Raw genomic sequence first — 72,089 nt, forward strand, 5'->3', positions numbered from 1 at the left:
TTATAAACAGTGAATAATAATGATTGCTAAGTTTTTCCTCAAATCAAACATGATCTTAGTACAACCATATACCACCAAATAAGTTCAAAGGTATCTTCCAACTAACCATGTCTCAAGAGTTTTTATGTTGCAGTGAACCCGTCAAAAATATATGTTTTTCTTCCGTTTTTTATCATTTCACTTCAGTGTAATTATTCGATGCGAAAATTATTATTATTATTTTTTACTCTTTAGGGAGACAATGGAATCTAACCAACAAAATGAATAACGTAATAAATTTCAATAAGAGTAATGATAGGGAGTTTTAAGATCGAATACATCTAACTAATTTCTTGTGAATAAGGGTTGACATTATCATGACATCATGATGATGTCAACTCTTAATTACATAAATTAATTGTATTTGCTCCTCCTCCTCTTCCTTTTTTTTTTTTTTTTTTGCAACAAAGGTGTTGCCACAAATCACAGGAATCTAAGTACACAAGCATAAATAAAAATTTTAACGTCCACATAATTTAGTCTAAATTTTAACGTAACACTTTTGAATCATATCCAGGATGTTCTTTGGATCATATTCAAAGACACCGAAGATTTTATTTTTGGTTTTTATCAAAACACCGACGAATTAAAACACCAACGAATTTTAACATAAGACTTTTGAATCATATCCAATGATGTTCTCTGGATTATATTTAAAGGCACAGACTATTTTGTTATTAGTTTTTATCAAAACACCGACGAATTTTACCGTAAGACTTTTGAATCATATCTAAAAATATTCTCTTGATCACCAACGAATTAAATGCGTTGTTTCATACCACGATTTTGAACTTTTTGTTAGAAAGAGTCATGGCAACAACCTTTTTCAGTTGGTGATGGAGAGCAATATGCCTAAATGTGAAAATTGAGGGACGTCAATTCCCCTCATTTAAATAATGTGGCACGTCAATTCTCTACCATTTATTCAGGTTGTGGGAATTGGGGACCATCTACATACATATATGTGTGTGTGTGTATATATATATATATCAATAAATGTGACTATTTAAACAAATCGTGGTGGATGGGCTGCTTTGATGACCAGAAAAGGAAAGAATAATATATAGAAAATGAGTAGCATTTTTCATCTTTCGTGTCGTTTTCATGTGTAAGGTTTGGTCGTGACTACGCATGTGTGTCATAATGGTATGGTGGTGGTTACCGGATTACACAAGCACATGTTGTTGTTGGTTCTTGGAGCTTGGGAATCAAAATATTATAATATTTGTATATTCTTATTAGATTTTTAGTAAGGGAGTATATGTTTTTTTAGGTTAATCTTTTAAAGAGTAAATACTTGTACAACCTACAAATGTTGATTGTGGTAATCTAACTCTTATTCTCCCATCAAAGGCTATTTAGCCTAATAATATAACTTCTCCATCTTAAAAAAAAGATAAGAGCAGTTCAAGTCCGAGTATGAACGAAAAGTGTGTACGAGTGTATACCAAATCGTATAAATGTATCTCTTATCAAGTTATATATATATATAAAATAAAAATAAAAATAAAAATAAAAATAAAAACTCATATTTTCTTTCCTTTTGAGATAGGGGAGGTTAAACCAGTTACATTAGCGGGCTAATAATTTTTAGTATGATAAATTACATTGACCTCCTTGAGGTTTGGGCAAATTATAAACGGGTAAATCGTTCATCGTTTAGTATTTTGACCTTTTCTAATCCCAATCATCGATTACTAGAAGTGATTTTGAGTGTAAAAAGTCAGTAATACCCTTAAATAATATTATTTATATTGCATTTTATACAAGGGAATGGCAAAATTATCATTTTATAAAATTTGGTCAACAGGTCTATCAAATAAGAAAAAAGAATCTAGGGTGCCATTAAGCATGTGTCAAACCTTAAGGGAAGTCAAATTAATAAATGATGAACGGTCTGCTGTATGTAATTTGCCCAAATCGTAGAGGAGGTCAATGTAATTTTTTATTTTTTTCTACGGTTACATAGAGTTGTCAAATCCTATCTATTATATTAACTAAGAGCAATGTTATACAATTGCCGACATTGTCACAACAATTGAGAGAGACAAAAGTGTGTGAGGTCCATCACTTTACACCCCCTATCTCTTAGTCGGTGTTGCAAGTCATCAATTATAGACATTTCCATTAAATAAAGCTCTTCTATCAAATTTGTGTTATAGCAATTAAGGAGCAATTGACTGAGTTAACCCAATGTTAGTGTGAGTGGAGTTGATTTCTCAAGAGGTAGGCTCAATTGAGTTCTTAAGAGCTATAAACGAACCGAGCCGAGCCGAGTTTTAGGCTGTTTAGGCTCGGACTCGTTTGTCTATAGCTCGGGCTCGAACTTGTCATGGTATTAAAGAGCTCGGGCTCGGCTCATTTAATAAATTAAATTAAACTAATGTTCAAAATTTGCTCAGGCTCATTAGCAAGCTCGCCAAGCTCGTTTAGTAAATCATTACATTTTTATTTTATACTTTCAAAAATTAAAAAATTCCAACAAAAAAAAAAAAAAATGTAAACGAGCCTTTAACGAGCGTATTGTTCATGAACATATACAAGCTTTTATATGAGCATATGTTCACGAATATAAACAAGCCTACACGAGCCGAGCCTAACACTGATCGGGCTCGACTTGTTTAGTAAACAAGCCTAGAAATTGAGTTCGAACTCGGCTCGTTTGCTTAATGAATGAGCCCAAGCGCGAGCTCGAACTGTTCATGAGCAGCTCAGTTCATTTGCAGCCCTAGTTCTCAGGAGGCTACAATGTTCCACACTTTTATATTTTCTCGAGCGAACGGCAATTAAGGCATGATTGCCATAATTACCTAAAAATAATATTTTTCACTAATTCAATCATTTTTCTTAGCAAATTGGATTATGTTTGATCATCATTATCACTCTTACCTTTATCCATATGGATGAGTTTCACCGCATAAATTTTCTTTTTCTATTCTTTTCTATTATATACAATGTTTTCTCTTACTTTTTTTTTAATTACTTTCTCATATGTAAGTTTTGATTGATATCTTTGCCGCTTACTTTCTAAGAAAATAACTCTCTATTTTCTAACAGGTGCATTGTCAGATCCATGATGAATGTCACCGTACTATTTAAGTATACTTTTTAAAATTGCATCATGTTTGATAACAATGGAAAAAATGTTACATACACAATATATGAGACTAAAGAAAGAGTATCAATGGTATTCTTTCCAGGCTGTTATGTTTGTTATTTAAAGAATCGGTTGAAAGATTTGTAATAATAATTAGAAGGAAAAGACAAGTATCATGTGACATACTTTGAGCAAGAGTATGTGAAGTTAGCTCAAGATGGAATTGGATCTAAATTCAAGAGGATGTTTGGGGGAAAGTAAAGAAAAGAAAACTTGAAATATGGTACATTTAAAGTTATCTGATTTTGAAAAATCAAATCATGGAATCAATAGGACTAAAGCTGCTTACACATATTTGTCCAGATCTTTATTCCAATAAAGCAATATTGCCACATATCCATGATTACTTTGTTGGGATTTATATGTCCTGGCATAGCAAATTTCTATTTGGATTAAAGTGACATAAGTTCCCGACGTTTCTGAAATATTTTTGTTTTATACAATTGGTGAATTCAATGTATTATGTTTCGATTCATTATAGAATTGATAGTGCCCACTTGATTACAAGAGATATTTATATATGTATGTGATGTCGATCAATACATGAATATAAATAACAATCATAAATGGTTCATAGTCGATAATTATGGATGGACTCATAATTGATTAAGATTTGAACTGAATTCGTGTTAGGTTGAGATATATTGCGAGAGCCGTCGTATGCAATTACTCCCTATCACCGTCATGGCATTTGACTCTTAAGTATGAGAAAATTATAGACTCTTTTATTAATTAATAATTACTTTGATTTGTTCGGCAGATTCTTCGAGATCCTTAAACTGACACTTAAGGTAGTTATGTAATTAATAGTTAGATGGTTATATTTTTAATATTTGCATTATTGCTACTTGTATTTATTTTGTATTGATTATGGTTGATCACAAAGTAAATTCGAAGGCCTTCGTATGTTTTTAGACAAAATGATTTATTATATATTTATTTATTTAAATTATTATTTTTGTCAAACAAATATTTTATTGTAATCGAGCCAGTAATAATCAATGGTACCAAAATAAATATATTAATTAAGTAGTCGGATTGATGGCTTTATTTATCCGATAACTAATTATGCATAGAGGGGTCAAAGTGCAATATTGACTTAGTGGTTATTTATTATTTAATTGAAGTTCAATTAATTTCTTTTAGTGGAGTAGAAATTAATTTATGAATTAATTGAATTGGATCCATGGACCGGGCCAATTATTAATTCATTGTAACCAATAAAATAATAGGCCCAATGGATTCTCACTCATAGCCAACTTGATATTGGAATCATATTAGATTTGAGACATGTGAATTAGAGATTGAGAAGGATTTGTTATTTCCTTTTCTTTACCTTTATGTTGCCTATAAATATACATGGTTTATGAATATTTTAGGGATGATTTTTAGAAGAAGAAAAAAAAAGGAATAAATTTTCTCTCTCTAGAAAATTAGGGTTAGTGTTCTCATCTAATGGAGGCTCCCACAAGCCTAGTTTTCCAAGGTCATTCATGGAGGCTTATGAGTGATTCCTAAAGGCAAGACCATTACCAAGAAGATGGAGATCCATGGAAAAGGTGTCTAGCAAAAGGGATCTACAATAAGTGAGAACATTCACTTTAGAGGAGAGATCTAAGGTTTACTCAAACCTTGATGTAAGTATTCAATCTTTTAATTGAATGATACATCATGTTTTATTTTTGCATAAAACTTGTCTCTATGTGATGAATCAAGATCTATGAATTAAAATCCCTCGAAAAGTTTTTAAAACTAGCATGTTTCCCGAGAGTGGTATCAGAGCATGGTCTGATTCATTACTAGAGATCATGTTTTTATCAAAATCATCATCGTGGATCCAAATTATATATATATATTGATGTATGATTTAATATATTGATCTATGATGATGTATGTATAATTGTGAATGGATGATGATGTGTGTTTGAGCCATGGATGAAGCTTATAGGTTTTCGAATGTAATTTTATCTTTGGATGAATGTTATTAAGGCTTTGATTTAGCCGTTTGAAAGTTCAATGATGTAATATAATTTTTTCCATTGTATTTCAAATTGTAAATATTTTTTAAAGTCAAGTAATATTCATCAAAGGGTGCTATGAATCTTCAAGAAGGTCCGAGAGGGTTAAATTAGGCTTCAGGAATTTTCTAGAATTTTTTAGAAATTTTTCAAAATTTTTCTGGAATTTTTTAAGGCCTAATTTAATTTCTGGAATTTTTTATTTAATTTCTGGTATTTTTCGGCGATTTTCCGGTGACCGGAGGCTAGCCGGCGGCGGGAGGTACTGTTGGAAGTCTTGATCAATCAGGTGTGACGCGGTACACAACCATACCATGCAACCTGATGAGTTACCGCTGGATTAAATCAACGTATGAGCTTTTATCACATGTGGCACGTGGGATGGTGCAATCAGCACTTTAGGAACAAAGCTGGCGCGTGTTCCTCACGCGCCAGTACATTCAGAAGCTCAACGCGCGTGCCACGCGCCCAATGATGTCACCGGCGTGTAGCAGCGCGTGAAGGCGTGTGCCACGCGCCTATGGCTATTCCAAGCACGTGGGGATGCATACCAGCTTCCCTAGGCGCTTGCCAGTGCGTGTAGGGTCCTCCGGGCGCGTTCCAAGAGGCGTTTTGCTTATCCTAACGCGTACCAACTTCCTATAGGTGTTGACAGACTGTTGAAGGACGCCCGTACAATACTTAGAGCAATTAAATGTTAAAAGCTGAATCCATTGGCCATTTAAATTGCTTCTGTCTGTTTATTTAATTATTTATGTGATGCATAGAATAATTTAATACTAATTATAATTGTTCATGCATTGGATCCATGATATTTAATTAAATGACTTGATTTATATTAATTAAATTATGAAAATTAATTAGATTTAAATACTAATTAATTTGAGGGCACTTATTGGGAAACGAAAAATTATTTTTGTAAATTATTTTTAAAGTGTGCCTCAAATTAAATATTAGTGAATCGTTTAAAGTCCAAATATTTTCTAAATTTAATTGGATTAAAATTAAGACGTTTTGCATGCATTATATCATGTAAATGAATAAAATGAAAACCCTAATTATGAATGATTAAAAATTGAGTGGGAGCGGGGATTTTTATACATTGCCCTATGGCCTTCGTTATTAACACCATTATAATTAGATCTTCAAAAATAAGGCCCCACGCATGATTTGAAGAGTTTTAATATTACAAGAATGGTTGTCTTATGAAAATAATAATATTAAATATTCATTGTAATTAGATTTTTAAAAATAAGGCCCTACGCATGATTTAAAGAGTGTAGATTATAATGACAAGATATTTAATATTTTATTTTTCATTAGAGTATTAATAACGTTATACACTCAATCTAAAATCAATAGTGTTAGCTCCCCAACGGAGTGGTCTACACTAAGTGATTTTAGAAAGGCTAAACATAATCGGGAATCATTTCATATAGATAGACAAGGCATTATCTTAAGAGATATGGGAGATGATGGGATTTGCCCACCAATAGCAATAATGAACTTCGCCAACCGAATAAGTTATTGGCGTATTGGTTATCTGATTTCTTATACAGTGGTTAAGGGACCCAAATATTATTATTTTAATGGAAGTGCTCACCCACTAGCAAATGAATCCCAACAATAGTAATGATAAACTCCTCCAGCAGGATAAGTTATTGACATATTGACTGTGTGATTTATGATGCTACGGAGTTAAGGGACCCGCATTAATTAAAAAGGATTGTTCACCAATAGTGATAATGAAATCTTATTAAATTGAGATTTATTATATTATGTGGTTAACAAACTCATTTTAATTTTAAATATGCATGACAGTATTAATAATTCACCTTGCATATTGTATGAATGCATTTATATTCAGATTAATTATGTCTAATCCATGTTATCTGCTTGCTAACATATTCAATGTATGTGGACCTCTTTTATAATGATTGGAAAAGAAACTTAGATATTTTATTCACAACGTAAGGGTACAAAATGTATATAATACTCTTATACCTAATTTCTTTACTTTATGATACTTAATGAGATGTTTTAGTGAGATTAGATAGGGCGTATGCCTACGTACTATGTCAGACTTGAACACTATCAGGATAGCCTAAGGAACTCCAGTATGAAATTGTATTTTGAAAATGATTGTTTATTATTTAAAAATTAGTTGGAGATCAATAGGGCTGACTTGGGTGGTAAGTTTCAAGTTGACATGATTATTGCCTTGTTACCAAACTCGTTCGACTCTTTTAGAGTGAACTAAATAAAGAATTAGTTTGAGTTCACACTCACTGATATTCTTATAGAATTGGTAACAAATGAAGGGATAATCAAAAGTATAGGCATTCTTATCAATCTAACCTAGTCTATACCATTTTTTCTAGGCTCAAGTGGAAAGGCAAAACAAAAAAGAATGATGATGATAGGACTAGGCTAGCACAAAATATAGGTATCTAAAAGGTTAAAGGGAATAAGGAAGTGTATGTTGAGGGCGAAGGAAATTGTTTCTTTTACCGCTAACTATGACACTCAAGGACAAACTGTCTAAGCAATGACGTGGCATAGGAAAATATATATTTAATCATTGAGCCATGTTATATGGTTGTATCTATTAATTCCTGATGGATAGATTATGGAGCCACTAAACATGTTTGCAATTCATTGCAAGGATTTCAAGAATCCAGAAGCCTCGATGATATGGAATATATTTGTACTTAACCTGATGTTAAGGTTGTAGCTAAGTTAGTGGGATTATTACATCTGAAATTAGAGAGTATGAGGATATTAGTATTATAGAACTATCTTTATACACAGAAGTTAGACGCAATCTAATTCTTGTTTCACTTTTGGTTTATAAAACTATATTATTATTTTGTAAAACTGGTTTTATAAAATTGAATAGATGTGCGATTACTTCTGGTGCATTGAAAGATGGTTGAAATACTATAATCACAAACTCTTAATATTTGTAGGATGTAGAAATTAATGTTACATCTTCTAGATTGAATGTTAAGAGAAAATTTGTTATTCCTGACTCATTATATTTTTAGTGTCTATTTTTGGGTTATAATCAATCAAAATGAGATTCAAAGATTGGTCAAAGAAGGTTTATTAACTAGTGAGGCAGATGAGCCTAAACCAAACTTGTGAATCCTGTTTTGAAGGATGGATAACTTTAAGGGCTTAATCAGCCAAATGAAATAGACATAAAGGACAATTGGAGTCGGTACACACAGACACGTGTGGTCTTATGAACATCCAAGCAAGATTACTCACGTTTTGGATAAATTTATCTGATGCGACACGAGTCTTAAACTTTTGGTACATTCTAAAAGTGTCAAGACTGATGTGGAGCACAAATTAAGTAAGTTTATCAAAACAATCCGATCTGATCGTGGAGATGAGTATTTCTTGGGATAGTGCAAAGACTATATGGTCAATGAGGGTGTGGTGTACCAAGTTTTCCGCAATTGACGCTAAATGGATTTAGGTGTCAAATAGGAATAACAGAATTCCGCTTAACATGGTTAGATCTATGATCTGTTATGCTACATTATCTCTTTCATTTTAGAGTTTAGCTTTGACGATATCAATGCACATTATGAATTGCATTCCATCTTAGTCTGTCTCAATGATACTGTTGAGCTGTGTTTTTGACTAAATCTTAGTTTGAATCACATGCGCATATGGGGTAGTCTTGCACATGTGCGCTTGATATGGACAAGTAAGTTGGAAACAGATCATACGCATCATAGATTTGATAGCTACTCTAAAAGTCACTAGGACGGATTATTTTATGATCTCAATGATAAAAGTTGATTGTTTACACTCGCTATTTATCTATAGGAGAATCATATTATGAATCACATACCTAGTAGCATAATGTTAAAGAATATGGTATAAGTACCAGATATACCACATATGAACACACTTAGTATAGAGATTTAGAATTATAGATGAATTCCCTATTGATGCGTCAGCATCGTCTAGTACACAGATTCCTTCATCGGTACATTGATGTAGTGGGAGGATAATTATCCAATCCGACAGAATCATGTTTTTAGGTGAGACTGTTATGGACATCCCTGTTAAACATGAGTTGGACCCAGTAAGCTACACGGAAGCGTGAACCGATATGGATACAGATCGTTTTGGCGAGTTACTATGAAATCAGAGTTGGAATCTATGTATTCTAATAAATTCTGAGATTTTGTAAAACTTTCTAGTAGGGTGATTCCTATGGAAGGCAAGTAAATCTACAAAAAGATACCAGAAGATTTCTTAGTGAATAAATCATGAGTGTACAAGGGAATGTCATTATTTTTCTGATTCTATATATATTGATGACATCCTACTCATATAAAATGATGTGGAAGTTTTGTCATCAATAAAGAGGTAGTTGTTCAATTACTTTTAAATGAAGGATTTTCAAAATTTAAGTTATATATTCCTAGGATCAAACTTTTGCAAGATCAGGTTAAAAGGAAAATAGGCTTATCTTAATAATCCTACATTAATAAAGTTTTGACCAGGTTTGGTATGCATAACTCAAATAATGAGTTTTTACTTTATTGATATGGATTGCTTTCTTTACTAAGTAGTTTTCTAAGACTAGCAGAGGAGATTGAGTTAATGAAACTTGAACTATATGCTTTGGCATATGGAAGTCTCATATATGCCATGGTCTATACCAAACAGGACATCCGCTACATTGTAGGGATAGTCAGATGATATCAGTGCAATCCTGGACTTGATAACTGGTCTGTTGTGAAAAATATCATTAAGTACCTAAGGAGAACCAATGATATCATACTCATTTATAGATGTGATGATATGGTCCTAGTCAGGTATGCTAGTTCTGATTTTCAATCAGAAGTAGATACTATGAGGTTCATGACTTAGTGTATGTTCACTTAATGGAAGGGAAATCAGCTGGTAGATTGTTAAGCAGATTTCAACTGCTGACTCAAACATGCAGGTGGAATATATTGCAACCTTAAAGGCGGTAAATGAAGCCTATTGGTTTGATCTCACTGATTTTAGAGGTTGTGGAGCATACTAGTCTGCATATCAAGCTATATTGCGACAATAGTGCAGAAGTAGTCCAAACCAATGACCCAAGGTTCCGTAGAGGAACAAGATACACTGAGAGGAAGTATCATGTTCCACATGATATTGTCCAGCAAGAAAGTGTACTTGTGGCTAGAACATTGCATTGGAACACAACTTTGTTGATCTATTAACAAAGGTGTTATTGATTAATAATTTTAATCATTATCTGGATAACATTGGAGTTAGATGCAATTTGAATTGGCTATGAGGGCAAGTGGGAGCTGTTGGGATTTATATACCCTAACATAGCAAATTCCCATTTGGATTAAAGTGATATAAGTTCCTAACGTTTCTGAAATATTTATGTTTTATACAATTGGTGAATTCAATGTATTATGTTTCGATTCATTATAGAATTGATAGTGTCCACTTGATTACAAGAGATATTTATATATGTATGTGATGACGATCAATACATGAATATAATTAACAATCATAAATGGTTCATAATCGGTAATTATGGATGGACTCATAATTGATTAAGACTTGAACTGGATCCGCGTTAGGTTGAGATAAATTGCGAGAGCCGTCGTATGCAATTGCTCCCTATCTCCGTCATGGCATTTGACTCTTAAGCATGAGAAAATTATAGACTCTTTTATTAATTAATAATTACTTTGATTTGTTCGGCGGATTCTTCGGGATCCTTAGACCGACACTTTGGGTAGTTATGTAATTAATAGTTAGAGGGTTATATTTTCAATATTTGTATCATTGCTACTTGTATTTATTTTGTATTGATTATGGTTGATTACAAAGTAAATTCGAAGGCCTTCGTATGTTTTTAGACAAAATGATTTATTATATATTATTTACTTAAATTATTATTTTTGTCAAACAAATGTTTTATTGTGATCGAGCCAGTAATAATCAATGGTACCAAAATAAATATATTAATTAAGTAGTCGGATTGATGACTGTATTTATCCGATAACTAATTATGCATAGAGGGGTCAAAGTGCAATATTGACTTAGTGGTTATTTATTATTTAATTGAAGTTCAATTAATTTCTTTTAGTGGAGTAGAAATTAATTTATGAATTAATTGAATTGGGTCCATGGACCGGGCCAATTATTAATTCATTGTAGCCAATAAAATAATAGGCCCAATGGATTCTCACTCATAGCCAACTTGATATTGGAATCATATTAGATTTGAGACATGTGAATTAGAGATTGAGAAGAATTTGTTATTTCCTTTTCTTTACCTTTATGTTGCCTATAAATATACATGGTTTATAAATATTTTAGGGGTGATTTTTGGAAGAAGAAAAAAAAAGGAATAAATTTTCTCTCTCTAGAAAATTAGGGTTAGTGTTCTCATCTAATGGAGGCTCCCACAAGTCTAGTTTTCCAAGGTCATTCATGGAGGCTTATGAGTGATTCCTAAAGGTAAGACCATTATCAAGAAGATGGAGATCCATGGAAAAGGTGTCTAGCAAAAGGGATCTACAATAAGTGAAAACATTCACTTTAGATGAGAGATCTAAGGTTTACTCAAACCTTGATATAAGTATTCAATCTTTTAATTGAATGATACATCATGTTTTATTTTTGCATAAAACTTGTCTCTATGTGATGAATCAAGATCTATGAATTAAAATCCCTCGAAAACTTTTTAAAACTAGCATGTTTCCCGACATACTTTTCAATAAAAAGATAGACTAATACTCCTTTTGATTGGGCGGATGGGAAAAAAAAAAGGATGGAAAGGAAGATGGGGAGGGATGGATTAGGTCTCTCTTTTTTATTTAATTGGATAAAATGAATAATAAAAATGATGAATGGGAGTGACAAATTTTGGTTTGAAAGAAGGAAATAAGTGTTTTTATGTTCTTTTTATCAATGTATTGTTATTATATAAAAACATAATGCAACTGGTTTAACAATAATTTTTCTAGAAGGTTAAAAGTGGAAGTTACATATTTGTTGACAGTTAGCCTTCTTTCTCTCTCATCTTCTCCCAATTTTGGATGAATAAATAAATAAAATAAAAGAGCAAAAAAGAAAAAAAATATGTATATATGCCCCCTCTCATCTATCTCTTTTCCTCAACCAAACATATCATAAGTATGTCACAGATGTATTTTTATAGTTATCTTTTATCTTTGGATGAAGAATAAAAAATACATATGTTACCGTCTATTAGTTTAATATTTTTTTAGAAAGTTAAAAGTGAAAGTTACATATTTGTTGACAGATAGCCTTCTTTCTTTCTCCTCTTCTCCCTAATTTTGGGCAAATAGAAAAACAAATAAAAAAAAATGTTTCGTCCATCTTTGCTTCTTTCTTCTCTTCTCTTCTCTCCAATCAAACACAATTTTTTTTTTATGCCCCGGCCATCCATTTCTCCTCAATCTTTTTCGAATATATCATAAGTCTGTCGCAGATGTATTTTTATAGTTATTTTATACTTCTTTCGTTCTAAATTTAATATCGTCTTGAATTATGATTACAAAAGACGACACTAATTTTAGAACAAAGGGAGTATATTTCGATGAAGAATACATATGTTACCTTTTATTAATTTAATAATTGAGAATGTAAACTTAACGAATAATATTTTAACGAGTCATAAAGAACGATGATGAAATAATAACGTAACCCCACGTATGAATGTTATCTGATAATTTTTAAAAAAATAAATAAATAGATACAAACAAAAAAACTTTATGCAAATCCCAGGGCTTAGAAACATACAAAAGTAAAATAGAGAAAATAAAAATAAACATCAATCAATCTCCATCACATAAAAATGATGTTGACTATCCAAACGATTTTCGTATATATAATGGCTCTCATGTGTTTGGGCCCTCTGTAACATTAACGGTGATTGTTTACTTCCTGTCTACTCTTACAGTTCCGACCATCAATTATTGAGAGGACCATATTCGTTGGTAAATAATAAAAAAAAAATTCAAAATTTTTATTACCCAAAAAAAAAAATTCCTAATAACAACTTTAAGAAAAGAAAATTTATCTAGTTTAATAATTACTCAGGATTCTTCTATCGAACAGTATTTATTAGAGTTGCACGAAAACACCGATCAAGCATTGTAAGTATGAAATTCTTATATTCCTTTTAACATTTGGACACTAAAAAGACCTAATGCATCTAACTATATAGCACAGAGTATAATTTAAGTCATCTCCATAGAATTGGAAATTTGGAATTAATATTGGTAAAATTAAATTAAAATTAAACTAAATTTTTATTTAAGTTCATTAATTTCAATCTCAAAACTTCAATCTCAGGTAGTCAAATATAGTCTTACTTTATTTACATTAGTTCGTAATTCTAAATTTTATTACAGAAAACCCTAATTTCTGAAAAAAATTCAAATGCTCTAATCCTACCCTAAGTTAATTCAATTGAGATTTTCTACGACTTAATCCAGATTAGCCTTGACTAACCCTACTCTAAGTTTGAATCATGAGCCTAATTGAACTATAATGACAGGTTATAATAATAGTAATAATGATGTGACATTGTTGGCACACACTATACATGTGTCTAATCTCATGTTAGTAGTCCTACCCTTTTTCTTTTTTTTCAATTATCACCCTCATTAATCTACTTATCCTATTTCTTAATCATATTAGTGAAAGTTGATTTCTGTGACCACTGACGTGACAAAAATATTGTACATATCATAAAACTTAACAAAGAAAAATAAGCAAAATCTCCAAGAATCTTGTCTCCGAGTTCCCTAATTTAGAATATCTTTCTTTTGGTATCAAACTCCAATTTTATTTATTTAATTATTTACTAACCCAACACATTGTTTGAGACAGTAAACATACACTATTAAAATATATATAATCATTTACAAAGAATAAGAAGAAAAAGATTTCGACAAATTAAGGATTGTAGTTTAGTAACATTTTTGATATTTCAAAGTAAAAAGTCTAGAGCCCAAGTCTTAATAAAAATAGAATAGTATTGGGTGTGTATATTTCTTGTCATTATATAATATATATGTATATATATATATATGTATTGTAGGAGCTAATACCGAAGTTTAAATGGCTAAAGAAACTCAAATGGTAAGGGAGGTACAACTGAGATATAAATGTCTCCTCCTTATACCTCTCTGAAGTTGTAACGAGGGAATCTCGGACTTAAACACACAACCACCATCAGAGTATATCTTATTATCAGGGACGGACCAAGAAAAGTATGGGGGGGTGGGGGGGGGGGTTAAAAATATGTTTTGAAAGGGGCAATAATAAAGTATTTCTTCAATTTTAGTGGAGGCAAACTCAAAATTTTGTATATATATAATTCAAAGAAAGCAAAATAGGTGGGTATAATAGTAAAAAGAAAAAATCTCAATGAGGGCAACTCTGCCCCCAATGAGCGCATCACATGTCCATCAGTCTCGGTCATCACTTATCTTCTCTCTTGCAAAAAATGTATTCGGAATCATGGAGAATTTTTGCATCAACACGAGTAATATTGAGTGTGTGAGTCCTTATTTATTTATTTATTTTTGTCAAAATAAAAAACTGTATGCTTGTAATCCTTTGAATCTGCCATATACACTAAGGCTATGTTTGGTAAAAGAAAGGAAAAGATAACATTAATTAAGAGAGAAAAGAAAAGAAAGAAACGAAGATGATAATGTAAGTTATTTATCGTGTTTGGTTGTTAATGAAGGAAAATAAAGAAAATAATAGTAATCATATTTGGGAAAAAAAAGGAAAAAAAACTATATTAATAAATTTATCAGTATAACCTTTTTCGTGATTGTTGTCTTTTATAAAAAAATAAGGGTCAATTTGACATTATAAAAATTTCATTAAAAAGGGTACCATTTCCCTCCCTTTCTTTCTATTTCTTTTCATTTTTAGAGTGATAACAAAATAAGTATTCAACCTTTAAACTTATCTGTCCAAATCTTTCCATTTATCCACTTTTCCTTCCAAAAGATTAAACTACCAAACACAAAACTCCGTTTTCTTTCTTTTCTTTTCCTTCCGTTTCTTCCCAACCAAATTGGCCCTAAATTGAATGGCTCGTGAAGAAAAGTCATTGGAGAGAAGCTTTCATGGTGACAAGCGACAAGATGTAAGTTTTTAGATGTGGTTAACAAAGGGCCGACTTTAACGTGGGCCCCACCAGAAGCCCAAGCTGAATTGGTACAACCCAATTCTAAAACCTCGTGGCCAAACTCAAGTCCACTTGATATTTATGTCTTGACTTGATATATCCACCACTCCACATTTTACCCAAATTTCCAAAATTCCATTTCACATGCGAGCCGTCGTCTCTCATGGATATTTGGTAACAGTAATAAAATGCGGTCCAACCATCAAAATGATGTAAAAATTTATTCAAGGGATGACATTTATCACTATCGATGGTGAATTCTGATAGCATAATGATGTAAAATTTATTTATAAAATAATAATCGAGTGATACTATTAAGAGATTTTTGTTCACCTAGAGTCTAGGACAGAAGAATAATTACATGTAATATCCTCTATCAATGAATTGTCATTGAAACGCTCATTGAGATTTGGTATATCATAAATTAGAAATTTTTAAGAAAAACACGACTAATCATTAGTAGAGAATATCACATGTTAAATACTCCTAAAATATCATAGACTTTCTTAAATGTATACAAATTTTCCTCTCGAGATACTATATTTCGACTCAGGTCCAAAATGGAACAACCTTATAATATACATAATAATATATTATTCTCATCTCAAATGTTTTTCTATACATAATTAATTTATTTGTTATAAAATTATGGGTGCATGATCTCTAAAGAAAAAAAATATAAAATTGCTTAGTCAAAGCTAATGTAAAAATTATTCCAATATTAGACTATTATTAAAATTTTAAATTTATAGATAATCGGACGACAAGTAAAGATGTGGACTCAAGTAATATAAATTCACCTCTTTTGGGGATAGTAAAAAGAGTGGTACGAGGGATTTATCAAGAAAGAGCCATTGATGGTGTGTTTTGACGTGCTTTAATAAAGCCGAACAACACCTACAAGTTGATAGGATTGATTAAAGTCGTGAGACACCACTAAATGAATTAACCAATGATATGTGTATTTGGTGTTTGAAAATAACACTCACACATGAGAACAGTATAATGACACACACACACCCACCCACACACACACACACACACATATATATATATCTTTTTCTTTTTTCTGATGGGTTTTAGTTTACTTTTTTTTTTTTTTTTTTTTTAAATTGTCCTTAAAAAAGTGATTGAAAAAGTCTACTAAAATAAGTGATGGCCCATGTGTGCCCATTTTTTATTTTTGTATGAAAGGAACTCAGAAGATGCCCCCTCCACGAGTACATCAGCATCATCTCTCTCTCTCTCTCTCTCTCTCTCTATATATATATATATATATATATATATATTGTGTAAGGAAGGAATCAAAATTTCCCCAAGTGCAATTTTATATTTGCCTTAAAATTTCACATTAAAGTGGTGAAATTCACGGTTTAGTAACACACCATGTTTGGATAAAGAGAGAGTGACGTTTTGTGCCTTTTTGGATTTGCACTGTAAGATACTCGTGTTAGCGGGATCTCCTTTAACAAATTCACATTAAAGTGGTGAAATTCACAGTTTAAGTATCAAATCACGTTTTGAAGTGTGCTTTTTTATGCGGTGTTGGATTTGACAACAAGATGCTCGATGTGTTAGCGGGATTTACGTTAAATTTTTATGTTAAAAGTGGTGAAATTTATAATTTAGTACAAAAATCTATTTTGATAAGGGGGTGAGGTGACTTTTTATGTGACGTTGGATTTGCATAGTAAAATACTTGTGTTAGTCGGATATATTTTAACATTTTACATTAAAGTGATGAAATTCATATTTTAAGTATAAAATCATGTTTTAAAGTGTGATTTTTTTATGCGGCGTTGGATTTGACAACAAGATACTCGTGTTAGCGGGATTTACTTTAAAACTTCACGTTAAATTGGTGAAATTCATAGTTTAGTATAAAATCAATTTTGATAAGGGAGTGACGTGACTTTTTGTGTAACGTTGGATTTGCACACCAAAATACTCGTGTTAGTTGGATTTATTTTATTTCATATTAAAGTGGTGAAATTCATAATTTAGTACAAAATCACGTTTTGATAAGTGAGTGACGTGACTTTTTGTGTGGCGTCGGATTTGCACAGCAAGAAACTCGTGTTAGCTAGATTTACTTTACAATTTTACATTAAGGTGGTGAAATTCACAATTTAGTACAAAATTAGGTTTTTATAAAGGAGTGACGTGACTTTTTGAGTGTTGTTGGATTAGTAGGGCAAGATACACGTCTTAGCGGGATTTAAGTCCGTATAAAATATGCATAATATGATGGGCACTATGCCCATTTTGAATTTGTAGGAAAAGGAGCCATTTTGTCAAAGCAACTTATATTCTTGGAAAGATGCATGATATAAGTAGATTTGGAAGCAGAAAGACTCTTTGCATCGGTGATATCATGTTACTAATATCATCAACTAATTATATCTTATTATATAAGTAAAAGTGCATTTATTCTAGTGAGTCATAACACTGCGTGTCAATATATAATCAATTAGTGATATCATCTTATCAATGTACTAGGAGCATAAAGTATTTCTCGCTCGGGTGGATGCGGTGAAAGCTTGTAGGGTGGGTTCCCTTTCAAATGGTTGACCTAGTAGTGAAAACTACATGAAATGTGCTGAAAACCCAATATCTAGTGCGTTTCAAAAATTATCTTTTCGAATTTTCATTAAAGAAGCTCTAAGCCAACGATGAGTGGTCTAGACAAGATTTTTTAAAGTAATGACCATGCAAATCCTACAAATCAATTTTTAGGTCGAAAAGTAGAATTTAGATCCTCTGTTGCACCGAGAAGGACTGAAATCAACCCAACAACAAGTTTTATGCATTAAAAAGGAATATCATGGATTGTATGAAATCTACGTAACAAACTAATGGCCTACCTAAATCCACGTATGCGTGGTTTGCTGGTGATTACATATATTTGACGGATATCTTGCAGTCTCATGTACCAAACATCATGACCCGAAGATAAGTGCGTAAGGTCAAGGGTTTCTTGATTGTGTTGTGAGGCAACCAAAAGGAGTTGGTTTCCAATCCCATCAAAATTCAAATCCCTACTATTCCTTCTCCTATTAAATAGTAGTAGATAGGTTTAGGTCTAATTAGTGGTTAAAACTCTGTTGTCTTCACTATTCCTTCTTCCCCTTTCAATCTTTTCAAGGGTTTCAAATTTTCACCCACATTCACTTTTGGCTATCAAATGAGAGCCATATAAGTAAATTGTGGTCACATGGTTTGTGAAAATATGTCTTGTTTCATGTACCCTTTAACATTTAATATTTGATACTTAAATTTAGGAAATAGGGCCCATGTTCTTTCAAATTTCACTCTTTTCAATCACGATGAAGCAACAATAATATATATATATATATATATATATATATATATATATATATATATATATATATATATATATTTAAATCGTCTCCATAAATTTAGGGATGCATTTGGACTCTGAACTTCTCCATTCAAATGCTGAAAATTTTGATGGATGGACTTCTCGTATTGTATTACTTAATTAAGCACGAAGTGAAAGGGAATGAGTGCACAATTTAACATTGCACAATTATTTCGTCATTTAAGAATTAAACATTTTTTGTGAAACAATAAATACTTCATTTGTTTGGATGTAAACTATTTTTTAAAATATATTTTTTGGTATTTAGTTGCTCGTAAAATATTTACAAAAAAAAAAAATTAAAACTTAACAAAAATAATTTACTCATAAATTTTTGACAAGTTATTTTATAGCTCCATCTGATGGACTCGATTTCAACCTCAACCTAAATCTTTGCCAAATACCAAAAAGTAAAAATAAAAAAATATATATTATAACCGAAAAAAAAGATTTTCCGAACAAGATATTTTACGTCAAAACAAACAAAGTTAAAATGAAAAAAAAAGTAACTTTCGTCCACCTTTCTATTCACATTGAACAAAATGCTTTCACCTATCTTTTCATTTCCGTTTTGTTAATGTGAATATTACGCATATAACTTCGGATGAAAAAAATTTCGTGCAATTAATAAAAATGTGCAAATAAAAAATGTCATCATATTGGTGTTAAGGGTAACTACAAATTACAATTTTGCTCTTCCTTTTTTTTTTTTTTTTTTTCATGGAATGGGTCGATATAATTTTTTTGGGTATGAAAAACACGCGCGCGCGCACACACACAGTGGAGTTAACTCCATTGGGTCCAATTGTGGCGGGGGCTCTATAGAGTATGGATTCTGGATCAATTAACCAAATATGGGCCATCCATTTCTGGGCTCAATTCTTTCATACAAAAACCATCATGGGCTTAGTTCTTTCATACTAAAACCATGTTATGGAAAATGGAGCCTATTAGGATGCTCTGATGGATTTCAATTATTATGTGTGAGAAAATCATGTTGATTTTATAAATGGCACTGTTGTATGAAATTAGTGTTTTGAAATTGGAATTAGAAAAAATTACTCATTGTTGGATGAGAAGTGCTTTCATGTCCATGATGCTAACAAAATTTCAAGTCAATCGAAAATTTATCTATGCTTGGTCGATATATTCAAATTTTACTTATAATATGCATATAATATCGAGAATCGTTCTGATCAAGCATATCTTAAGTGCTGAAATTTTAAGTATTAATTATAAATTGAGAATGTTTTTAAAACTTGTTTGAGTTTTAAGTATTCATTGATAAGTGAAATCTATTTAACTTACAATTTTACCAATGACACCTATTCTTTTGAGTAGAATCATATTGCATTATTAGAGGCACTTAATTTTTTTTCTTCTTTGTGACAGATTAGAGACACTTAATTGAATAAGTACGATATATATTAAATATTAAATATTGAATTGAGTTATCAAATAAATATTTTTTAAATTGCTCATTTGCCGAACTGCCAAATAGAACAACTCTAATTTTGTCTAAAAACTCGTGTTACATCAACCCCTCAAAGGTATGCAATACATTATGACAAGAATTAATAAGTATGGACGTTTTTTAAGCAAAAATAAAAATAAAAATGTTAATGAAAATTTAAAATTTTGACACGATTTTTTATATTGACTTTCAATAAGATATTTGTGTGGTAAGGGCATAACTCTGAAGTCTGAACTGTTAGATGGCAATTGCCCGCGCGCAACCAAACAGCTTTCTCGGCTGTGGTAGCTGGTGAAATGATGCAACCATTAGAATGTTTGGCAGCAGACAGTATTCTTAACAATAACGACATTAAAATCATTTAGGTCTTTCGAGTTAAATTATTGACTCTTCTTCCGAATACAATATGATTAGATCATGTCATAATTTAAAAAAAAAAACATATTGTAAACAACTCTTTTTCTTTGACTCATTCTCAACCATGTTATATTCGAAGGAGAAATCGACAATTGAGATTGGAAGACCTATCATTACTTTTTCTATATATGTACAGAAAATTAAGGACTGACGATAATTAGTAAGATAATTAGAGAGATAGACACCGTGTCAATCTAGGAAGCACAAATACTTCACTCATCCAGCATATATGTCCACCTTTCATTTTTGATTATCCAAAACAATAGTCTCCACCTCAAAATCTAATTAACAACTAGTATTATTTCTTAAACTTTTTATTATTTTTATTTATTTAATCCAAAAAAAAAAAAAAATCATTCGACGGGGTTATGGACTTCAAAGACCATACGTGGCGAGTCACGTGGACTTTCAAAGACCATACGTGACCAGTCACGTGGACTTTCTTAGTGTGTTTATAAAGCATATGTGCGTGAATATGCTGTGTGCTAGTTGTAGAGACTTCACTCCCAACTTCAATGACACCCGAATCAAAACTCATGTCCCACCAAGAGAATGAACACTCCCAAGGAGAAGAAGAAGTGGGCAAACTCGCCCTCCGGTTAGCCAACGCCGTGGTTCTTCCGATGGTCTTGAAGTCGGCGGTGGAGCTCAACCTGATCGACGTCCTCTCCGCCGCCGGCGACGGCGCGTACCTATCACCGTCCGAGATCGCGGCCCACCTGCCCACGCACAACCCCGACGCGCCGATCCTGCTGGACCGCATGCTGAGGCTTCTGGCAAGCTACGACATTCTCAAGTGCTCTATCCGGACCGGAGAGAACGGTGAAGTGCAGAGACTGTACGGCGTGGGACCCATCTGCAAGTTCCTCACTAAGAATCAAGATGGAGGCTCCGTGGCTCCTTTGTTTCTCTTGCATCACGATAAGGTCTTCATGGAGAGCTGGTAACAATTTCTCTCTCTTTTTTCCCTAGAAAATGTAGAGGAAAATGTTTGTGATGCTTTATTTGGGGAATTTTAAATTGCTAAGGGCCTGTTTGATTTAGAACTGTTTTTAGAGAATTATAAAAGACTATTTTCAATGCATAAATTGATCAAACAAACAAGTCTTTTTTATTAGTATTTTTTTAAACTTCAGAAAACAGTTTTCAAACAAATGCAACCAAACAAACAAGTGTTTTTTTTATTTTTTTTTATTTATAATGCAGTTCACATTAAATCATGCCATCAGAGGCCAAAATTCATCGTAATGGTGATGTGGTGATTTAATTCACAGTTAAAGTATTCGCATCAGAGTTATGTTTTGAGGGCTAGTTATATGTAAAGAAACCATGAATAGTTGTTGCTTAATAGGCTATTGTGGGTGATTCAGTAACTCACTCTGCTAGGTTTTGGAGAAAGTGATGGAAGTTTTTTGGAAAGAAGGGAAAATGGTATGAGTAATCTGCCTCCAAATGTAGGACATTGGCTTTCCTGGTTGTGGAGGTCTATGTTACATGGACTCGGGTACGTGTGTTTCGGGTGTGGGTGTGTATCTAGCCGTCCGGCGTGTTATATGCCAAATAGAAGGCCACATGAACACTAGTTGCACTACTAAATATTCATATTATTTAATATTTTTATTTTTAGAGTAAAATAATGTCTTTATATAGCATAGTGTTCAATATAGAATTTTCACTTGTTTTGAATCAATGATGTAACAAAATTGAATTATTGTATATGCCTTTTAGGTGTGTGTTCAACCAAAAGCGTTAGACAAATATCCCATACTCGTGTCCGAGTATCGTATGTTGTACTTTACCAACTTTTGAAGAGTCATAGGTGTAGGTTATATACCTTTCTTTGCCATTACTTGTAGAGAGAAAGGAAAATGTAGTAATTTTCAGCGTTCACAAAGAAGCCACTGAAAGCTACCCTGTTCTCATTTGATTATATGTTATTTTAGGCTCATTCAAATGTCAATGTTCACAGGTTCCACTTGAATGATGTTATACTAGAAGGAGGAATCCCATTTAACCGTGCTTATGGAATGACAGCATTTGAATACCCAGGAACGGATCAAAGGTTCAACATGGTATTCAACCAGGCCATGTCGAATCACACCACCTTGATCATAAAGAAGATACTCGACATCTACAAAGGATTTGAAGTCCTTAATGTGTTGGTTGATGTGGGTGGTGGCATTGGAGTGACTCTCGACGCCATCACTTCCAAGTATCCTCATATTAAAGGCATCAACTATGATTTGCCTCATGTTTTAGCAGATGCCCCATCTTATTCAGGTATCACTTGAAGATTCTGTCTCTCCGTCTCTCTCTTTTTTTTTCCTGGACAATTTTGAGTACTTTTTTTTATGTCTAGTAATCAATTACTAAGTATTAGGCTATAACATCATGGTGTGAGTTCCTCCAATCATGTATTTTTGAACGAATTGTTATTGGCAAGTAACCATTGTCTTTCTTACTTTGAACTAATTTTGATAATTTTTTATTGCTTTCAACACAAGCATGAGAATGATGTAAGTCAAAATTATTACTTACACAATTTCAACCATGATGTAGGAGTGGAGCATGTTGGGGGAGATATGTTTGTTCGTGTTCCTAAAGGAGATGCCATTTTCATGAAGGTGAGGAATTCGACTTCTAACTAGTTACTGCTATGTCTGTTAGTAATGGATGCTTGAAAACATAAGCAAACCTTTCATTGTGAGAATTCCATTAGAAAATACAAGTTGAGCCTTTATCCTTTGAAACAATAATTAACGGAAAGATTGTTGAAACCAGAAACTAAATATCTACCTAAAGTTTTATTTCATTGTAGGGGTAATCAGATTAATTAAATAACACGAAATGAGACGAGATATTACAATTGGGATAGTTCTATTGCAATTTGAAAATGATTTTATTTCATTAATGTTTCTTAAACTCCTATAAGTTCTTTTTAGAAAAATGAATCACATGCTTTATTTCAAATGAAGAGGATATAAGAAGATACTACTTTTATTATACATATTTCAACAGCCGATTTAACAAAGATTTTGTCTAGGCTCTTGATTAGTTAATAACTGTGGACATGAACCCTCGGAACCGTGAATCTAGAAGAAGCATGCTCCCTCACACCGTTTAGGAGCTGGTGATTTATTTTTGGGATGCAAAACTGAATGGTTTAAAGCTATAACCTCATTGTTCTAATTGATACTATGTTTAGAGGAGAAGAACATTCAACAAAAGAACATGTTACTTAAAAACTTCAATTTTATTACTCTTATATTGTTCTCTTTTGATAGTTGTTCTGTTATTTGTCTATGAAATTTACAGTGGATACTCCACGATTGGAGTGATGAGCATTGCTTGAAACTTCTCAAGAACTGCTGTGAAGCTCTTCCCAACAACGGAAAGGTCATTATTGTAGAATCAATTCTCCCTGAGGTTCCTGAGAATAGTGTTTCCTCACACATTGTCTTTGAACAAGATTTGTTCATGCTAGCTCAAAACCCTGGTGGAAAAGAGCGGACAAGAAAGGAATATGAGACCTTGGCAGTAAAATCTGGATTTTCTGGCTGTGAAGTCATATGCTGTGCTTACAACAGTTGGCTCATGGAATTCCACAAAAGATCGAACACTTAGCTTCATTATGAACTTTAGTTACAGTTGATGATACTGTACACGGCCATGAATCCTGCTCTCTGAAATTTATCATGTAACAAATGAGATTTCTCTGTTTGTATAAACATGAGTTTTAAGTTCCCTTTTCAAGTAATGGAATGAATGTTTACACAAGTTGTGCTATTCTTACCACTGTAATTTCATATAAGCAAAATCAAAGCATTTTGAGGTCACAATTCAAAGAAGCATAACCAAAGCACTAGCAGTCTAAAACCCTCTTTGAGATTTCAAAATTTACAAACCACATCCAAGTACATTAATTGCCAATTAAACAGAATTTAATCAGCAGTCACAATGAGAAAACAATAAAATCCCATGGCCTACAACTACAATTTTTTTTGATTGTTTATCCATACCCTCTATTGTTCATCCTTGCTGGTTTTCCAGTTGAATACCACTCTTACTTCGCGAGAACAACTTTACAAAGCCATTTCGACTCTTGGCAGAGCTGACATGATTTGATGACGCGGAAGATGAAGTTGATGATGATGAAGCTGGCGATTCCTCGTTGTTACCATTCACTAAAGGACCAGCATTCTCCTTGAGCACTTTTGGGGGGTCTAAATCACTCTTGGATGTAAATGTGTTGTTAGAATGCAACTTCCACAGTTCTCCACCATCTTTAGGAATCAATGATCCTCCTCCAGAGAGCCCTGGCAAGTTCTCAGTGTCAATGAGGAAGTCTTCCAGTGTTGCTAGAGATTTGAGCTGCCTTCCGAGAGATGCTATCGTTTTCTGGCACTCTGCAAGTTTTCCAGCTGCTACAGCTAGGTCTTCTTCCTGTAATAGGCAAGGTTTATTACCATTTCACAATAGAAATATGTTGTGGCCTTTTTCTTTTCTTTTTTTTGTCTACATGAATTACCATGGAGATGATGAAAAATACAAGAGATAACTGACCTGCTTCATTTTCAATTCGCCATTTGAATTTGCAGCTTGCTGAAGCTCAATTTTCTGGGATTTTCTCATCAGCTCATCCTCCAATCCCCGACACTTGACTGCCATTTCTGCTGACAAACTCCGCTCCTTCTCAACCTCCACTTTTAGTGATTCAACCTTTGCAGATAAGGTCCGTGTTTCCACTTCCATACCAATGAGTTGAAACTCAAGCAACTCCTTTGATTCATTCACCACACTTAGCTCCCTTTGCAGCTCCTCCAATCTCATTTCAGCCTGTGTCAGCAGAAACTGTGATGCCTTGAGAGAATCTTGGCTTGCGGTTAAAGCATTCTGCAGCTCAGCTTTTTCTGCTTCTATCTTCTCTAATTTCCCCTCCAATTCTGCCATCCGACCATTCATGGCATCCAGCTCAGATCTCAATGGGTTTTCTTCATTAGCAGATTGATTGGCAACAGCTTCTGATTGAAAGCGACGACTTTTACTCCCAATGTCAGGCAAAGCAGCAAGTCGCTCCATTTCCAGAAAATCATCCATGATATCAATATCAACAGAGCAGGCTGCAAGATTTTTGTTTTTGACTATTCCGTTCTTGAATTGATCAAGCTCGGCAATTAGAGCTGATGCCCATGAATCGGAGCAGCTTTCTTCACTCTCATTTGGTTCTATTCTACAATTTATTTTCCGAGCATCTCTCTCTACTGCATTTAGCCGTTCGCCATTGTTTGATTGACTAGCTGTGAGCGATTCAACATAGATTGAGGAAGCAGCAATGGATTTATGATTATTTGCTGTGAAAGACTTGCGAGCCATTGCTTGCAGCCTTTGGCACTCAGCCTCAAGCTTGGCCACCTTTTTTATGCTCTCTAAATGCTGCTTGCTTGCTGTTTCCGCTGCTTGGATGCTCAAGTCCCTTTCGATGTTGGTAAGTTCCAACTCCTCAGATCGAGAAAGGAGCTCAAGTTTAAGGGCCGAGTTATCTTTTTCTAATGATTCAAGTTTGTGGGGAAGATCAAGATCAAGAGATCCTGAAGATTCTGCTCGAGTTTGGAACTCAATGAGCTGGCTCTCGAGCTCTAATTTGGTGGATTCCCATTCACGAGTTTTCTCCGCCACAGCTTCATTAATCCTTTGCTCTTGCTCCTCTTTTGCTTGCCTTAGCTGCCTGACACATTCCTTGAGAGCTCCATCAAGATGGCCCACTCGGTCTTCCAGTGCTAAGTTCTTCTGTTCTTCTGCCTCAAGTTGTTGCTTTAAAAATGCCATTTCATTTTCAGCCTTTTCCCATCCTAAAATTTAAAGGAAAATAAAAAAGAAACCAAATATGAGCCAAAAAAGGAATAGACCTATTTAAACTAATACATGTGACAAATGTTTCCATAATAGTCCTGTCTTGAATCATTAGAAAAAACAACTCAGCCCCTTTCAAACTAACACTTACATTGTGTAGCAATTCTTCCAGTTAACATAATCACAGAACTGTATTCCTGACAAATTACCCGATGCATATTGGTAGAAAGACTAAGTACCAAGGTTTGGAAATGTGGAGTCCTAAGTTGGCTTTTTGACTATTCTAAGGTAGGGGAAAGAACACAGAGCAGTTGTACCTCAAGATGACTAATACCTGCAACAGCTTCTTCAGCAACTTTGGCATGCTGCTGAACCAACTCATCTTTGGCACTAACATTCACAAGAGCAGCCGATAACTTCTCTGTCAGACTCTTAACGCTATCATTAACATCTTCACCGGTGACTGCAGCTTTGGATGTCACTTCTGGTGATTGAGTGTTATGATTTGGAGATGTCTTCATCACCTCCTGCTTCACGAAAAAGAAGGGAAAAAAGATAAAGTGGACTGAACTCGCATGGACCAAAAAGTTTTGAAACTACAATAGAAGAGAGCTGAGCATCACTCCCTCAGGAAATCTATATAACCCACCCAAAAATGAAACTTTTGGCCGACAAAAAAGAAATTTGTTAAACCAAAACTGTAAAGGCTCAAATATTAGCAGCACATCTGTTTTCCACCATAACTCATTACAATAGAAGAGAGCTGAGCATCACTCCCTCAGGAAATCTATATAACCCACCCAAAAATGAAACTTTTGGCCGACAAAAAAGAAATTTGTTAAACCAAAACTGTAAAGGCTCAAATATTAGCAGCACATCTGTTTTCCACCATAACTCATGGTGGACATGAGGATCCCAGCTATCTAGTGTTTTATTCTTAGGGGGCTAATATTTTGCTAAGATTTCATTTGAAAATCTAAGGAAACAATTTCTTTGTGCCCACCAAATAAAAATAAATAATAAGACACACCTAAAATGTCCTCAAAGAATCACATTCAAACCTGAACCTGAATTTCCTTTTTCTTTTTTTTTTTGGGTATGTCCTTGGAGAATTGCTAGAACACAACTAACATTGCAGCCTTAATATGTAAAAATATTGAATTGTACACTAAATTAAAATGAACATAACACGTCATTGTTTCCAGGGTTTTCAGATTCAGATAATTAAGCAAAAATGGAATAAAAACTCTATGCAAATCAATTCTAAAACACTTAAATACCAATATAATGAAACCAAATTGCATGCATGATCATATCTTATATAAACGAGGAGAATATTACCAAATCAAAAAGAAATTGCATAGAAAAATTAAAGGGCAACTATTTTTCAAGATAATTCAAACTTGATCTTAGCTTCTCATACAACCTCAATGACATGAAGGGACTTTTCCCTCCCTTTTGGGTGTAAACATGCAACTGTTCTAACATAACTTCTAAACCAGAAATTCACCAACTGTAATAAATGCTGAATAACAGCTCACAGCTATACACCAGAAGAAAAAGGTAATTATGAGTAAGGACATAGTAAAGAAGCATTGAAACTTGGCATATTCAGTGAAGAAAAGTCCAGTTAGCTTAATGGGTGTTCATTTTCATCAGATGGTTCATGATCGGCATTAATATTGAAGTCCAAGCTCTAAACTACATCAACATGATTGTTCAAATTTCTTTATCACACAACTTAGGAAAACATAAGCAGCCCAACTACCTGCCATACGGATTAGGTCGCTTGGCCAACACTTGACCTAGGTATATAAATGGAATGATTCAAAAACTAATCAGGAAGTTGATATTAAATATAATCAAGGATTAAGCCCTTAGACAAAAAGGAAAAATTTCCGAACTGCATATGCCTGAGATTGTGGTGGTGATGAGATTTCCAAATTAAGAATTCTATAACTACATAAATGGGTCTATTCTTCACTCTTAACATGTACTCCTATGAGAAAGAAGGAAAAGGAGTTAGAGAGGTTAAAAATAACTTGAAAGATTATTATAAATTTTTCTCTATTGTTAACATACTTCAATCAACAACATATCGTACCTAGACATAATTATAGACTCAAACAGAAGACTCTGACCAACTTGTCCACCTTGCTTACTTATTTGAGATATGAATTATCCGATTGTTGAGCCATGTATAGTTGTTTTTGAGGGTGGATTTAGTTCTTCATGCCAACATTTATGTAAAACCTGATTTAGATTAATGTACCAAATATATTTCAAAAAAAAAAATTACATGATGCATTTGGAAAACAAAGATTTCCACAAGAACAGCTTCGGAATTGCTTACAATTATCAAAATAGCAAGAACTTTCACCAGATTTTTGTTTCATAATAGGTTTGAAAATCAAAAACCTTTATAAGAGTTCAATTGATTGAAGTAATAAATAGATATTATAATGAACACTCAAATAGGCATTTGAGACCATTGTTTGAAAATATTAACGTTGTACTTGTAGCACCAAATTAACAGGTTTGCACATGTCAGGAACTTTAAAGGATGAATAGGATAATCAATAAATAAAACTGTAAGAGTGTGTCATTCACAAACCTGATCATCAGAGTTCCTTTCAGATTGCGAAGAGAACGATTCTGAACTTTCGGTTTCACCAGGGCTCTTCTCGGAAGACTTCCTCTTCCACAACCATTTCCTTTTTTCCATCTCAATGGCCAAAAACCAACTTCCACTAGCACCTTATTGCTGAGTGTCTATCTGCACATGTATTGAAACCCTTCTTCAAAATTTCACTCAAAAATCAACCATAAAGCCAACCTAAACTCAGAAGAAAATTCAAACAAGAAAACATAATATAAATTTGTTGGATAACAGAGCAACAGGCAAAAATTTAAACCCTACAAAGAAGAAAGAAACACATATCGTCCTCAACAATCGTAGCCATTTAACAAAAAACATGACGTGGCTTATCATTCTGTCAGCTTTGCTTCAAATCCACCCCAGTAACCATCCAATCCCAACAACAATTTTATTTTTTATTTTAAAATCAATAGAAAAAAATATTTTTTTTAAAAAATCAGAAATTAAAAAAAGAAAGGGAAAACTCAATAGAATATAAAGGAATTGCCCACCGAAAACAATAACGTGAATGATATCAGAATGCCCCATTTTGTTCTAGTTAGCAAAGACCCATTACTTGAATCACCAAATGGGAAAAATCAATCAAAACTTTTTTCAAACCCCAACAATACCAATATATATATATATATATTAAAAATCAATAGAACAGTGGTCAACAAGAAAATATGAGACATCCAAGTAAAGATTCATGAATGTCCCATATAGAAGATCCAAAAATGAGCTACACATCAAAGCTACATTACCACACAAAAATAAATAAATAAAAATAGAATAAAAATAAAAATCATACCTTTCCTAAATTTTCAATCTATTGTGAGAGAGAGAAAAACCCAAATCAATATTCAATATACCTTTGACTGGACACCAGAAACAAACCCAGAGATCAGATGGGAAGTGGGAACAAGAAATAAATGTGAAAGCATAGGATCTTACACATCAATATCAAAACAAAAAAAAAGATGGGTTGGGTTCAGATTTCAGATTGTAGAATACAAAAAACTAGTTAAAATAAGAATTGTAAAACAACCCCTCTGGGAAGATCTGTAGAATGTCAGTAAAATTAAGATAAATAATGAATGTGAAGTTTTTTGGAAGTGAAGAATGAGAGACCCTTTTTCAGAGTACCCACTTACTTTTCAGCCTTTCATTTTATTTTTTACCTTTTTTTCTTTCTATTCAAAATTAGGCTTATCTTATTCCCGCTCATGAATGATGAGACATTATTGAATATGACGAAATTATCCTTCAGAAATTTCTAATGGAGAAACCCATTGTTGGCCATAATTCTTCCTCCTCCCTTGTCCCTTTCACCCCCCCCCCCCCCCCCCCCCCCCCCAAAACACACACACACACACACACACATTAATATGACTTGCTTCCTTGATTTTTCATTTTATTTTCTGTGACTATAATACTATTTTAACATACAGCATATGTTAGCTTAAATGGTATAAGTTATCCTCTTCAACTCATCTCCTTAGAAGAGGTTGAATGCCGCAGCAACATTTGGCTTCAACTATGAAAGAATTTAATTTGTGCTTTTTTGCTATTAGCAAATGCTACACGTGTTTGTCTTCGAATATTGGGTATTGAATTTGTTGGGCTTCATTCAAGATATGCACGTGGGCGGACAAGACACTTTTGTTCGGAGTATTAACATATATGGTGTATCAATTTTGAGAATTATTGAATTTCTTGATAAATGTACATATTAAAAAATGTGGTGTATTAATATTTTAAATTGGGCTGTATTTTTCTATTATGATTTGGGCTTGTTTCAACTGGATTTGAGGGCTTGAGTTGAAATATTTTACGGGTTTGGGATTGGAGGCCATTAAAATACTCTATGGAGTTGGGTTGCGGGGGGCAAAGAAAGGCCCCATAACTAAACGATTTTGAAAACATTTAGGAGGGCCATGGGCCCCTTTGGTCCTCTTGATGGTCCGCCCTTGGATGTGCAGTCTTGATATGTCATCTTAGCAATTTGAATCTAAATATAACTAATGGCATTTTTAGGTGTGTATATGAGTCATATGATTTAGATTTTATCGTTTTTGTTTTTTTGCTTTCGCATTCACACCCGTTCTGTGTCACTTAGGTTTGAATCGTTAAATTTTACTTTTTATTTTATTAGGTAAATACTAATACATTGGTACAAGTGACTACTGTAAAGTTTGGACTTTTATCTCCACTCTATAAATATACATTCTTCGTCTCATTAAAAGTATCTACTTTTTATTTTTAGTTGTCCCAAAATAGTAGTTGTAATTCAAAATCCAATATACTATTCTTTTAATATTCTTTAGGGTAAAATGCAAAAAACTCCCTTTAACTATTGATCATTTTGTAAAAAACTCCACTGATTTACTAATTTGACATATAACCCCCCTGAACTAATCAATTTGGTGCAATTAACCCCATCCGGTGATAAGCCGGTTGAATTTGACCGTGAAGGCGCACATGATAGTCACGTGACAATCCAAATTTCTTTAAATGACCACACAACCCTTTACTTTTATACCCAAAACTACTTAAAACACCCAAACACGCCCTTATGCTAAATACACACTGTTCATCATCAATAAAACAGATTATACCATCACCACCACTGTCCGGTCCGTTCCCACAACTACACCTTCGACGGTGGCTTTGCCTAGCAATTCTAATCAGGTCCTTCGTGAATGAAATTATGGATCTCCTTTGTCGTCGTCCTCCTGAAACGCGTCGAGCTAAGCTCGGTTGTCTGCACTGAGGTGGGTCGTTGTGTTGATCTCGGCGAGAAGCTCACAGCCGAACCACCATGGCCGTCATCAAACAAAATCACAGACAATATACATTAGAAACGAATGATGAGGAAGCTCAAAAATTATCCCCAAACTTTGAAGGAAGAAACTGTAACCTACATACGTTTACATACGTGTGTGTGTGTGTGTGTGTGTGTGTGTATAGAGGGAGGGAGGGAGAGAGGGATAGGCCTTTTGTTAGCATCCTGGATTTGACTTTCATAAGCAAAATCTGAAAATCGAAGTCCATTAGCAGATAAAGAAGATAAAAAAAAAACTAACAAAATTTAATTGAGGCAGCACCACTCCAAGTCACAGCCGCCATCGCCGGTGAGCCCTCCCCGTTCCAGTTCACCGTACTCTAGATTCGCCCATTTGACGGCAAACCAAACAATCTTCGAAGCCACCTACAGAGCGATGGAGATTCACATCGTTGATTTTGGGATCGGGCGATGACTACGAAGCCAATGATCGGCGTTGAACAGAGATCGGCATTGGTGACAATAGGGGAAAACTCCAGTGAAGGAGACAATGGTAACAGGAACATCGGGGGGCGATGGCAAAGCTAGATTACGAAGCCAATGATCGGTGTTGAACAGAGATCGGTGACAATAGGGGAAGACTCCAGTGAAGGTGACGATGGTAGCGGGAACATCGGCGGAGGATAATGAAGTGCTCGTCGTTCCGTTCCGACAGCCGGAACAACTATGACCAACTCCATAACTGCCATCGATGAGACGCTACATTCTCGAGCTCTCCGCCACGATTCTGCCCTCGCCGACAACGTCCATGGTGGTTCGACTGTGAGCTTCTCGGAGCTCGGGTTTAATGGAGCGACGGCAGCGGCAACAAGAATGCTCTGTCTTTTACTGAAACGACGTAGTTTTATGTAAGGGGTAAAATTGTCTTTTATTATTTCTGGCCAGAATTCACATTAGGGGTTAATTGCACCTAATTCAATAGTTTAAGGGGGCAAATTGTAGTTCAGAGGATTAATTGCACATGGCCAATAATTGAAGGGTTTTTTTTTTGCACTTTACCCTATTCTTTGTTTACCATCTTTGTCTAAAGTTGTAAAAACAATTAAAGTTTAGGGATTATTACATATAAATGAACTTAGTGGCCCATATTTACCCATACATTGAGTCAAAGTCAATAATTTCTCTAAAATGTGTTTGACCTAAAAGCTGAGGTGGCAAATGAAAAAGTATTGTTTCATATTTCTGTTGCCTAAAATACCATTCTTCCTATTTTATGTATTGCCTAAAATGCCCTTTTGCGAAGGTACCATTTTTTTTCCAAAGGTACCACATTTTTGGACTAAAGGTACCACTTTTTGGCGTTCAGGTACCATGTTTTTTAAACACTCGTTAAGCTAAATTGGAGAATATTTTGTGTTATTCATGGCGTTAATGGAGCTGTTTATGGATGTAATATGCAACCTAATAAGCGGTGTGGGATTTAATACCATTTTCAATTGTAAAAATAAGTCCATTTTTTTGGCGTCGAGGTACCATGTTTTCTAAATACTCTAGCTAGCTTAGAGAATATTTTGTGTTATTCATGGCCCTAATGGAGCTATTTATTGATCCACTGTGCAACCTAATTAGCGATGTATGGTATAATACCATTTTCAATTGCAAAAATAAGTCCCTTTTGCGAAGGTACCACTTTTTTTTTCCAAAGGTACCACGTTTTTGGACTAAAGGTACCACTTTTTGACGTTCAGGTACCATGTTTTTTAAACACTCGTTTAGCTAGATTGGAGAATATTTTGTGTTATTCATGGCATTAATGGAGCTGTTTATGGATGTAATATGCAACCTCATTAGCGGTGTGGGGTTTAATACCATTTTCAATTGTAAAAATAAGTCCCTTTTTTTAGTGTCGAAGTACCATGTTTTCTAAACACTCTAGCTAGCTTGGAAAATATTTTGTGTTATTCATGGCCCTAATGGAGCTATTTATTGATTCAATGTGCAACTTAATTAGCGGTGTGTGGTGTAATATCATTTTCAATTGCAAAAATAAGTCCCTTTTGAGAAGGTACCACTTTTTCCCCAAAGGTACCACGTTTTTGAATTGAAGGTACCACTTTTTGGCGTTCAGGTACCATGTTTTCTAAACACTCGCTTAGCTAGATTAGAGAATATTTTGTATTATTCATTGCGTTAATGGAGCTGTTTATGGATGTGATGTGCAACCTAATTAGCGGTATGGGGTTTAATGCCATTTTTAATTGCAAAAATAAGTCTCTTTTTTTGGCGTCGAGGTACCATATTTTCTAAGCACTCTAGCTAGCTTTGAGAATATTTTGTGTTATTCATGGCCCTAATGGAGCTATTTATTGATCCAATTTGCAACTTAATTAGCCAACAAGTTACCATTCACCTCAAGGAACCTCACTATTTCCATCTTAATCCATCAAGGCTTATAAGATGTAATTTCCTCGACTTTTGATATAATTTTTGCTGTAGAATAATTTCTTAGTATAACTTAGTTGTTAGTACTATAGCTCAATGTTCATTTGCACTTTTCCATGTTATATATTCTGCACGGTTAGTGAAAATTTTCCAAAGGCCATTTGTTGGTAGGAATCAGTGATTTTTTTTATTATTATTTTTTGAAGTTGTCTTTTGTCTCGTAATATATATTTATCTGGTACAAATTTGTGAATTCTTTCATAGTTGTATTAATTGGGCAATTTTTTTTTTTTTTTTTTTTTTTTTTTTTTTTTTTTTTTTTTTTTCCTGTTAACCATGATAGTGTTGTCTTTTTTGGGTGAATTATAAATTCTTTTTTAATTTTGATGATTCTTTTTAAAATTATTATTATTCAAAGTTTCGAATTATCTATTTTTTTATTGCTTTTGTTCCTTATTATTATTATACAATGCCTTAATACCTTAATTTTTATTGCATGTGACAATCACAGAGACAAAGTGGTTCTTTTGTTCCAACTACACATAGAGACACAGAGAATGCATGTCCATCAAATACACAAACATGAGGACTCTCACTAGGACCACACAAAGGAAAAGGGCCACAAAATGGTTTACCGCATAATAAGGAAATACATACCTATATTTACCCAATTGGGAGCTAGAGGAAGTGGGATAGGAGGATCTCAGAATCCAAAAAGTACTTGAAATGATGTGGGATATGGGACATTTGTAATGTTGAACAGTGTCATTTTTTTTTGCTGTTATTTTGCAATCTGTTGGTATGAGCTATTTTTCTACTTTTAAAGGAGAATAGCTTTGCAACTTTTTATTGTGGATTAGGTTGGTATGTTTTTGCAACCATTGTATGGCGTATTATACTGGCATCTACCTTAGATGGAATGAAATGAAGTTCTCCTTTGCATTGGGTTTTTATGAATTAGTATTGTATAGCTTATTATACTAGAGCCTCACTGAATTTTCTTCGACTATTACATGAATGTAGTATCAAAAATATTTCATTCCAAAATTGAAGTAGTTGAATGAATAAGGGTAATTTTGTAACTCTGCAATGGTCAATAAAGTTAAAAATGTTATTTCAGCCATTGTAAAGGGCAAAATTGACATTATACCCATTTATCCATCCTGACACCAGCACTAAACGTCTGTTACTTAAAGGAAGGGGGTAAGTTGATACGTATGGTATTACACCTTACACCGTTAATTAGGTTGCACAGTGGATCAATTAATAGCTCCATTAGGGTTATGAATAACACAAAATATTCTCAAAGCTAGCTAGAATGTTTAGAAAACATGGTACCTCGACACCAAAAAAGGGACTTATTTTTCCAATTGAAAATGGTATTAAACCCTACACCGCTAATGAGGTTGCACATTACATCCATAAACAGCTCCATTAATGCCATGAATAACACAAAATATTCTCCAATCTAGCTAAACGAGTGTTTAGAAAACATGGTACCTGGAAGCCAAAAAGTGGTACCTTTAGTCCAAAAACGTGGTACCTTTGGAAAAAAAGTGGTACATTCGCAAAAGGGACTTATTTTTGCAATTGAAAATGGTATTACACCCTACACCGCTAATTAGGTTGTACAGTGGATCAATAAATAGCTCCATTAGGGCCATGAATAACACAAAATATATTCTCCAAGCTAGCTAGAGTGTTTAGAAAATATGGTACATCGACACCAAAAAAATGGACTTATTTTTGCAATTGAAAATGGTATTAAACCCCAAATCGCTAATTAAGTTGCACATTACATCCATAAACAGTTCCATTAACGCCATGAATAACACAAAATATTCTCCAATCTAGCTAAACGAGTATTTAGAAAATATGGTACCTGGACGCCAAAAAGTGGTACTACTTTTGGAAAAAAAGTGGTACCTTCGCAAAAGGGAATTTTATGCAACACATAAAATAGGAAGAAGGGTATTTTAGGCAACAGAAATATGAAACAGTATTTTTTCATATGCCACCTCAACTTTTGGGTCAAACACATTTTAGAAAAATTATTGTCTTTAACTCTGAGTAAATATGGGTCATTAAGTTTATTTATATGTAATAATCCCTAAAGTTTATGTAGAAGGGTATATTTAGAAGGATAATCTAACTCGAACTCGAACAACTAAAAGCGCGTTTAAAACCCTAAACCAAGTGAGATCCTAAGTCGGGCGATAGGGTTAGTCGATTCTGTTTTAATTAGGAACACGCCATAAAAGTAAAAAAAGTGGACAGACAGCATCGAGTCAATCGTAGCTTACCGGCCCCACCCTTCCCATATCTCCTTCAACCTTTCACCTTCCTCGCGATCTCCGAACAATCAATCCCTCTCTCTCTCTCTCTAAATTTGCGGTAACGGTCACTGAATTGCGATCCAATTCGTGCTAGCTAAACCCACACATCGTCAACTCACTCACCTGTCGTCTTCTTTTATTTCACGCCGCCGTCGCCTTCCGCCTTTAGCGCCACCGTGGGCGGTGTTTGTGGATAGTTGAAGGAGAAAGGGAGATGGAAACTTCGAAGTCCCTCAGTGGAAATTACAACTTCTCCTTTGCTTCTTCCCAGAGAGATGTCACTTACAGGTTCTCCCCCTCTCTCTGTCTTTCTCTTTCTACAATTTCTCTCTCTTGATATGATTGATGTTTTCTGGATGATAAATAGCGAATATAGGTTTTGAATTTTGATGATATTGATGTGCATACCTATTTCTAGGTTCACAATTGTATATGTTGGTGGGTTCAATTGAAAAAGTCTGATTTTTTATATCTCAATTTAGTTTCTCTGTTGGGAAGATAGGATAAATTGATTTCCTCCCAGTTACCTTTATTATCAAATTGTTAGAGATTGTGCAATTCTCAGGTTTCAAATATAACGAGAGAATTGTTTTTTAAGCCATTGAAGATTCAACCAATTCACAAAAACCAGAGTGGTGTGATGGAACATTCACACAATACAATTTTTATTACTTATATATATATACGCACACACACACACACACATACATATATATGTAAAAAATTTAACTTTCACAATACTGAAGACGATTCATAAATTACAAACAGATTGAGCCTGATTTAGTGAATCTTCTTTAATTTTTTATTTTTATTTTATTTATTTATTTATTTTTTCTCGATTGAGGCCGAGTTAATGTAGAAGTGGGTGATTTTTGGGATGGTGAGTGCGACTTACATGTTGACATGGAAGGAATGCAAAGCAACCAATATTAAACTACAGCGCCTTTGTACTAATAAACAAGGGCTTTGCTTCAGCAAGTCAATTTGGATACTAAAGAAATTCAAAATGTTAGATAGGTGTTGCATAGGAGCGAGCTCAGGATACACAGCATTTTTTTCTGGTGAAATTAATAATGACCCATGCGACTTAAGAGGAGAGGGAGGGGGAAGGAATGGATGAGAACTGCTTCCTAAAGATAGGGTGGAGTAGCATTCCTTTGTTCTGGTCAGTTGAATATCTCGATTTCTCTTGCCTGATCTCTAACACTTTTCACACATTCGGTTTGGGCCACGAACTTTTTTCCACACGCACTATCTTTGTGCTTACTTGATTGTTGCGCACATACATGTTAGAGTGTAGTGATTCAGCAAGTTCACTCGTGTGTTGTGAACTATCGATTCTTTCTTTCTTTATTTTTTCTTTTTTTTTTTAAAAAAAAATTTCATCACAGCATATGAGTCTTTATGATGCTCGAGATGGAGAACCTCCTTTATGTTGATTGGGGTGTTGATTGGGGGTAGAGGTGGAGGTTGAGCTTATGGGGTATAGCCCTTTGACTTTCAATCCATTTTACACTCTTACAAACAGATTGAGCCTGACCTAGTGATTCTTCTTTACTTTCTTTTTGAGAGATTAAATTCTAATTTAAATTGAAGGACATCTTTAACATTAAAAATTGATTCAATGTCCATTATATATTTGTGATCAGGGCCATATTTGCATATTGTGCCCCTAATGTTATGCTTGACAGTGTGGAATGGTTTTATGTCGGTGTGATGTCCGACTCTGATCGTGTTCTAGATCAGAGCTATAGTAAGGTTTTTACTTGTATATATTCTTCTAAATTATTCTAATGCTTGTCAATGTCCTTGTTCTACTCCTTGGATTTGGATTTGCATTTGCTGCCCGGCTTTGCTCACTACTTGGCTATACCCAAAGCATTGAATTGCACATGTGGACCAAGGTGGTTCTAGTGCCTAAAACATTTACATTGAAGATATAATTGAAAAGAAAGATACAAATTTGTTGTCATTTTGGAAATACTAAAGTCTATTTTAAATTAATATTGAACAAGTTTTGAGAAGGATGTGAATTTTGGACAATGCAATGCTAGAGAGTGACACAGTCTATCGGGTCCTCGCTTACGCAGAAAAATAAACTTTTTGGAGCCTTATTTATTCGAGAACAAAGTGAATTTCATTACTCCATTTAATTCAGAAGTACCCTATCACCTCTATACATAATAGGTTTTTTTGTATGAATTCGCCATTGTTCAAGCATTTCCCTCTTAATGACAGAAACACTCACCCTAAATGCTCTAAGAATATAATCATATCAAATGAATTAAAACAAAAACACAAAAAAACAAAAACAAAATGACTGTGCTGCACGTAGATATGGAATGTCTGTTCTTATCGAAAATATGGCTGTTTATCTTTGATTTTAATCATTCTCATTAGATCCTTAAAGTGGCTTCTTTGTTGTTTGCAATCTCAAATTAGTTTCTCTTTCGTGCAGCTGCGGTTCTTGTGGTTACGAGCTAAACCTGAGCTCCTCCGGTCGGAATACCTCTGTCATTGGTTCCAAATATGGTAAATCCATGAAGAAAGGGATAATATCATTCTTCTACATCGATGAGAGCAGATTTACTCAGGTTGAAGACGTCAGATGCGTGCCCTTCTTCATCTCCAAGCACTCCTGGGGTTTTTTCCGCCAGAAAACCAAACTTTTGTGCCGGAAGTGTGGCAACCATATTGGATCTGCTTGTGATGATATTGCTTCGTCTTACCCACTTGTATCTGATGGATCAGATTCAGCATCAGGCAGTGAGATTCCCACCTGTAGAAAGTACAATGTTAGAATTTGTGCCTTGCAGCCTTCCTCTTCTGAAGAATCTGGTATTTCGCTCGTTGTCTGATGCACATGTCACAAGATTCTTTTCTGTATATGTGTCTGGAGAAGAATGCTTTGCCTGAACCCACAGTTTGTGATCATAAGAACCAAACTAAATATTTGTTTGAAGCTATTTATATATAAATGTTTCAAGCCTTCTGACCTGTTCATAAAATAAGAACAGGAAAGAAAGTATTTACATAGGGTACTATGTGTGTAGATGTTCCAAATCCTTTTTTTCTGCTGTGTGTGTGTCAGGGGAAGTTGTACATAAAACACTTTTCAGAACTGAGTTCTGAACGTTTGGTGAATTTTGAAAGGAGTATAATTATCATTGTTCATAGAATGTGAATAAAGGAGTTGCAGGGTGTTGTTTTAAAGGTATTTGCAGCTCTCTCTCCCTGTATGTGTGTGTATATATACTATGTGATAAAACATTAACTTCGCTTTACTCTTGCATTTTAAACTACATTACTAAATATCTACCAAGTATCTACCAAGGTCTGAAAGATTCTCATGTTGGGTTTGGGAGCACCGAATCGGCGCTTTGGATTTGGAATTGCTGCCGATTCGGTTTTCCCAAACCTAGCACCAGATTAGTAGTTGTATCATTTGAGATATAATTTGCATCTTGTTCAATTTATATGATACTATTGTCTGTTGCTTTAAACACCCAGTTTATGGAAGGGTTTTATCTGTAATCTGCATTCAGCTAATTATATTTGTCGGTGCTTTCAATTTGGAACTGAAGAAAGTTTAGATCTTTCACTTTCAAATTCAACCCGATTATTTGATACTTGCCAACGTAACATTAAGGTACAGTAACTCTAATTTATTTGAGCCATTTTATATCTGTCAGTTCACATAAAAAACTTTTAATGGATAAATTTGAATCCCACACTACTCGAACTTGATAGATTGACCACTCCACCAATCAATAACTTTTGATAACATCACATCTGATTGAGTTTGGGCTTGAAATAAGCCCATGATTGGATAAACCACGTGATTGAAAAGTCTACTTTCCACACACACCACACACAAACCAAACCTTTCATCTCTAGCTTCCCAGCACAACATTGGAGTGTCCAACAATGGCCATGCCTGTCTTTTCTCTCTATTGTTTTTGCATGTTTGTTCTGTGCTGTGACACGGTACTGAACCCTGTTTCTGCTCTGCAAAGTTGTGATTTTCCGGCCATTTTTAACTTCGGCGACTCGAATTCGGACACCGGTGGATTGCCTGCAGCCTTCAATTGGACCAACCCACCTTATGGAGAAACCTCCTTTCACATGCCAGCCGGAAGATACTCAGACGGACGGCTGATTATCGATTTCATCGGTATGCATCCCTTTCAATTTTAGGGTCCAGTGGGGGCAGCTGCCCTCATTGGACTTTCTTGCTATTTCTATTATGTATATAGAATTTTAATTAATCGTATAAATGCTTTCACTGAATTCTTTTAAAATTCTTACAAAAATACTCATTTTATGGAGCCAAAGTTTTAAAAAATTCGTACATTTTCTCTTTTTTTGGACCCATAATATTTAAAAAAATAAAATAAAATTATTAAGCATTCCAACCTTCTTGAAGGAGAGAGAGAGAGAGAGTTCAGTTTTCATTTCCCATAACATAGAGAAAGAAGAGTAGGTGCTTTGGGCTACTAGTGGCAATATAATAATTAATTTGTTTTTTTGTTTGTCTTTAGTTATTACATGGTTACATATGTTATTTTCCTTATATAGAATGAAAAATACCTTGAATTTAATTAAACTATCTATTTTTTGTTTAGATGTAGAATATATATTTTTAAAAAAATATATTTTTTATTTTTTGTTATTTGGTTGTTTTAAAATATTTAAGAAGAAAAAAAATATTAAAACTTAATAAAAATAACTTATCAATTAATTTTAAACAAATTAGTTTACATGCCCCGCGCTCGATGGATTCGGTATCAATCCCAACTTTGAAACTTTGTCAAATACCAAAACAATAAAAAATAAAAATACATTTTACTTGAAAAATGAAAATATTTCTCAAAAAAATTCTTTTATGTAGAAACGAACGGAAAAATGCAAAATGATGTGAAAATTTTCTAATTCAGTTGTGATTTTATAAGCAATAATCATGTCTTGGCCGAATATGATTTTGTGGTGTCATTAAAATTTTTTTTGCCGAAATATTTAGAAAATGAATCCGGAAGGATTAGTTTAGTTGAAAAAGTCAAGAGCCTGTGCTTCATTAATGAGATGTAATTTGCAAACCGAAAACGGAAACTCTAAATGTGAGACGATGTGTGGGTCACCACAATTTTTTGGTGGGACTCAAACCACTGTCTCAAGTTCAGTGATTTGGCCTTCCGGCACTAAACAACTCTACTTTCCCAATACTTTGTGTCCAATTTCTATGTGGGAACTTTCACTCATTGAATTATTTGAGTTCCTCATTGTGCCACTGCAGCTACAAGTCTTGGCCTCCCGTTTCTGAGTGCTTATCTCAATTCTTTGGGGACAAACTTCACCAATGGTGCAAATTTCGCCACCGGAGCATCAACCACCGCACCACCTCATTCTGTTATTCCGGTGGGCCGATATAGTCCCTTCTACTTAGATGCACAGTACTGGCAGTTCGCACAATTCATATATAGATCACAAATTATCAAGAAAACTGGTAAATAATATTATCGTGCAACGATAATCCATTTCATTTCAATATCCGCTATATTCTCTCTTTAAATTCTACCCATTCTTTCATCGGAATTCAATCACCCTTGTAGGAGCCATATACAAGAATTTAATGCCCGAGGAAGAATATTTTCAAAAAGCCTTGTACACATTTGATATTGGTCAGAATGATCTTGATCATGGTTTCTCGAGTAACATGTCCATGGAAGAAGTGAATGCCTCTGTTCCAGAAATAGTCAACAGGTTCTCTACTAATATTAAGGTATAATAATCTTCACCACAGAAGAGAGAAGGGAAAAAAAAAAAAAAATGGACATGACTAAAAATGTTGTATTGAAAGAATTATAACTATGACATTGTGATGGTGTAGAACATATACAAGTTGGGAGCTAGATCATTTTGGATCCACAACACCGGACCGATTGGCTGCCTTCCCTATATCTTGGCAACTTTTCCGGCAGCTCAAATAGACAGTGCCGGCTGCGCGAGGCCTTACAATGAGGTAGCTCAGTACTTTAACTACAGGTTGAAGATGGCCATTGTTCAACTCAGGAAGGACCTTCCTCTAGCTGCAATCACATACGTAGATGTGTACTCTGTCAAGTACTCCCTCTATACCGAGCCACAAAAATATGGTATGCCATACAACAAAAACTCATGTTAAACATAGTTTTACAATGCATCAACATAACAACAAACATTATACAATGTTTCATTTGTGTTAGTTTTCATAATCTGCAGGGTTTGAGCATCTGCATGTCGCTTGCTGTGGCTATGGAGGGAAGTATAACTTTAGTAGTGTGGGAAATTGTGGAGATACTGTCAGTGTTAATGGCAGCAAAATATTCATTGGTTCGTGTGAACGCCCCTCGGCTCGGGTAAATTGGGATGGATTTCACTACACTGAGGCAGCTAACAAGTTTGTGTTTGATAGAATTTCCCCTGGAGAATTCTCAGATCCACCAATTCCCTTGAGCATGGCATGTCACAGCAAATTGGACTAAAGTTTCTCAACATATGGTACAAGCATTTATTCAGCAATGGACAATATATATATACATATACACCAATATGATATGTTGTTGTAGCTGTTCAATAAATGCTATACTTAGCATTTAACTCTGTTTTCTTCGAGTTCCGTGTACTACTACTAAAGAACCAAACCAGCCTGCTTCTTGTCAAATAGGGATTCTGTATATTGCACTTACATAAACTTTATTTGCCAATACATCATCAGCTTATAAATCTTGACTCTTCCCAGATTAGTTTCTCAGCAAAGAATGATTTAAGAACCTGTTCAATTACATTATTTGACTCAGCATTTGAAGTAAACATCTAGCCTATTGCCCAGGATCGGCCCTTAAAAGTGTACAAATAAGAATCCCCTTCGTTACATGATTTCTTCTTCATATAGTTTGACACCTTTCCAAATTGGAGGCCCCAGGCGACCGCCTGGGTCTCCTATGCCCAGGGTCAGCCCTGGCTTTTGGACTAATTATCAGTATTCTTAAAAAATATATGTCTGCTTTTGTTTCATCCATCAATTTCAATGGTAGATGGCAGTGCCTAGCTAGACTCGTTTTCAAACAACATGATCACCTCTATTTTACCAATTTCATATCTGTGAGGAGCAGGATCAGGTGATTTGGAAGCATGGAGAATTCTCTCTGAAGTCAGTTTGGAATGCGTATAGACTGCAAGGGGAGAAGTTGGACCGGCATAGAGTGTCTATAACAGTTTGTTTGATCCTTCAGAATAAGTATATGTCTTATTTCTATAAGCCATTGTTGTTTTGCTAGTGAAGACAGCAATGACTTAAAACTTTTTTGTGAGTGTTGAGTGTTGTTATGCCCAAGAGATTTGGAGGAAGTTTTTTTTGAGTACCTTTCTATTCCTTTGCCCCTAGTTCAGATTGTGAATGATCTGTTGGATTGGTTTCTACTCAGAGGAATCTTAGGAGTTCTATCTTGTCTTGCAATTTTTTCTACCACTATTTGGAGGATATGAAAAGAGAGTGATGCTGCTATGCATCTAAACTACAAGGATCAACCTTGTGCTCAGAGGATGTTCTGCTTGGTGATTATAAACATGTTACTTTTTAAAATATGGTATGTCGAGACCCTAATTTTGCAAAAAGGTAGCAAACACTCCCTCCCATAAATATGTTATTCATTGCAAAAATGACATCGTGTTTGAAAGTTGGGAAAAGTTATTACATGGTTTCGAGCCAATTACCATTGGACACGTAAGCAATTGTGTTAGAAATGCGTAATCTTTATTTAACTTTTTGTTCGGGACCAATGGTCCCGAAATCATCTGCGAAAGTTGGATCCATCCGACTATTTCCTGTGACCAGGGTTGAAGTCGTGATGACATAATTCTATTCACATAAATGTAGTAGGATGCCGTGGAACTTCCTAATTTCCAATGTTGTATCACGAGGACTCATTGTTATACTATTAGTTACCTTTAACCCTCTCTTTCAAAAGATGAACATATAGATAAATTCTACTTTTCTTTATGAGTTTCTCAATATCTCACATATATATTTTTTATATTTAATAATTTCACTTACTTATCTTGAAATTCTGGTTTATGTAACAAATTCTTCTGCCTTGTCCTTCTAATGCCATAGGCAAAATGGTAAAAAAAAGTCATTAACGGAGAAATAAGTGAGATTATGAAACATAAAGAGATGTATGTGAGATATTGACAAACTTCAGGGGAGGTAAGTTAAATTTACCCCATATATATATATATATATATATATTTATTTATTGGTTGGATTCAATCATTCTACAAATTGAGAAAAACAGCTAACAAACCAGGCAAATTTGTGGGTACCTTGAAGTCTTAACTCTAACCCCAAGGACTGCTTATTCAACGGACGATCATCGGAATATTCGACGATCTCAGAATCAATCAATATTGTGCAATCTTCTGCACCCACTCAAACATATATGTATATTGCGTAAAACACACACACACGTGTATATATAGAAGAGGAGGTATTTCTCTCCACACAAAAACACACACACACACACACACACGTGTATATATAGAATATTTTGTGAATCTGCAACTGATATGGCTGCTTTGAATGTCGACGGAGGAAAAGAGTACGAAGTCCTTTGGGACACGTCCTATCTCCCAATCGGTCATTTTAGTCTTTTTGAATGAAAATCAGTTTTTATTTCTTTATTTATCATTATTATTAATAAATTTTTTATTTTTTTTTATTTTTTAGGGGTTAGTAGTTAGAGAAAATGCTGAGGATGGCTCTGGGAGCAACCCAACCACTTATTTTATTTTTTATTTTTAACTAATTACAAATTACAATACAGTGCACTCTACTCTCTATAAAATGAATAATGATTTGGAGTCCGCTCTACTCTTTATAAAATGAATTATGTTTTGGAGTCCAAAGTCGGCCAACTCTGACTGATTTATGTGAGTAGAAGCTTGTGCTGACTTTACGATGACATTAACATCTATTCATACAAAATTAGTCTATTTTGTCTCCTGCCATTACTATTATCAAATATGTTAGACTTTATATGCAATTCTTCAAATCTGTGATTGTGTCTTTATGTTCAATGTATGAAACTATTGACTGTTGCTATAAACACCCAGTTTATGGAAGGTTTTAATCTGTAACTTGCATTCAGTCATTCTGTTTAGTCTAAAAATCTTTAATTTTTATTTATCATGCGCAACCCACATAGAATATACTTATTGATTACATTTCTTCCATGTTCAAAACAGTTTACTTTTTTTTTTGTTCAATTATTATTGTACTTGAACATTATTTATAGTCAAACATGAATCCCGCATTTCTTGGAACTTGATAATTTTTATTTTTATTTTTTATTTTTTTATTTTTTTTTTCAAGAACTTGATAATTTGACCACTGCACCAATCAATAAGTTTTGATAACTGGATATGCTTCCTAACACAACTTTCTTGAAAGTTCAAGTATATGACATTGTATGAGAAAAAGACCCTTCAACTAAAATTTATTCCCTAACAGTTTTTTTAAATTTAGTTATCATCACATCTATCAAATCAAAGATCACATAAGATTAAGTTTGGGTTTGAAATAAAGCCATGCTTGGATAAACTACATAATTTCTTATAGTCACGTAATTGAAAAGTCCATCTTTCCGAAATATAAATCAATTTTTTGTCTTCGAGGAGACATTCTTATGAAGGATGCAAAAGATCACATGTCATTAGATATCAAGATTGTGCTTGAAAAAAAATACCATGACGTGGATAAAAATGAGAAGTTTATTCTGACAAGTGATTGAAAAGTCTACTTTCAGACACTACATAAACCGAACTTTTCATCTCTAGATTCCCAACACAACATGGATTGTCCAACAATGACCATGTCTGTCTCTCCTCTCTCTTGTTTTTGCATGTTTCTTCTGTGCTATGCCACTGTCCTGAACCCTGTTTCTGCTATGCAAAGTTGTGATTTTCCGGCGATTTTTAACTTTGGCGACTCGAATTCAGACACTGGTGGACTTGCTGCAGCCTTCAATTGGACCAACCCACCTTATGGAGAAACCTTCTTTCACATGCCAGCAGGGAGGTTCTCAGATGGACGTCTCATCATCGATTTCATCGGTATGTATCTATCAGTATCACCTTTTGGTCAACTTTAGGCCTACATTTCTGTCATTACAATGTTTTGTAGTGGTGCAAAAGGCTAGCATGATTAAGATAGGGATATTCATTTCAGTGGTAGGTCCATGGAACTGCATGGACACTCCTTTTGACATAAGGTGAAAAATATCAAACACCTGTATTCATTAAGTGAAAAGAACAAGGAGGACATGGCCAAGAGTCTTGAGACATGTTGGGAAAATCATTTCAAAGGTTTGAAGCATTATGATGCCACGTGGAACATAGATGATCAATTCTCTGTATAAGAAATGCAAAGTGATGTGAAATTGCGATTTTATTAGTAATAACCATGTCTCGAAGGGATATGATTTTGTGGTGTCATTTAGATTCCTTTAGAAGAAACATAATTCTCTATATAAAACTATTGAAAAATGATTCTTCGGCAATCTTTCACAAAGGGATGGTGGACGGTGAACCCCACTATTTGTGGTGAGCTTCGTTACCCCATTGCAAAAGAATTGACTTATGCCGACTCAAAGCATTGCTCATATCACATATTAAACTCTAAAAGGTTCACACGTTTTAGAAATGCTACTACTGTCTTTCCATTTTTCACATGGGGACTTTCAGTTCTCAGTGAATCGTATGTGTTCCCCATTATGACCTACTCATTTAGGGCTTGTCATGGATCGGATCGGTTCGGTTCGGTTTTGAGTAAAATTCAAACCAATTCTATCATGAGGGATTGATTAAATCTGAAACCGAGCCGATCCGTGGGGACTCTCAATCCGAACCAAACCAATCCGTGAAATAACGGATTGTTTCGGTTCGGTTCACATAGATTGGGCTTGACAGAACACAACTAAGAAAACTGAAATTAGAGGCAAAATACTATTTTCGTCTGAGTCATGCTTTAATTTAAAGAGAAAAAGAGAATTTGTTATTGTTAACTCTGTTTCGAAATACTGATTTTCGTCTCAGTCATGCATGAATTTCTAAAGACTATACATATTGATAAATGGGCTATGAAAATGACAAGGTAGAACTAAAACTAAATGACGAGATGGAGCAATCCAGATTTTTTCAAGAAGAGAAGAACAAAAATTCATAGAAGAAAATAATGAAAAACTTATGAACTCACTGAAAATTAGATGTAGATGAAGAGGAAATGATCGGCCCATGCAAATTAGAGATGCTTACTTGTCTGGGTTCCATAAGAGACTGTGACCTGAGCAGTGGGTTTGTGGGATCAGATGAGAGGCCAGAGACGCATGCAAATGAAAGGAATATAAAAACTAAAAAGTGTAAGCAATAAAGCATCTTGGGTTCGTAAAACAATAAAATATTTGAAAATTTAATGATTAAAGAAAACAAAAACATCAATAGTGTATTATGCATATACTGTATACTATTTTTGTTATATAATATATGTATATTAGTTCAACGGATTGGCCACGGACCAGTTTACGGATCGGTTCGGTTTTTTCAGCACTTAATCCTTTAACCGATCCGGTCACTACGGATTACTAATTTTTTAATCCATCATCGAACGACAATACTAGAAGACCAAACCGAACCACACAAATCGGATCGAATCGATTCGATTTAACGGATTTACGAATTATTTGAACACCCCCGACCTCATTATAGTCCCCAAGCTGCACATGACAGACTTTTCATAGCATTTCACTTGGGGCATAGCATGTTTAAATGCATATGGCAATACAGGGAATGGTCAGAAAAGCTATCCCAGTCATGATTCAACCGAAATAGATTAATGAACAACAGAGCCACAGAAAGTATTTTGTATTCCCAATGCAAGCAAATTGTCATTTTAAATGAGGCATTTTTTTGTAGCAAATTGTCATTTTCTTCCATTTTGTTGACCTTATCATCAAATTGTCCCACTGCAGCTACAAGTTTTGGACTCCCATTTCTCAGTGCTTATCTCAATTCTTTGGGGACCAACTTCACCAATGGTGCAAATTTCGCCACTTCAGCATCAACCACCACACCACCAAGGTCCATTATTCCGGTGGGCGAATTCAGCCCCTTCTACTTGGATGCACAGTATTGGCAGTTTACACAATTCATATACAGATCACAAATTATCAAGAAAACAGGTAAATGATATTATCGCGCAATGCCATTTTATTTCAATATCTACTATGTTCATCAATGGGCTGTTGCAGTTGAGTGTTCAAGCCCTGCTGGGTGCAATATTGTGGGTGTGTGCGTTTGCTCGAACTTTTTGAATATATATATAACACTCTTGTAGGAGGGATATACAAGAATCTAATGCCCGAGTTGGAAGATTTTCCAAAAGCCTTGTATACATTTGATATTGGTCAAAATGATCTTGCTCAAGGTTTCTTTGGTAACATGTCCATAGAGGAAGTGAATGCTTCTGTCCCAGATATAGTCAACAGGTTCTCTACTAACATCAAGGTATAATCTTCATCACAAAAGGGCTGCATATACCATATATGTAGTTCTTCTTTCTAATGATAGTTACATTTGATATCTTGAGGAGAAAAAAATTGCTATAACTCTGACATTGTGATATGATGTAGAATATATACAAGTTGGGAGCTAGAATGTTCTGGATCCACAACACCGGACCGATTGGCTGCCTTCCCTATATCTTGGCAACTTTTCCAGCAGCTCAAATGGACAGTGCTGGCTGCGCGAGGGCTTACAATGAGGTAGCTCAGTACTTTAACTACATGTTGAAGGAGGCCATTGTGCAACTCAGAAAGGACCTTCCTCTAGCTCCAATCACATATGTTGATGTGTACTCTGTCAAGTACTCCCTCTATACTGAACCACACAAATATGGTATGCCATACAATGAAAACTCCAGGTTAAACATAGTTTTAAAAATATAGACATAAATGTGAATGTGTCTTCTATGTACTGTTTATAACTGTAGGGTTTGAGCATCCACTTGTTGCTTGCTGCGGCTATGGAGGGAAGTACAACTTTAGTAGTGTGGGAGTTTGTGGAGATACTGTCACTGTTAATGGCAGCCAAATATTCATCGGTTCGTGTGAACGCCCCTCGGTTCGAGTAAACTGGGATGGAGTTCACTACACTGAGGCAGCAGCTAAGTTTGTCTTTGATAAAATTTCCACTGGAGAATTCTCAGATCCACCAGTTCCCTTGAGAATGGCATGTCACAGCAAATTGGACTAAAGTTTCTCAATATATAGAACAATGCACTTCAGCAATGGACAATATTTATGCACATACACATATATGATATGTATTTGTTATAGTTGTTGTTCAATTAAATGTAATAATAAGCATCTAACTCAGCTGAGCTACTGGTATTGCTACTTGTGTGGATATATCTCCATATATAGAGTATTTTCTGATTCTGCAAACTGATATTGCTATTTTGAATGTAGAGTGAAGGAAAGGGAATTGGTACGAGTCCCAAACCGTCATTTCACGGCAGGTTATTTGTTTATTTATTTTTTACTATTATTTTATTATATTGTGTAAGGGCATTTTAACTCCTCCTTTTTTTTTTTTTTTTCAAATGAAAACGTCCTTATTTGAACATTTGGAGGTTGGTAATTTGAATCCCTTAGGTCACTCTCATGAAAAAATTTCAAAGTTGCCCGGTGCACAAGGGAAGGAAGGGATTGCGTGTACCTGATAATGAATTATTGGAAAAAATTGCCTGGTGCACGAGAAATAAAAGTTCAGAAAATTGCCGGGTGCATCAGCAATAAAAGAAACTGTATGTGTCTGGTAATGAACTATAAGGTGTTCCAAGAGGCTAATATGCATTCAGTCATGCTCAGAGTAAGCCCAAATTTTAGTATAAAGTAAGCCGTTCAATAGAATTTGGCCACTTTCACATGTGAGCCCAAAGTTTATGTCTGGTTTTAAGGAAGCCAGTTCACATATGTTTCTTCTATCCACTGCTTGAGTTACCAAAATTAACGTATGACTAGTTCATTTCGTTTCTTTGATGCCTCTTAACCTTCCAACCTTACACGACTGACACACATTTAGTCACATGCTCATGATAAAATGTGCGACCCAATCAATAACTTTTGGTAACTGAATTTGCTTCCTAACTTTTGGTAACTGAATTTTTGGACCATTACACTAATTAATAGGGCTTGTTTGGTTTGTAATTTTGAAAATAGTTTTTAAGAATTTGGAAAACATAAAAAAAAATTCAGATAACAATAAAAACAGTTCTCTCAAAACAGACCTTTTTATATCTGAGTTTTCAGAATACTGAATCAAGCAGAGTTTTTTTTTTTGTATAATTTTCTATTTTAAATGGCAGAAAACTATTACTATAATTACAAACCAAGCATATCCATAGCTTTTGGTAACTGAATTTGCTTACTAACTTGTATGAGTAAAGACCATTTAACTAAAATTTCTTCCCAACAATTGTTTGAAATTTATTAGACATTTTCAAATCAAATATCACATATGATTAAGTTTGGGCTTGAAATAAGGGCATGGTTGGTTAGACCAAGTAATTGAAGAGTGTCTTAGCTAGCCATTCCTTGCGCAAAAGCTGAAATTCAGAAATCGGTGGTTGAAGTCAACGAAAGATGAAGAAGACGAGGTATCTCTCTCCAGGTGAAGAAGACAAGGTATCTCCACCTTCCCCACACCCCACCCCCCCCCCCCCCCCCCCCCCACACACACACACACACGTGTATATATATACACATATATGTATACATAGAGTATTTTGTAAAGGGAAATGATATTTACACTACTCTTTCAAATATTACACTCCATTCTTAAAGTAAATAACATTTCTAACCCTAATTTCTAACTTCATAAGTAAAATGATAATTTTTTGTTTTTTCAAATACCATAACTACCCAGGTATCTAACAATCTTTTCGTTTCCTCCTCTCTCGTATGTATAGATAGAGTATTTTGTAAAGTTTTTGGACTCACACACTTCTTAAAACCCCTTCCAGCCTCTCTGTCAACTCTCATTTTCACACAAATGAAGAAAAGTTCAGATTGTGAATAGTCTGGTGGATTGGTTTCAAAAGGCTATTACTCAGAGGAATCTTAAGGGTTCTATCTTGTATTGCATTTTTTCTACCACTATTTGGAGGATATGAAAAGAGAGTAATGCTGCTATGCATCTAAACTACAAAGATCAACCTTAGTGCTGCAGCTTTGAATGTGATTTGGAAAGTTTTAGTGCTTCTGCAGTTGTCCTCAGAGGATGTTCTGCTTGGTGATAACTTATAAACATCTTACGTACTTTTTAAAATATGCTATGTCAGACCCTAATTTTGCAAAATGTAGCAAACACTCCCTCCCATAAATATATTATTCATTGCAAAAATGACATAACGTCCGAAAGTTGGGAGAAGCTATTACATGGTCTTGAGCCAATCACCTTTGGACACGTAAGCAATTGTGTTGGAAATGTGTAATCTTTATTCAACTTTTTGCTCGGAACCAATGGTCCCAAAACCATTTAAACTTTTTGCGAAAGTTGGATCCATTCGACTATTTCTTGTTACTAGGGTTCAAGTCATGACGACATAATCCCATTCACATAAATGTAGTAGGATGCCGTGGAACTTTCGAATTTCCAATGTTGTATCAAGAGGACTCGTTGCTATACTATTAGGCCATCTGCACCAGCCTCTTTGAATTTTGGCTCTCAAAAAATGCCATTTCACCTTTTCCAAGAGCCACGTTAGCAGCTTTCACTCTCCAGAAACATGCACTCCATCAGGCTCTCCAAATTTTCGTTCTTCAAAAAAAATATATATAAAATTATTATTATTTTTTAAAATTTTCCTAACGGCTATTTTTTTAACCGCATACTATATTTTCTCAACGGCAATATATTTTTCAATCAATACTTTTGCAAATTATTAAAAAAAACTAGGATTGATATTATAACTTGAAACAATACATTATCCATTATGGATTAAAAAATAATAATAATAAATTAAACAAAACAATTAAAAATAACTTAAACAATACAATATCCTAAATTGGAATAAGAAAATAAATTGACCAAGGATTACAAAATCCTATGGGAACTTTGGGGCGGACCGTGAATGCAAAGATGTCAATATCTCATTTTGTCGTGCAATAATCCAAGCTTTCCCCGCTTCTGTTGGTGTCGAATTTGGATCTGTTAACATAATCTCATTCTCTTCATCTCTCTGTTTCTTTAGAATCCCTAGCTGCCTCTGTAACGACCCGAACCCGTGGGTCCAAATCGCTAACCGGGTCTACCAGAAACCCGAGGTCAACTAAGGACACTACCATCCTTTCCTATGTCAGTACATATTATATGTGTCATTCTAGGGTTTATAATAATAATAAAAAAGTAATAATAATAATAATTAAATGAGATCATAATTACAAGGTATGTCAAAACAGTCCACTAACCCATTAAGACCTGTGGAGGAGCGTCGTACGCCACTTCCTTCCCGTATCCTGAAAAATGTTAATAATAAAATGGGGTGAGCCAACCGCTCAGTAAGAAGTGTCTAAGACACACTTCTTACGACCCCGTGAATCCATACAAGGAATAGAATACAAGTAAATGGGATAATGCTTCGGGTAAAGCAAGTAAAACAACAATGATATCAACAAATACACACGCAAGTCGTCTAACCACCAAATATACAATGTATGCCAATGCAATGCCATGCCATGCAATGTCAACCCCTTTTTCTGAAATAATACCGTTTCAACTTCCAAACCGTTAGTGCAATCCGACCCAAGGTACCTCCAAGGCGTCACGAGGGAGAATTGGCTAACTATCTACGACCACAAGGCACCTCCAAGGCGTCGCATCCGGCCTAGTTAGCTCAATCTTTAGTCCCCTTTAGACTACACTAACACCACGGACCACTAGGCGCTTCCTAGGCATCCGGGTTTTCACAAACACTTTCGAAAACGTTTCCGCAAAATAATTCCATTTTTTTAAAAAGATAATAATAATAATAATAATAATAATAATTTTCCAAAAATCAATTTCGTTACTTTTTATAACAAACATCCCTTTCTTTCCCAATGAGGTGTATAAGTGTTACATGCTATAACCAATCAAGACAATTCATAACCTTCCATCATGCGTAATCAACTACAACAACATAACATGCTTTAATAGGAATTTTAGAAATAGCCAACATGCACTCATACAATAAATCCAACATATACATACACAAATTTTGTCATTTAAATACACCTCATCACAAAATCGCAATTAGCACATGGCATACTTATTTTACACAATAAAATTTCATATACAACATTTGTATCACATCACAAAGGTTCTACACCAATTAAACATGCTAGTATCAAATTAATGAGGAAAAATTCACTGAGGGCAAAGAATACATGAATTAGAGCATCCCTACCTCAAGTATTGAAGAAAACCCCATACTGAAAAAGAAATTTTCATCAAGTCTCCAAGCTCCTGACCTCCTCTACAACCTCTCAGACCACCCTCTAAAAACTCAGTTCCTCTCTCTGTTTCTCAACTCTCGGCCCTTTGTGTATATGCGTTCTTCCTCACTCTGTATCTTTCCTCACTCTAAATTTTTTTCTCTTTTCTCTATCTCATGTTTACTTTCCATACATCTTACCTAGCAACTACATCAGCCACAAATAAAAAGCAAGACCACGTGAACAGCCAAACCCAAATGAATTCTTAACCAAACAAATCCTAGTTGTGGGTCCCACCACTATCATATTATAAAACCCCTTTCTCTCGCTCAAATCGGCTGGCAGCCCCTTTTTGCTTCAGCAGATACAATATATATATATATATATATATATATATAACAAAAATCAATTCAATCCTATTAAATCACTCTTTGTGGGCCCCGCGAATATCACCATCACCATTTTCTTCTCTTATTTCGGCACCTTGTTGCCACATTTCTCACTTTTCTCTTTTCATTCCATCTATCACTTTTCATTACTTTACTTTCCTCATTTGGCTGCCATCTGTTCCCTTTCCTTAAGACACAAAATACATACATATAACTCATATACAAATCAAACAAAACCAAATCAACCACCATCAGTACAATAAAATAAAGATTTTCAAATTCAACAAATCAAGACCCAACATCATTTATAATTAATCTTGACAATTAAAAATGATAGAAATAAATATAAATTAAACTCTAAAAAAAAAAAATCAGGATTATCACAATCTCCACCATTTAAAAAGAATTTCGTCCCTGAAATTCAGATCCAACAGTCTTCGTAGAACTGAAAACACCAATCCCATTTTATCCCTTAAAGGATACACCAAACCCTAGACAAAGAATTCCCGCCCGTCTCACAATCAATCTCAAACTCAGAACTATACAACTCTGATAGACAAGGCACTAGCTATCTAAGGCATAACTACACCGTCACATATCAGTACAAGCGACCACTAACTGCACCATTCAGCAATCATTACACTTAACAACCTCAAGATGACTAAACAACGAATCTCCCAACAACTACATAATCATGAGTCACCTGAACAATAAAACAAACTATCCTATACCTAGGACACAAATCCTCAATAATCAATGGTCGTAACACAACCCTTTATAGAACACTTGGTCCTACTTAACACCCCTCGTCACCCGAGACCAATCATCTAAATCCACACTGTCACACCGACACAATGCGCAATACCGTACTCTCACTATCCCTGACAAATTGAAACGATCATTAACCTTTGACCCAATATCGTGCTAAAGAGGGACCGATTCAGGAGAAATGGTTGGCCAGGCCATCCTCATCCTCGATTCAGTCTTAGCATAGACGTCGTTCCTGTCCTCAGGTCCAAACCTCAAATACAACCTTACACAGTCCACAAAACAACCATGAGATCCACTCACTATTCCTCCATCATTCTACATAACTCCATAACCATACAGTCACATACCAGCTCTAAGAATCTTGATCATACTTTAATCACACTACCCCTAACCAGCTAGAAACAATACGGCATCAAACATCCAACCAGCGTGAAGGATCTCCAATCTCCTCATAACACCCACACTAGGTAAACAACTCCATGACATCATTCAGTCCAATTCTTACTTCTTCAAGACACATAATACGACCATCTCATACCTGAAACCTCAAAACTAAAGTTAATCACTCCTATTATTCCTCAATGGAATCACACAATCACTCTCTAGCTACTTAACACACAAACTATACCAATACTTGTCCTCAAGAGACTACTCACATCAAACATCTATAAAAGCACCCAAGTACAAGACTCACATCACATCACCTAACGTACAGTTCACGATACATTCCCTAGCCACCACCGCTAGTACAAAATTGCCCGAAATGTACCATCCTTAATAGGCAACTCATGCCTTACACACCACCTGTCAAGAACACTCTTAAAATAGGTATCACAAAACTAAAGACTCCTCTTCCTTCCGCATGAGTGAGTCGACACATACAACCAAACCTTACTAGTGAACTCTAACAACATAACAAACCACATGGTTCAGTTCATCCATGAACCTGCACAATTCCTAAAGGGAAAACAAGGCTTACAACAAACGACGCCCTTGCCAGAATTAGAACAAACGGAAAGGGTAACGAACCCTGCTTTCACAGGAGACTGATGACTCGCACCTGAATGCACTCGACATCTTGTCACATTCTACTTACCAATCGTCCAACCATGAACACCCAATCTCACCTAAAATGAAATGAACTCCCTACACACAAGGAGAAGAACCAACTAGAAACACATATGGGGTTACGACCTCGATTCCAGAAGACCCCACCACTAATGGACTGTCACGCTCTATCAACACAGAAACCTCGCATACTATATACCGTGATACCCCTGCTAATTAAAATCAATCAGATAAAAGTACCGACGCTCACGGCACACTAGCACCAAAAATAATTACAGTCTTTTGGACACCACGTCCCGTTCTACCTAGAATTAGTCACCCCCAACCGACAACTTCTATATCGTGAAATGACACCACGACATCTAATCCCTCTCTACATTTCTATGCTACACTCCCTTAAACACCATGCACACAAGACTCGTGACTTCAGTCACAGCAACCCACTGACTCGTCAAAAGAAAAAAGTGCCTATCTGGCAATATCGTCCTCATTGGCTCTAAAGATTGAGCTGCTCACCATCACCTGAACTGATATACAACCCCCATCACCTACGTGATAACATACAACAACAACTCATACTCTCAAATCCCTCTGATCATATCCCAAACCATTATGCTCATCAATACTAAACATCACACTATAATGCCTCTACTACTATCATCCTCGAATGATAACTCAAACCTCTCATCTTACTAGATCACCAAGTCACTACCAAGCAATTTTTCCTATGACACCATCATAACAAAAGAATAAACATTACTCTCGATACCTTTCACAACAGCCACTACTTGCCACTAGAAAAGAATCTCTATACGGCAATGTCATTCCGACAGATCCTTAAAACAAAAACGAGTATAAAACCCAGAATGCTTAACACCCAACTATTTCCTCAAACCATCTATAATGCAATCAATCACCAACGCTTAACTGGCCACCAAACCACTATTTCTAAGACAATTTACATGCCTAAACAAGAAAACTTCACACCCTAGGTTCAACGTCACTACTCCCCCTCTTCCCCATTTCCTCAGAACCCCCTTTAGCCTTGACAAAAGTCAAATGGGGTTACCAACTAAACTTATGGGATCACCCTCATCCTAATCATTCCTATCATCATTCTTTCGGATCCTCAAACAACTAGCACTATTTCTTCATACCCTAAATGCAACATAAAATTCAACTCTAGTCCACAACTTGCAATTTCTAAAACATAGTTTATTTGGTAACATAGTACCTGCCATCAATCACTTCATCCGTAAATAACTAAACACACTAATGACCACATACAACTTGCCTTATAATGTAATCCTGCATTACACAACTAAAACTGACCATTATACCCCACCTCGAGACTTTCTCGACAACCGTGACAACTTATAATCCCGCTCATCCACCAAGCCATGCAATCAACTCACCGAGAGTTAGTTACCCGCAACACACTCTTGTAGCTCTCCGAAATATAAAACACTCCTCAACGAACTAGTCTCTAAAACAGACTCTTACAACCCACGAACTGAATCACATCAAACAGCCGATCACCCAATACTGGCATGACTTCAGTCAATGCCTACGTCACCCTGGACCTATAGAGTCCAACAAGTCCTCCTCTCAACAACCATAACCAACACGTTTCCTTAGACCATACCAGAAAACCCAAAATACATATCTACGACCCCTAAACCACACTCGTGACTCTAACAACCGCTATCACACCTACCACGACCGATTCATAAAGAACCTCTAAACTAAATCGTGACCTAATTTATAAACACTGACCTTCTAAGGTCATACCGAAACTCTCACTTCCACGGTCACCAGAACCTATTCACCAATGCATGAAACTCACACACAACAAAGGCATCATGCCATGAAATATGAACCTGCTCTAAAGTCGTGCTCTAAGCACTGCACAAAATGCAACTTAAAAGATCAGGTTGACTACACGCCAAATAGCTCAATTCACAAGCTAGAAGCCCACGCCATTAGTTCGACAAGAATCGGCACCTAAACAATCCTGGAGCAACCGAACCCGTCGCCTACTCAAGTCAAAACTTACACAACCATCCATACTCAACCGCATACTCCTATACATGTATACATATATGCATAATAACCGTATCCCATATCATGATACAATCATACTCCATCAATTAAATTTATTTATTTATTTTAAAATACTTGCATAACCATGCTTAATAACCATCACAATACCGTGCTCATTACTCGTCACATTAATATTTAAATTAGAGCTGCACACACCGTGCCTACCACTTTTCGTCACCATAATCCTTATACACAATCAACATGTTTTTCTTTTCTTTCACATTTCATTTACACGGTTATATCATCAATTATTTGGCCATGTAACAGAAACTTTAGCATATAAACATATAAACGTGCAAACACATAGCAAGGAAGCATGTTTTTCAAAACCGTAAACACATAAACATGTAAACAAGTAGACAGTTAAGCATCCTTTTTCAAATAGCAAAACACTTTAGCAAATAGTCACATAAATAATGCAAATGATCTCCCACACAACCCTAGGTAGGCCTCTACCCGTCGTCCTACTGGTTTTCGAACCATTGCTCTGATACCAAATTTGTAACGACCCGAACCCGTGGGTTCAAATCGCTAACCGGGTCCTACCCGAACCCGAGGTCAACTAAGGATACTACCGTCCTTTCCTATGTCAGTACATATTATACGTGTCATTCTAGGGTTTATAATAATAATTAAATGAGATCATAATTACAAGGTATGTCAAAACAGTCCACTAACCCATTAAGACCTGTGGAGGAGCGTCGTCCGCCACTTCCCTCCCGTATCCTGAAAAATGTTAATAATAAAATAGGGTGAGCCAACCGCTCAGTAGGAAGTGTCTAAGACATACCTCTTACGACCCCGTGAATCCGTACAAGGAATAGAATACAAGTAAATGGGATCATGCCTCGGGTAAAACAAGTAAAACAATGGTGATATCAACAAATACACACGCAAGTCGTCTAACCACCAAATATACAATGTATGCCAATGCAATGCCATGCCATGTAATGTCACTCCCCTTTTTCCAAAACAATACCGTTTCAACTTCCAAATCGTTAGTGCAATTAGACTCAAGGCACTTCCAAGGCATCACGAGGGAGGATTGGCTAACTATCCACAACCACAAGGCACTTTCAAGGCGTCGCATCTGGCCTAGTTAGCTCAATCTTTAGTCCCCTCTAGACTACACTAACACCATGGACCACTAGACGCCTCCTAGGCGTTCGGGTTTTCACAAACACTTTCGAAAACGTTTCCCCAAAATAATTCCATTTTTTTTAAAAGATAATATTAATAATAATTTCCCAAAAATCAATTTCATTACTTTTTATAACAAACATCCATTTCTTTCCCAATGAGGTGTATGAATGTTATATGCTATAACCAATCAAGACAATTCATAACCTTCTATCATGCGTAATCAACTACAACAACGTAGCATGCTTTAACAGGAATTTTAAAAAAAGCCAACATGCACTCATACAATAAATCCAACATATACATACACAAATTTTGTCATTTAAATACATCTCATCACAAAATAGCAATTAGCACATGGCATACTTATTTTACACAATAAAATTTCATATACAACATTTGTATCACATCATAAGGGTTCTACACCAATTAAGCATGCTAGTATCAAATTAATGAGGAAAAATTCACCGAGGGCAAAGAATACATGAATTAGAGCACCCCTATCTCAAGTATTGAAGAAAATCACATACTGAAAAAGAAATTTTCATCAAGTCTTCAAGCTCCTGACTTCCTTTACAACCTCTCGGACCACCCTCTAAAAACTCAGTTCCTCTCGCTGTTTCTCAACTCTCGGCTCTTTGTGTATATGCGTTCTTCCTTACTCTGTATCTTTCCTCAATCTAATTTTTTTTCTCTTTTCTCTATCTCATGTTTACTTTCCATACATCTTACCTAGCAACTACATCAGCCACAAAGAAAAAGTAAGACCACGTGAATAGCCAAACCCAAATGAATTTTTAACCAAACAAATCCTAGCTGTGGGTCCCACCACTATCATATTACAATACCTCTTTCTCTCACTCAAATCGGCTGGCAGCCCCTTTTTGCTTCAACAGATACAATATATATATAACAAAAATCAATTCAATCCTACTAAATCACTCTTTGTGGGCCCCGCGAATATCACCATCACCATTTTCTTCTCTTATTTCGGCACCTTGCTGCCACATTTCTCACTTTTATCTTTTCATTCCATCGATCACTTTTCATTACTTTACTTTCCCCATTTGGCTGCCATCTGTTCACTTTCCTTAAGACACAAAATGCGTACATATGTATCATATACAAATCAAACAAAACCAAATCAACCACCATCAGTACAATAAAATAAAGATTTTCAAATTTAACAAATCAAGACCTAACATCTTTTATAATCAATCTCAACAATTAAAAATGATAGAAATAAATATAAATTAAACTCTAAAAAAAAAAAAAAAAATCCGGATTACCACAGCTTCATCTTCTATTTCTCCGTTTTTCTTACCTCTCGTGCCACTAGGGAATCCTTCATTTTCTCCTGACGACCCTCATAACGGCATTTGAGATCATTAAAATTTGAAACGAATGAATTTTGCAATTCAAATACTGAATTCATTTTTGCTTGACGCTGTTTTGCCGCTTTCTTCTTGCTCGTCATTGTAGTTGTTGATATTCTTCCACACTGGGTGAATCATTTTCCCCCATGTGTGGTAATTCTTCAGTTGAAGCTCCATCTGTCGTGGTTGCATGACTTGACGGAGTAGATGGTAATGAGAGCTCAATAAACTCATTAATGTCAAAATCAAATCCACCACTACTTTTCTTCTTCTTCTTCTTCTTCTTTTTTTTTTTTTTTTTTTTTTCTCTACTTGTTTGGCACAATGTGAATGACATTTATTGTTATGCTTCAAGATCTCTGAGCAATTTTCTAACTTAAATTTACCACATGTTTGGCTACGAAACAGGTCTTTAGTTCTATCATCTACACAAAAAAATTAACAAAAAATTAAAAGCCGACTGTTTAAAATATTTATGAATTATATTTAAACAATAACTAACTCACCATATCATTACTGTTGAAGCCACTGGACGATTTATTTCAATGTTAGTCATGCACCTAAATTTTTTTTTGATTTTTTGTTGGATCGTCGACCAACGATTCATCAAACCTTCATTTCGGTCAGTTGCAGGAACACCAATATGTTGTACATATTGTTCCGAGATTCGTTCCCATAACTTCTTCTTACTTTGGTCTGTCCCCGTAATCGCATCAGAGGTAATGGACATCCACACCCAACATAAAGCCTCTTCTTCAGCCTTGGTCCAATTATTATTTCGGATAACTGGTTGTTTTGCCGGGGGTTTTGAGTTACTTGATTGTGGAAGAATAGTATCACAATATTAATGAGAAGTTTGGGATGGTTGATAGGAAAGTTGGGATGGTTGATGAGAAGGAAATTGAGAATCTCTTCCATAATAATTGATATTGTCTCCGGGAAATGGCAAAAACTCATCGTTTAATGCATTGAATTGGGTGTTATAATAAAATGGATGTCGAGGATCCATGGAATTGTAATGAGTTTGAAAATAATAGTTAAGATTGAGAAAATAAAAGAAGAAATAAGTTGAATGGTAAATAATAGAGATGTGTTAGATGTGATGAATGATTGTAGGAGTTGGGGTATTTATAGAAGAGAAGTGATTTTAAAATTTTTAATTAATTTTTTTTTTAAAAAATAAAGTTAAAAAAAAACCAGACAGTGCCTTAACGTCCAAAAACACTATTTATGGTACACATTTAAAATTTAAAGCAAACAAATAAAAATAAAAAAACCAAATTTTAAGGGGGAAAAAAAAAAAAAGGTTTTTTAATTTATTTTTGGCTGAATTTTTTTTTTTTTTTTTTTTTTGGGACAAACAGTGCCTAAACAATATATTTTTTATTTAATGAATTTTTTTTTTTTTTTTTTTTCTTTTAAAATGAGCTCAAAATAACCTATTTTTAGGTTTTTAAGGCAATGTTCAGGACCGTTTGAAAAAAAATAAAAAAACTCAGGCAAAACGGCGTCGTTTTGCAAAAGGAAAGAACAAAAAAAAAAATATATATATATATAGCGATTGCGGCCAGCTCACGGAACACCGCGAGGTAGCCGGCGAGCCAAAGTGGCCCCGCCCAATTAAGCTAGCCCGCTACATGCTGTTTGGGCTCACAAATCGCTAAAGAAAGGCTTTAGCTAGCCCGCTACAGATGGCCTTAGTTACCAACTTTTAACCATCTCTTTCGAAAGATGAACATATATTAGGATAAATTCTACATATCTTTTATGAAGTTTGTAAATATCTCACATAAATAATTTCACTTACTTACCTTGAGTTTCTGGTTTATGTAACAAATTAATTCTCCTGCATGTCCAGTTTGCCCTTCTAATGCCATAGGCAAAACGGTAAAAAAGTCATAAATAGGAGAGGTAAGTGAGATTATGAAACATAGAGGAGGACTATGTGAGATATTGATAAACTTTAGGGGAGGTAAGTGAAATTTACCCATATATATATATATATAGTGTAACGCCCTAAAAGGATACCAAAATAATAAAATATATATATAAAAAATTTTGGCATGACTTCCGTAGAAAAAGTCCCTCTACAACCTGTTGAATACAAAAATAAATGCAATGGCCTCACTGGGCCTTAAATCTAACCTATCCTGTCCCAACGCACAACACATATATTATATTACATTCCCAAAATAGTTACATACATACAAAAGTCCCGTTCCTCCATCTCATCTAAACAAGGGACACACTTTAGTTACATCAATTTACAGTCCAAAAGTGTAGTTAGAATTTAAAAGTCCATAGCTTACAACATTATACTAATTAAACTAAAGTCTCACAAGATAGTTAATATTACATTTACAAAATATTAAAGTTCTAATACAAAAGATACCAAAAATAAAATAGATCCCCAAGCTCGTCTAAACTTGTGGTGGATCGCCGTCCGCCACTTCTTTTCCATATCCTGAAAAATGTTAAAAATAATGGGGTGAGCATAAGCTCAATAGGAAGTGTCTAAGACATACTTCTTATGTCCCCGTGAATCCATCCAATGAATAGATAAAAAGTGAACGGGATCATCGCATAGGGAAACGCATATTCTCAACCACAATAACAAGTATGTAACAAATATCAACCAATCACAATTTTACCACAATGTCATGAAGTGCAATGTTATGCAAATATCACTCCCCATTTCCGAAACAATTCCGTTTCAACAACTAAACCGTTAGTGTAATCCGACCCAAGGCACCTCCAAGACGTCACGAAAGGAAGGTTGGTTAACTATCCACGACCACAAGGCACCTCCAAGGCGTCGCATCCAGTTTAGTTAACTCAACTACATTCCCTTCTAGACTACACCAACATCATGAACCACTAAGCGCCTCCTAGGCGTCCGGTTTTCGCAACACTTTTAGAAAATATTTTGCCCAAAATAATTTCGTTTGTTCTAAAAAAAAATATTTTTCCCAAAATAATTTCGTTTGTTCTAAAAAAAAATATTTTTCCCCCTTTCTCTTTCCCAATGAATGCATGAATGTGTGTGTTTCAATTTATCAATTCAACTATAGGTTTTCACACATTCCATTTACATTGTCATCACAATTCAATAAGAATTTCTAAACATTCATTTATTTTATTTATAACCATAGCATCCATTTCTTTTCAAGATAATAAATAAATAATCATATAACATACAACATATCAAACATTAAGCATGCTCATTTATCGCAATGAAAATAGACATATATATGACCTCAAATAACTCATGGAACACAGTTATCATTTTAATTACACATAACAACAACAACAACAACAAACTAGGTAATGAAAATTTAGCATGCTTAGGATCAAATTTAAGGGGAAAAATTCACAAAAGGCCAAGAAATTATAGATTAGAACACCCCTACCTCAATAGAAGTGAAAACCCCCAAAATCCCCAAATCTAAACCCTAATTTCGGAATCCCTAGGCTTAGCCAAATGGTGATTGGCTCCTATCAAATTGAAGGCCTCGACGAGCTCTCCGACTTTGCTTCACAATGTTCTACCAAATTCCTAAAGGAAATAACTAGATCAAGGTTTGAAGTTGTAAAGAGAAAAAAGAAAAATGAAACTGTCGAGAGCAGAATGGTTGCAGCAAAGAGAGAGAGAGAGAATAATGGAGTCGTGCAATGGCCTTATGGCCTTTTGTGTGTTTAAAACATGGGTGGGGCCCACTTACTTTTTCCTTTAAAAAAAATCTAATAACATATAAAATATTACATATAGAGAGAGAGACAAAAAGAGGTTGGATTCAATCATTCTACAAATTGAAAAAAAAAAACAGCAACAAACCAGGCAAATTTATGGGTACCTTGAAGTCGTAACTCTAACGCCAACGACTGCTTATTCAACTGAGGATCGGAATATTCGATGACCTGAGAACCAATCAATATTGTGCAATCTTCTGCACCCACTTAAACACCAGACTAATTTCTTGGAAACATACACAGAAAAGAAATGGAAGAAACAGTAAAATCACATATCACCATTCGTTGCACAAAAGCGGAAGAAGGCGAGGTATCTCTCTCCACACAGAAACACACACATATATGTGTATGCATAGAGTATTTTGTGAATCTGCAACCGATATTGATGCTTTGAATGTAGACGGAGGAAAAGGGTATGATGTGCTTTGGGACATCCCCAATAGGTCAGTTACAATAGCTTATTTTTTAAAATATTATTCTATTACCCAATATTGATATAGGCGCATTTTAGTCTTTTTGAATGAAAATTATTAATTAATTATTATTATTATTATTATTATGATTATTATGACAAGAATGTTAGCGTTAGTAGTTAAAATCAAGGCCGAGGGTGTAAGACTCGAATACAAACTCCTATATAGGCAATTACCTAGATAAGGGGTTGGCGAGAAGCAACCCAACCCCTAGAGCAATACGACACTTATTTATTTTTTATTTTTAACCACTTACAATATCGTACAATCTACTCTCTATAAAATGTCATGTTTGGTTAAATATCACATAGAAACAACTTTCGAAAATTACTATCACTCAGACCCCAAATGCTTTTTTAAGTTAATGACACTGTTAAAAATGATTGAAAAAAGTCAATTTTACCCGACTTTTATTGTAAAAAATAAAAAAATTGAAAAGACTAATAAAACGACCCTAAACTGATACCATTTAAAAAAAAAATTTTGGCATGACCTCCCCTAAAAAGGGGACTACAACTACCTGCTCAAATAAAAAAAACACAATGACCCTTCCTGCCCTTTCAAAACACCTCTAACCTGACCCAACACATAATACAATTAATATACTACAACATCCCATCCATCCGTTCATTATACCTCAACATGGCTCATCTCATGGAGGAACATCTACATACCGTTTAATCCAAATTATCATAATTACAGTCCCAAAATATAGTTACAATAACAAAAGTTCACAAATCTCTATACCAAATATAACAAACTAAGATTTTACAAAAATATGGAACTTAATACAAAAATAGCAAAAAGAAGTCTTCTAATCCAAATTAGGCCTGTGGTGAAAAGTCATCCGCCACTTCTTTCCCGTTTCCTGAAAAAAAATTATTAAATAATAGGGTAAACATAAAGCTCAGTAGGTAGCACTTAAGACACGCTTCTTGTGTCCCCGTGAATCCAAACATAGAATAGAGCAATGAGAATGGGGATCAGGCCATGTAGGGAAACCACAATATAATAATCAATCTCCATATAAGTAACATAATGCAATGGGAATGCAATGCATGCCGATGTCGCTCCCCGTTTTCAAAATCAAAACCATCACTTGTAAACTGTTAATATAACCCGCCCTTTGGTGACCCCGCAGCGACACGAGAGAAGGATTGGCTAGTGTCCCTGACCCTTGGTACCCCCGCGGCGTCATTATGAGGCCCAGCTAGCTCAACCATGCTAGGGCAATCTCCCTAGTTCCCTCTAGACTATATTTAGCTTCCAGCCCTTTGGTACTCCCGCGGCGACCGGGTTTTCACAAAACCGATTCATTAAAATACTTTCCTAAAATTCTCTTTTTCTTTTCAAAACGATTTTTTCCCTTTCATGCCCAATGCCAGTGCATGAATGCATCAATGCTATGTCCATGCTCATAATCCCACGACTAGTTCAAATTTAACTAACAAGGCATGGTTCACAAAAATTCCCAAAGGATTTACCACATAACGGCATATAACAAGATTCTAACATTTTTGGCATATGAAAATCAACACATCAACATGCTTTTTACATAAAGCATTTAATCCACATAGTTCCATGGTTATCATATAAGCATGCTTTTCATACAACATATTTAATACACATTCTCATATGTTCATATATCTCAATCAAGTCAATTTAAACTATAATTAACATAATTAAGCATTCTAAGACACAAATCAAGTATATCAATTTACTAAAGCACAAGATTTCATGGATTAAGGGTTCCTACCTCAATTTGTGTAAAACCCTTAAAATGGGTCTCCAATTTCGAAAGCTAAGGGGATACTCAAAGCTGAAATTGTTGGTATGAACGCGTAGAGCTCGCCGTGCTTTCCGTTTTGCCTCAAACGGCATTCCAATCCACCAAGTATTGAGTGAGATATCCTCATTCAAAGATTGAAAGAGAAAAGAAAAAGAAAAAGCACAACAAGAGAGTGAGAGAGAGATTCAGCAGGGAGAGAGAATGAGGGTTGGAAATGTGGTCTCTAGACCACTCTTGATATAGTGGTGGCTCCCACCACTTTTAAATTTCTTTTCCCTTCTCATTTTCTTCCATTTTACACCTCACACATATAAATGCACTACATACAAATACCACTTAATCCACATAAATTAAAATGCACAAAGTGCAATGGACTCAACTAAAAATCCGTACACAAAATGTGAAAAAACCGAAATACCCTTACATCAACGAATTACCGAAAAAATGAAAAATGTAGAAAACTGAAAACATCACAACTAAAATACCTTTACCGTGCAAATTTCACACTCCACCTTTCTCTCACTACAAACCCTAATCATCATAAACTGTTAACATTGATGAATTTGGGTTCACCCAAAAGGTCGCATTAACCGCAACGCAATAATCTTACTCTGGGTCACCATTATCAGGGGTGGAGCCATGAATGGGCTAACCTGGGCCCAGGTCCAATTAAAAAAAATTATTCAGTACTACTAAGCCCATGTATTAGTATTCATTTTCCTATCAGCCATTCAACCCAGTCCAATTCATAAAAAAACATTTAGCCCAGCCTAATCTAAACACATTGTTGCAAACCCAAACACATTGTTACCTTGAACTCTCTTTTTCTCAATTTGCAGAAGAACCGTGTGATCAATTTGAATGTTAAAACTTATAAACAATTAAAACTTGCTCAAATTGTACGGCAAAACTCAACTTGGTATCAAGTATCATAAACACTTAATCTTTACTCTTTCGAACACAATTTTAAAGTGAAAAAGTACCTTCGTATGTTTCTAATCCAAACTGTTCTTTGCTTAGAATTTTTTTTTTTTCTCTAGTAAATCCTCTGTTTGAAATTTTTCTTTAGCCTCCCTACTTTCAAATCCCGGCTCCGCCCGACCATTATGGCAACCCATACTGATGATAAAGGTTGGCGACCACCGGGTCGCCGTCCATGGAGATCAAACTAGGTCCCTGCGGGTGACCTGGTATAAGGAGAAAGGGCAGTAACCAGCACCAAGAAGAAGATAACCAGGTGGCTGGTGTATGAGAAGAACTAGCGACCATGTTGGTTGCTGTTATCAACGTTCCGGTGTCGAGAGAGAAGCAGCGACAAAGTGATCGCCGGTGAAGAGGGACCAGGTCACTGCGAGGCGACCTGGCGATCAGAGAATAAGGTCGATGCGGGTTGTAGCGGGAAAAGCTTCAGTCGCAAACAGCGACCCAGAGAGTCAGAGACTTGGGAGAAGGGTGGCGACTGTCGCCGTCCATGGAAGTTTCCTGGTCATCATTCGGTAGCTCTTGTTGCTACCGGCTGTTACATCAACGTCGGCAGGTTTGGGTTCAATTGGCCAGTAACGGAGCATTATATGATTGATTATAAACATATCATTTGCACAGTAATCTGCATATCTTGCTATGCAGCTTTCCTCCTTTGCCTTCCAATGTTTTTCTCTATATACTTTCTCTCCCTAGATCACATGGGGTGCAGGGCAGTAGAGGTAGCAATAATGGAAGCAGTGTGGAGATGAGCAGCCACAGCCAGACAAACAATGGCATCATAACACAAGGCATTAAAAGTTACTGACTTACTGGTCAGAATTATTAATTGCTTATTAATGGCCTCTCCCTCTCTTCTTTACGGACAGTAATAAAGAAGAAGAAAATAAAATAAAAAGGAAAAAGAAAAATTGTTTGCCGGCAGTAATGAAGAAAAGAAAAGGAAATTAGAAAATAAAGAAAAAAGAAAAGAAAAAGAAAAAGATATATGGATGCATATAAAGAAGAAAAGGTGGAGAAAGGTGGTGGTGTAGATGATGAGAAATATATATATAAAGAATAATGATAAATTCATAATTATAATTTGGTTGGTGTAAATTTATAATTATAATTTAGTTGGTGTACATGATATATAGTATACATACACACACACATATATATATATATAAAGAATAATTTTTAAAAATAATTATAATTTGGTTGGTGTACATAATAAGAATTATATATCATGTACAACCACCTTTAATTTTAAATTGAAGGTGGTTGTATATATATATATATATATGCGCGTGTGTGTAAAGAATAATTATAAATTTATATAATAAAGGTGAAAGGGTATTCAAGTTATTTAAATATTTTTTAAAGTTAACAAATAATTAGAAGGGTAATAATGTCATTTTACATACAAAATGTATCTAACACACTTGAAAAGTAACTTTTGAGATGTAAATGAAAAATGAATTAAATGTTTGTAATGTGAGTGATAATTATTTTTAAAAGATATTTTAATGTGATATTTGACCAAACCTGAGAGGGTGTCAGTGAAATTAACCCTAAAATGAATAATTATTTGGAGTCCATTCTTTTCTTTATAAAATGAATAATGATTTGAAGTCCAAAATAGTTTAACTCCGACTTATTTATGTGAGTAAAAATTGACTATCATCACGATGACATTAACATCTACCCATATAAAATTAGTCTATTTTGTCTCCTGCAATTACTATTATCAAATATGTTAGACTTTATATAAAATTCTTCAAATCTTTAATTTTTATCTATCACGTGCAACCCACATGAATATATTTATTGATTACATTTCGTGCATTTTTTTTTTTTTTTTTGGTGGTTCAATTATTATTGCACTTGAACAATGTTTATGGTCTGAATCCCGCATTTCTTGAACTTGATAATTTGACCACTTCGTAACACAATTTTCTTGAAAGTCAAGTCATATGACATTGTATGAGAAAAAGACCCTTTAACTAATCCCAAACAATTTTTTGAAATTTAGTTATCACATTCACATCTATCAATCAAAGAACACACAAGATTAAGTTTGGGCTTGAAATAAAGCCAAAAAATACCATGCTATGAATAAAATTGAGAAGTTTCTTTTGACAAGTGATTGAAAAGTATACTGTCACACACTACACAAACCAAACTTTTCATCTCTAGATTCCCAACACAACATTGAGTGTCCAACAATGACCGTGTCTCCTCTCTCTTGTTTTTGCATGTTTCTTCTGTGCTATGCCACTGTCCTGAACCCTGTTTCTGCTATGCAAAGTTGTGATTTTCCGGCAATTTTTAACTTTGGCGACTCGAATTCGGACACTGGTGGACTTGCTGCAGCCTTCAATTGGACCAAGACACCTTATGGAGAAACCTTCTTTCGCATGCCATCAGGGAGGTTCTCAGATGGACGTCTCATCATCGATTTCATCGGTATGTATCTATCAGTATCACCTTCAATTTTAGACTACTTTAGGCATACATTTCTGTCATTACAATGTTTTATAGTGGTGCAAAAGGCTAGCATGACTAAGATTGGGGATATTCATTTCAGTGGTTAGGTCCATGGAACTGCATGGACACTCCTTTTGACATAAGGTGAAAAATATCAAACACTTGTATTCATTAAGTGAAAATAACAAGGAGGACATGGCTAATGCAAGCAAATTGTCATTTTAAATGAGGCATTTATTTTTATTTTTTATTTTTATTTTTATTTTTATTATTATTTTTTTTTGTAGCAAATTGTCATTTTCTTCCATTTTGTTTACCTTGTCATCAAATTGTGCCACTGCAGCTACAAGTTTTGGACTCCCATTTCTCGGTGCTTATCTCAATTCTTTGGGGTCCAACTTCACCAATGGTGCAAATTTCGCCACTGCATCAGCAACCACCACACCACCACGGTCCATTATTCCAGTGGGCGGAGCCAGCCCCTTCTACTTAGATGCACAGTACTGGCAGTTCACACAATTCATATACAGATCACAAATTATCAAGAAAATAGGTAAATGATATTATTGCGCAGTGCCATTTCATTTCAAAATCTGCTATGTTCATCAATGGGAGGTTGAGTGTTCGACCCCTGCCTGGTGCAATATTGTGGGCCTGTGGGCGTTTGCTCGAACTTTTTGAATATATATATGTGCTACATTCTCTCTTTAAATGTCTACCCATTTGTTAATCTGGAATTCAATCACACTTGTAGGAGGGATATACAAGGATCTAATGCCCGAGTTGGAAGATTTTCCAAAAGCCTTGTACACATTTGATATTGGTCAGAATGACCTAGGTCAAGGTGTCTTTAGTAACATTTCCATAGAGGAAGTGAATGCTTCTGTCCCAGATATAGTAAACAGGTTCTCTACAAACATCAAGGTATAATCTTCATCACAAAAGTGCTGCATATATCATACGTGTAGTTTTTCTTTCTTATGATGGGTTACATTTGATAACTTGAGGAGAAAAAAAAAAAGGGGCATGACTAAAAATGTGGTAATGGAATTGCTATAACTATGACATTGTGATATGATGTAGAATATATACAAGTTGGGAGCTAGATTGTTTTGGATCCACAACACAGGACCGATTGGCTGCCTTCCCTCTACCTTGGCAACTTTTCCAGCAGCTCAAATGGACAGTGCCGGCTGCGTGAGGCCTTACAATGAGTTAGCTCAGCACTTTAACTACAGGTTGAAGGAGGCCATTGTGCAACTCAGAAAGGACCTTCCTCTAGCTGCAATCACATATGTTGATGTGTACTCTGTCAAGTTCTCCCTCTGTACTGAACCACAAAAATATGGTATGCCATACAACAAAAACTCCAATTTAAACATAGTTTTACAGTGCATCAGCATAGGAACAAACATTATAAAAATATAGACATAAATATGAATGTGTCATTTAT

General features: G+C 34.9%; 6 protein-coding genes across 11 annotated transcripts in view; 5 read left to right on the forward strand and 1 right to left on the reverse strand.

Annotated features, from left to right (window-relative positions):
- Positions 1-21,191: 21,191 nt before the first annotated feature.
- LOC132274529 (caffeic acid 3-O-methyltransferase-like) lies at positions 21,192-24,486 on the forward strand. The gene is made up of 4 exons (XM_059775827.1): positions 21,192-21,652; positions 22,679-22,989; positions 23,269-23,333; positions 24,025-24,486. Exons 1-4 carry the CDS (start codon positions 21,225-21,227, stop codon positions 24,331-24,333), a joined length of 1,113 nt encoding a protein of 370 aa, XP_059631810.1. The 5' UTR covers positions 21,192-21,224; the 3' UTR covers positions 24,334-24,486.
- An 86-nt stretch (positions 24,487-24,572) lies between these two features.
- Positions 24,573-30,388, reverse strand: LOC132274527 (filament-like plant protein). Of its 6 annotated transcripts, none has more exons than XM_059775824.1 (5): positions 30,352-30,388; positions 29,174-29,335; positions 26,894-27,086; positions 25,273-26,558; positions 24,573-25,152 (listed from the first exon to the last, which is right to left on the reverse strand). In XM_059775824.1, the coding sequence occupies exons 2-5, from the start codon at positions 29,282-29,284 to the stop codon at positions 24,739-24,741; spliced, it is 2,004 nt and encodes a 667-aa protein (XP_059631807.1). In that variant the 5' UTR covers positions 29,285-29,335; positions 30,352-30,388; the 3' UTR covers positions 24,573-24,738. The 6 variants fall into 6 exon arrangements, with proteins under 6 accessions (XP_059631807.1, XP_059631804.1, XP_059631802.1 ...); XM_059775821.1 differs by lacking the exon at positions 30,352-30,388 and adding an exon at positions 30,070-30,345; XM_059775819.1 differs by lacking the exon at positions 30,352-30,388 and adding an exon at positions 30,009-30,345.
- Positions 30,389-36,671: 6,283 nt separating this feature from the next.
- LOC132274533 (uncharacterized protein At4g08330, chloroplastic-like) lies at positions 36,672-39,973 on the forward strand. Its single transcript, XM_059775831.1, has 2 exons — positions 36,672-37,048; positions 39,219-39,973. Exons 1-2 carry the CDS (start codon positions 36,975-36,977, stop codon positions 39,616-39,618), a joined length of 474 nt encoding a protein of 157 aa, XP_059631814.1. The 5' UTR covers positions 36,672-36,974; the 3' UTR covers positions 39,619-39,973.
- A 633-nt stretch (positions 39,974-40,606) lies between these two features.
- LOC132274531 (esterase-like) lies at positions 40,607-44,160 on the forward strand. The gene is made up of 5 exons (XM_059775829.1): positions 40,607-40,934; positions 42,054-42,263; positions 42,370-42,539; positions 42,648-42,912; positions 43,019-44,160. The coding sequence occupies exons 1-5, from the start codon at positions 40,688-40,690 to the stop codon at positions 43,279-43,281; spliced, it is 1,155 nt and encodes a 384-aa protein (XP_059631812.1). The 5' UTR covers positions 40,607-40,687; the 3' UTR covers positions 43,282-44,160.
- A 2,482-nt stretch (positions 44,161-46,642) lies between these two features.
- LOC132274530 (esterase-like) lies at positions 46,643-50,449 on the forward strand. Its single transcript, XM_059775828.1, has 5 exons — positions 46,643-46,909; positions 48,823-49,032; positions 49,188-49,357; positions 49,483-49,747; positions 49,842-50,449. The coding sequence occupies exons 1-5, from the start codon at positions 46,648-46,650 to the stop codon at positions 50,102-50,104; spliced, it is 1,170 nt and encodes a 389-aa protein (XP_059631811.1). The 5' UTR covers positions 46,643-46,647; the 3' UTR covers positions 50,105-50,449.
- A 19,953-nt stretch (positions 50,450-70,402) lies between these two features.
- LOC132274532 (esterase-like) overlaps positions 70,403-72,089 on the forward strand; it is a 2,004-nt gene continuing 317 nt past the window's right edge. The window contains exons 1-4 of the mRNA XM_059775830.1: positions 70,403-70,615; positions 70,980-71,189; positions 71,391-71,560; positions 71,720-71,984. Coding sequence (XP_059631813.1) covers positions 70,405-70,615; positions 70,980-71,189; positions 71,391-71,560; positions 71,720-71,984 — 856 coding nt within the window. The 5' untranslated portion in view covers positions 70,403-70,404. The remainder of the gene's footprint in view (positions 70,616-70,979; positions 71,190-71,390; positions 71,561-71,719; positions 71,985-72,089) is intronic.

The sequence above is a fragment of the Cornus florida genome, unplaced genomic scaffold (assembly GCF_030987335.1).
Source record: "Cornus florida cultivar Cherokee Brave unplaced genomic scaffold, ASM3098733v1 CherokeeBrave_3.0.0_Hap2_Chr09, whole genome shotgun sequence".
Classification (NCBI taxonomy): domain Eukaryota; kingdom Viridiplantae; phylum Streptophyta; class Magnoliopsida; order Cornales; family Cornaceae; genus Cornus; species Cornus florida.

Coding starts and splice junctions, on each gene's coding strand:
- LOC132274533 (XM_059775831.1), top strand. CDS start 36,975: ATGGAAACTTCGAAGTCCCTCAGTGGAAATTACAACTTCTCCTTTGCT. Junction 37,049..39,218: donor CAGAGAGATGTCACTTACAG/GTTCTCCCCCTC, acceptor TCTTTCGTGCAG/CTGCGGTTCTTGTGGTTACG.
- LOC132274530 (XM_059775828.1), top strand. CDS start 46,648: ATGGATTGTCCAACAATGACCATGTCTGTCTCTCCTCTCTCTTGTTTT. Junction 46,910..48,822: donor TCTCATCATCGATTTCATCG/GTATGTATCTAT, acceptor GTCCCACTGCAG/CTACAAGTTTTGGACTCCCA. Junction 49,748..49,841: donor TACTGAACCACACAAATATG/GTATGCCATACA, acceptor TTATAACTGTAG/GGTTTGAGCATCCACTTGTT.
- LOC132274529 (XM_059775827.1), top strand. CDS start 21,225: ATGACACCCGAATCAAAACTCATGTCCCACCAAGAGAATGAACACTCC. Junction 22,990..23,268: donor AGATGCCCCATCTTATTCAG/GTATCACTTGAA, acceptor ACCATGATGTAG/GAGTGGAGCATGTTGGGGGA. Junction 23,334..24,024: donor GAGATGCCATTTTCATGAAG/GTGAGGAATTCG, acceptor TGAAATTTACAG/TGGATACTCCACGATTGGAG.
- LOC132274527 (XM_059775824.1), bottom strand. CDS start 29,284: ATGGAAAAAAGGAAATGGTTGTGGAAGAGGAAGTCTTCCGAGAAGAGC. Junction 27,087..29,173: donor AAAGGAACTCTGATGATCAG/GTTTGTGAATGA, acceptor TTCGTGAAGCAG/GAGGTGATGAAGACATCTCC. Junction 26,559..26,893: donor TGCTGAAGAAGCTGTTGCAG/GTATTAGTCATC, acceptor TTTAAATTTTAG/GATGGGAAAAGGCTGAAAAT.
- LOC132274531 (XM_059775829.1), top strand. CDS start 40,688: ATGGCCATGCCTGTCTTTTCTCTCTATTGTTTTTGCATGTTTGTTCTG. Junction 42,264..42,369: donor ACAAATTATCAAGAAAACTG/GTAAATAATATT, acceptor TCACCCTTGTAG/GAGCCATATACAAGAATTTA. Junction 42,913..43,018: donor TACCGAGCCACAAAAATATG/GTATGCCATACA, acceptor CATAATCTGCAG/GGTTTGAGCATCTGCATGTC.